This window comes from Pristis pectinata, chromosome 9 (genome assembly GCF_009764475.1).
Source record: "Pristis pectinata isolate sPriPec2 chromosome 9, sPriPec2.1.pri, whole genome shotgun sequence".
In the NCBI taxonomy this organism is placed as follows: Eukaryota; Metazoa; Chordata; class Chondrichthyes; order Rhinopristiformes; family Pristidae; genus Pristis; species Pristis pectinata.
This window is the reverse complement of record NC_067413.1, coordinates 50310661-50382749: the sequence shown is the minus strand read 5'-3', so window position 1 is coordinate 50382749 and position 72089 is coordinate 50310661. Positions and strand designations below refer to the sequence as shown.

Genomic DNA, 72089 nt, shown 5'->3' with positions numbered 1-72089 from the left:
TTGGGCTCAAATCTATGTTTCTCTGTGAGATATCACAATTGAGTTAAAAATAATAATCTTACAGAATTTGTAACCTTGTTTGGATAATGTAAACCTACCTCATCTGTTCTAAATATACGCCTTTTCTGTGTTGTAGCTCCTGGGACATGTGTCAACTGTTGCTTTCCACTGTGTGTGTTTGTTCCAACAGTAGATGTCCTTTTGTTGGTGCTCACTTTTTCCTGTACATTAGAAGACACGGTTACGTGGGTATGAGTTTGAGTGCTTCCTTCCGAAGTTTCTGTTGAAAAGAGGATTATTTGAGACTGTTGCACTATCATTCAGTGAATAAAAATGAAGAATACTGTAGAAAATCAACCAATATCACCTGAAGAGTTACTTCAGTGGGGTATCCCCAGCGTAAAGTTACCCCAGGAGTTTAATTCATTATGCATTTCACTGGTATATTAACATTGGCTTTCAGTTGGATCTTAATTATTCAGAAACCAAATTAATGTGATTTAATCCTGCTATGTCAGTACAGGGCAGTGGTGAGACCACACATGTAGTGTGCACTGCGTTGGTTTCCTTTTTTGAGGAGGGATGGCCCTGCACTGGAGGCAGTTCAGAGAAGGTCCATTAGGTTAACACCTAGGATGAAGAGATTGTTTTATGAAGAACGATTGAGTACGTTAGTCATAAGAGATGATCATAGCGAAACATATAAAATTCAATTGAGGATGCTGAGTGATTAAGTATAATCAAGGTTGAGATAGATTTTTGGATTACAAGATAACCAAGGGCTATGGGGAACAGGCACAAAAGTGTTGGAACCAGGATAAGATCAAACATGATCTTATTGAATGGGAGAATTTCAAGGGGCTGTATGACCTACTCTTGCATCTACTATTCATGTTCTTATATTCCAACTACAAACCTGAGGCTGAATCCCAATCCATTTGAGATAGACGATATTCTTTGCAGATAGCTTTAACTGTTTCTTAAACTAGCAATGGTACTGTAGATATCAACTGTGCTTTTTAAAAGTAAATCTGTTTGTTGGTGCAATTAAGGTCCTGGAATGAGGCAACTCAAGAGTTGGCTCCTGCAACTACACTGCTAATCCCAGCTCTGTTATCCTGGTGTCAAGACTTGCACATCCATTTTGAACTTGGTCTGGAAGGCTGCCACAAAGTTAAGGAAATTGGATTCACTTGGGTAAACACTGAGTGCCAACTTCACTGGCCTTCATCCTGGAAATGGAATTAAAACAGTTCCTGTATGAAAGATGTTGAAATGAAGCATGGCCCATATCAACCAGCATTGTGTCTCTCTTGAAATGAAAGCAGCACAAAATAGCACTTTTAAATCAATTTGGACATGGCTGCAGTGTGCTTTGGCGTGCATAATGGAGGGAAGGAACAATGGTTTCCGAGTCTGCCAAGGTGTTGAGTGGACACCAAATGTTTCAACATTTGGAAGGGAAGGAAAGTGGTGATACAAGTTTTTGCAGATCTCCAGCAGCTACTTATAGAATAACAAACCTCTAGCTCTTCAAGTTCAAACCAACAATTCTGGGACTAGTTATGATGATGCAAAAATATGCAAAGATATTCATTATTTTTCTGCCCTACAAATTACTGGGTGGCTGCTGGCACTCTGTGCATTGTTTTGCTCTGCTCCAAATGCCTGTGAGAAATTTGCAATTTTTTTTATTGTTGTTTGGATATTGGAAGTAGTTATGTGCTGTGTGTGGTGTGCAAGGGGACCTCTGTGGTGTGTACTTGTTGCATCTTTCCCACAGAGCTGGTGTGTGGACAAGCATCAGGAAGGCAGTTTATATATAAGAAAAAAATTATCCAATGCCACCAAACTATTAACATTTCAAACTTTATCATTCATAGAAGAAATTCACCACTTAAACATAATCAGTTTATGACAATATGGGTTCAGAATCCCTGGAGGCATTTGCAAGGAGTAATTGAAGTGGCAAATGCTCACTTTTTATATTGCACCAAATTTGTCTCTCACACCATCTGCATGCTATTAAGTATATCTTGAAATGAATTCTGAAATGCTGTACACTGCACCCAATCTTTCAGAATTGTTGACTTTCATTCTTGAATACCCCCCTTCAGAGCAATGAAATGAACAATCATACTTCATAAAAACTGTAAGACTTAGAGGATCTAATGAGCTTGCTAAGCAGATATTCCAGTGAGACATTGATTAGCGGAATTAACTGTCAGTGCAGTACCACTTGCTCATTCAAAATGTTAAATATTCCAGTAAGTGCTTGTTATTGCAGTTAATGTGTCAAGAAGCAGACAGCAGAACAAATGAAGGATACAGAAAGTGAAAAGCTGCAGTTCTTTTCATGGACTGTGTAATCCTTAATGTTGTTGCAAGCATAGGTGATTAGATTGAGATAGAACCATAAGCAAAACAACATTCACTGAAGGCAATAATTCTCAACAAAACAGCAGTGTTTGATCCAAAATGTATGATGATCATGTCGTGTGGCGCACTCAGTTCTTAAAGGTGCTCTTACACTTAAATACACTGCATTTCTTCCCCTTTAAAAATGAAATAAACCCATACAAACCACCAAATATTTATACATACCATATTATGTATTAGAATAAATATTTACATATATATGTACAGTTATGAATTAAAACAATTAGAAATTCAGTTGTGCTATAGTTCTTTTCAACTGTAAAGGTGCATCTGTGAATCCTGAAGTGGCCACTCCAGCAGCCCTCATTTCTGGCAGATAACCTCCTCCTGAAAGCTGTGTGTCATTTGTTTGGTTCCAGCTCACCTCTGCTTCCTGACCCACATTGTGCCAGCAATGGCTGCATTAGAGAACGCATCTAGTAACTCAAATCCATGCTCCTCCGCAACCTTGTGTTCTCAATCACGATTTTCTTGAATTTCATGTGCATGTATTAATTAGTAGAATTTCTGTTGCCCTTTTTCACCATGTAGTTCCTGACTCCCAGTACTTCTATAATTTTCCCACAGCTCCATTTTAATGATCGTCCATTGACTGGTGACTGGAAAATCCTCACATTACTACCGACCATGTAATTTGAACTACCCCTTCTGAGCCCTTTTCCTCTCTCTCCCCTTCTGAATTAAGTAACAACAAATTCATCCTTGTCTGAATAATCTGTGGTGGATTGAATGGTGGTCATGGACGTGGGAAAAAACAATATCTTGTCTAGCAACAGTCACCTGACAGCTTCCTTATCTGGGCAGGCCAATTTTGTTCATCTGCTCCACTGGACATTGGATGGTATGGGAACGTTAAACTATACCTGAATCCATTGGAGTGGAGGAATTGGACAAATTGTGCTGACTTGAATTGCCAAACACTGTAAAAAACTAGTTTTCAGGAAGCAATTGGGTTCACAAAATCTAACTTCAGCATCTACGATCAGCTCTATAGAGATGCATGATCCAAACCACAACACTTCCACAAGCTTAAATTGGCAATCAATTTGTGGGACAAAAACTGTTGCTTCCAACTTTAAAAAAAATCCATGTGCTGTCTCTGGCCCAGACAATCAGGACCAGAGCTGTGGGCAAATGCAGCCTGAAATCCTGACACACCAAACAAGATTTCACCAAATACTCAATATCTTGATCACACCAAAACATACAGCATTTGAACACTGCAATCACACCAACAATTCCCAAACATTTAGTATAGCCATCTTTCGGTATTAGCTTCGGGACACCATGATGTGACGCCACTTCAGGAAACCTGGATTCACTAACAGTTCACATTGCCTTCTCCAGAAGGTTCTGATCTCCTCACTCTTTCTCATTTCCAATTCACTCCACCCTGACCAGGTATATTTGAATGACTGCTTTACACAGGAAGTGATGGGTGTGTGGAACGCACTGCCAGCAGAGGTTGTATGGGCAGATACATTAGGGACATTTAAGAGACTCTTAGATAGACACATGAATGATAGAGAAATGGAAGGATATGTGGGAGGGAAGGGTTAGATAGATCTTAGAACAGGACAAAATGTCAGCGCAACATTGTGGACTGAAGGGCCTGTACTGTGCTGTAATGTTCTATATTCTAAAGTAACACCTTCATGAGTGGACCTAGCAAGCTTATCTTCTAGTTACAATACAGGAGGTGATTTAGTCCATTATGCCTGGGCTAGCTCCAAGGAGAATTCTCCCACTTGTCCCATTGCCCTCTCCTTATGTCCTTCCCTGTATTCCTACAACTAGTTCTAATGCCCATCAACTCACCTTTGACTTAGTTTGCCATTGACTTACAGTAGCTATCCAATCTACTTAGCGAGTCTTTGGGTTGTGGGAGGAATCTGATGCACACAGAGGAAATCACTGCAGTCACAGAGAGAACTTGCAAAGTTCCACATAGGCAATACTTGAGGTCAGGATTAAACCCTGTGAGGCTGCAGTACTGACTGATATGTCACGGCACCACTGTCTAAGTAGCACAGGGAAATCATCATCAACAACTTGCAGTGGTGGAATTCTCTGTTCCAGATTAGTCATTGCCTCTTCATAAAACAGACAGGACAGTGCACCTGCTATAGCATTCTGCTTTGATGTACAGTACTCAGTGGAGTATCACAGGAATGACTAACTTTGGTCCAAGAGTTACCACAATGCTTTATGATCCATGACCAGAGTGAAACTTCTGAAGTCAAATAAACCCCCAAAATAATAGATAGAATTTTTATTTGATCTCTGCACTGTATTTCCACTGGAAATGAGGGTGTGGAAAACAGACGCAATTGGTAGCTTATGGATTGACTCCATTATGTGGGTAATGGACACATCCACCATTGCTGGAGGCATCAGATGATAGTCAGAATGGTTTCTTCAAGTCATAATGGATAAAATAAAGATTCATGACAACAATTTACTGCACATAACATACGTGACCTCTGTTATTCTTCACTCGAGAGCCTGGATTCAATAATTTGTAAGGAGGACGCGATGTGATGCACAAGCTCAGAAGAAACTTGTAGTAGTGTTGAATCACCTCTATATACAAGTCAGCTCTCTTGTATTCAACTCTCCTCCACCTGTAGTTTAAGGGCATGCAAAACAGGTTTTGGCTAATGATTAATGGGTTTGGCTCCTCAAAGAATGTGAATATGAGCTTTATATCCAAGAATATCATTGAAGTGATTTTTGTATGTGCCTCAGCAGTCCTTTCCCATCAGTATTGGTCATTTGTGCAACTGAACATGATCACTGGCCACTTTTAATCCATGCCTTTGTCCTGGACTGTGCATAACATTTTCCCCAAGAACCTGTAAGACCTCCCCAGAGTACACCTGCGGAATGGTACTGCAGCCTACCAATGAAGTTGTGCTGAATAACCCCTCATATCTTTCATGACCCAATAAAGGGCGATTCACAGAGGTGGCAATTGCTATCTTCAGTGGGGAACCATTTAATGTAACCTAGACCTTGTAACCACTAAAGTGTTGGCCCACATTGAGAACAGCAAACACATAATCCTTGGGTTTATGTGCAGACTGCACATCTGTGACTGTTTTCCATCAGAACTGTACATCCCTTTCCTGCATTTTGGGGCCTTCAGACCCAAAGGTTACCTGCCAAGGTCACTTCCTGGAATGACATAACTCAATGCTGTGGGCAAAGTGGATGCCACAATTATCATCCTTTTTAGTGAGCCTGAAATGTGCTCCAGAATCGCGTCAAAGTTAAACTGTCTTAATGATAATTTCCGGTCATTCTTAATGGTCATCCTCTGTGCTCCCTTCAACTTTAGGTGTGCTATATTAAATAGTTTTGGCTAATTTCCCTCATCCTGCAGTGAGCCTAGTTGCCATTGGCATGAGGCAAACTTACAGCTCTTGAAATTTTTCGAAGGCACTGGATCAAAATGGCCCTTCAACATTTTACTATGTCCTCATGTGGATCCTGGTCAATAGTTCATGATATCAGTAGATTCACACTCAACCCCAACACTGGCAAATACTTTCTTTTCTTGTCTATTGCTACATTTCTCTGTTCTGTGTCCTTTCTGGAGCTAGGATGATATTGTTTACCCCCAGGGATAAGACCCCACCCACCCGGGACATTCTCTTTTCTCTCCTCTTCCATTGGGTAGAAGATACAAGAGCCTGAGGGCACGTACCACCAGACTTAAGGACAGCTTCTACCCCACTGTGATAAGACTATTGAATGGTTCCCTTATACAATGAGATGGATTATGTCCTCACGATCTATCTTGTTGTGACCTTGCACCTAATTGCACTGCACTTTCTCTGTAGCTGTGACACTTTACTCTTTACTGTTATTGTTTTTACCTGTACTACTTCAATGCACTCTGTACTAACTCAATGTAACTGCACTGTGTAATGAACTGACCTGTACGATCGGCTTGTAAGGCAAGCTTTTCACTGTACCTCGGTACAAGTGACAATAATAAACCAATACCAATACCAATATTTCTACTCATTCTATATACAGGACAATTAGCTTCACAACATATTCAACATATCCACTGCCTGCTGTCTTCACTATACACAGGGAACCCTATTCATTATTTTCTTCAGACTAGATCACACTCCTCCTGCTACTTTCTCAACTAGCAATATCCCAACCTCTACACCAATATGAGCTTCTTAATGTAGGTGCAAGCTTAAGTGATTCAACAGAATTAAAACTATAAAGAGATCCTTTATTGAAGGCATTAATTCTCAACTAAGCAACAGTGTCTGTTAAATCAATGCATCAGAATTATACCCTATGGTACATTCATTTCTTAGAAATACCCAATCACCTTATACACTGCAATTCTGAAATTAAAGTGCTAACCTGAGATTAATAAAGCACATGAAAGAACCTGTAGCTTTAATCTTATTTGGACCAAAAAGCCTCTTATTATTTTCCTAGACTTTTATAACATTTCTGAACAAAAAGGTCCTCTCTATTGGGAAGAGGAAATTGTGCCACATTTTTCATTCTGCACAAGTAAGAATTATGTTGTATTATGTTTCCATTAATGAGTCATAAACCTGGGTATCACTCAATGGCATCAAGAGATTAAAACTTTAGACTATGACTGTCTTATGCCTGCTATTTTGGCAGAGGCTAATTCATTCAAAATAAACAGGTTAAACCGACTTCATATTGAACAGAATTGTTATGGGATAAGAAATTGGCCTTCAATGCCATCCTCAAATGTTATATTGAAAAGCTTCTTTATGACACTCAGGAAATAAATATTATTTCACACTATTGTTTTAACTAAATAAAGGCATTGTTATGCATGTAAAATACTTGATCAAACAAGGACCTTATAATAATTGCTCAATCACATATTTTCCTTCAGTTTTATACTCAAAGCCATCTTGGATGGTTGGATTTCTCAGACTAGTTAAAAATATTAACAGTAGAGCCCAGGAATGACACCCAGAAAGTACAGTGGATGAATATATGATGGTGTTATATATGTTTCTGTTCAAGAATTTGACTTAAATTCTTACAAGTCATTTAACTAAAGCCAGTGGAATATGTGGGATTTTGACCTGAAACATCAACAATTCCTTTCCTTCCTCAGATGCTGGTCAACCCGTTGAGTTCCTCCAGCAGATTGTTTGATGCATCTGTCTTATATACATTTAGATATATTTTATAATTACTAAAAGATTTGGATGTTGCTCATTTTCAAGTTAAAATGGTTAAATGACAAAACAAACTTAGCCAATAGTAGTGATACTCTGAGAATGAATTAAATGCCGAAACATATTTTTCATTGTTCTAAGTGAGCTTTAGTATTTACTTACAATCTATTAATTTGAATAACCTCATGCTTCATTCATCACCAGGCTTGTAATTCTTTTGACTGGTAATTGAAATCATTGTATTGATGTCAATGCTGGAATTATTGATTAAGATGTGGATGAAACACATCTATAATCATGCTATGAAGGATTGCCTGGCTTATCCCAGATTTCTTCTTACTTTTTTTTCCTGAATGAGTCAGGATAACAATACAAAAAAGAAACAGCTTTCACAATTTCAGATGACAGCAGTTGTGACCTGACTGCCTCTGTTATAAATAAGAGTACGTTTGACAGAAAGTCACATTAAATCCATAGAAGTTTGGAGCACAGAATCTGATCAATTAGCCCACTGAATCTTTGGGTGAACAGTCCACCGTGTCATTCTTTGCCAACGGCTCTGCTGGAAACGTTTATACAATTCTCTTTTTAAAGTAGTGAATTTTAACCTTGATGGCAATACAGAATGGGTGATAGCGAATCAGCTGCCTGCTTTAAATGCACCCAGTTCTTTCCACTGATGTTAATCCAATAGAAACGTACAAGCCCACTTCTGATTCATTATCACCTATTTTGTACTGCCACAAACACATAATGGTTTCTGCTTCAATTTATAGAATATTCCAATAACTCTGCAAATAAAATAATTTTCCTAAACATCTTCTCTTCTCCTAAATGGCAATTATAATTTCTCTAACTAGAATAAATTATCTTTTCTAACTTCGTTGAATGGAAAAGGTGAAATGGCATGAATTTGCTGCTGTAGATGCCTAGGATATCTCACCTTTATCCTGGTACTATAGGAAGATAATCATGGCTCAAGGCTTCCAGTAGTTATATCCTCAGAGATAGCAGTGGTTTTGTTGATAAGGAATTGGTGGTGGTGAGCTAGGGAGTTTTACTCATACAAGAGGAGATGAATTTCTAGTTAGCAAATAACACCGACTAAGGCATCAGGAGTTCAGAGTAAGGTACGAAAGCATCATATGAGTAAAGAAGTGGCACAAAGGGAAAACCAAATGGGCAATTAAGATGTTTCCATGGCTTTTTGTCAAGGATCAAGGTTTGGAATATTGAATTATAGTCTTACATTCATTGACTATAGTGAAGAAGAAATTGTTTTTTTTCATATTCATTTTTTGACTGCATGTGGACATTGATGGTAAGACCAGCATTTAATACCAATCCCCAATAAGCGCATGATAAGCAAACTCAACTGCTGCAGAAGATCCTCACTCAGTGGTACTGTTTGAGAGTTCCAAGATTTACAGCCAATTCTAACAAAGGAATGGTAATAAACTTCCATGTTAGGTAATGTGGGAATTGGATGGGAACTTGCACATGGTGATGTTCCCATTTGCCTGCATTTTGGTCATTCCAGGAAGCTGAGGACATAGATTTTGAAGTTACTCTGGAAGAAACCTTGACAATAATCAGCAACAGAAGGAAACTAAAATGGGAATATTAGTGAAATGGGGATTTTTTTTCCTTTTTATCTTTACTCATTCAAAGAATGTGGACTTCATTGGGAAAGAGACTCTTTAATGCTCATCTCTAATTTCCCTTGATGAGATATTGGGAAATTTTCTTTCTAAACGTATGCAGTTGTTTTGGTGAAGAGTTTCTCATATTGCTGTTAGTTAGGAATTCAGATCTCACCACACTCTCTGGAATCAAAACCAATTCAATGTAGATGATGAAAAATTTTGAAGCCCTTTACATAGTGACTCATCTATCTGAAACAATGTACATACTATTTCATTTATCATCTTTTATATAAAGGAACGGTTTTTAAAATAAGCTGTATACTTTTTTTATTATTCATACATATATTTTCTTTGTGCATATGCAGTATCAGCACCAAGAAGCTATAGCCAGGTGTTGTTTGAACTTTTATTTATTTTTCTATGTCCAATGGAAAATTAGAGAATATGATAAACAAAACTGGTTACCAATTCACTTTCGCCCAAAACCGCTTTCATTTCAGCATGTTCCAAAGGATGATTGCTTTGTTGAGCATCAAGAGAGATCCTGAGGCTTTGGTTGTTTACCATTTTAATTCTCCATCTCACATCCACACTGACTTTGTTGACGTTGGCCTTCGACACTATCCCTGCAAAGTTCAAAGCCAGCTTGGGGAACCATTCCTTTTAATTAGGCAGTTTAAGACCTTACAGAATTTTAAATCATGTCCCTTGGACAGGAGGTGCTCCACTTTTGCCATTGCACCTTTACGAGCTCCATCTTTTGTTTCTCTGCTTGTCCCATTTCTTCTTGTTTGATTTGCACCATTTATTCACTCCTCTATTCCAATCTATTGTGTACCTTGCCTCTGAGTACTTCTAGTTTTTTTCCCCTCTTTCTATTCGTAGTTTGACCCAACTTTGTCTAATCTGGTGAAAATACATGTCTTAATGTTAACCACAGAACATCCTTATATTTGTGTATGTAAGGTCACTTTTCGTGAAAAGTTTCCTTTGATACATGGAACCCTGAACAATAACACTAGACTCCTTTTGCATATAATTAGAACTTCTCATTATGTCCATTATTTTCTGTTCAAACATACTTGTTGACTATATGATATGGTGTAAAATATTAATCGAATCAAATTGGCCAGAACGGAAATTGGTTTTGATCATAGCACAATACGGGCAGGGAAACTACCAGCCATTTCATACTCTATCTCATCTACTTTACAAACGGATGAATGCAGTGTGCCGAAAGTATAAAAGGCTGGCATGTTTGAAAATACTGGGGTTAAATCTGGTATCTCGCTGTCCTGATATAAAACAATATATGCCGATCAACCACCAATTATTACATCTGCCCGATTGATATGCGCCAGTGAATCACTTTAATGAGATCTAAAATCACTAATATTAATTTGAAAAGGATAAATCTGAGATACAAGTAGTTAAAAATCTAACTAATGGTTGTGTAAAAGTACATGTCATTAGTAATATTTACAAAGAACGCCATTCTGAATATCTGATCCACCGCAAAAAAAACTTAAAAACATAAAAACAAGCGCAGCATGTTACCTGGAACTTGCGCTGTCATTCAGAGCGTATTACATTTGCATAATATTAGCCGTTAATGTCTATGTGAAAAACTAAAACACTATTTAAAGGCTAGCGAACCGATTTATCTCCATGACAAAAATGACCTGTCAGTCTCTATGTTGTTGCCCGCTATCCCTTGCTCACTTCAAAGTATGGTGTAGAAACAAAGTAGAGGAACTGAGTTACCTAGACCACGTTGGAATAGACTTGGTAGGAGCTGCACGTTAGCGGCAGCTGCTGTGACAGTGTGACTGGACCACGGTTATGTCTGGAGCATTCCAGCGGGAAAAGAACTGTTTTTGTGCATAGCTCTAATAAACAGCACCGCCCACGCAGGGCACTTCAAACTTTTTCTCTGGTCAGGTTCGGACTCTTGGGGATTATACAAGTGAAAGGCAGGTGGAAAATTAGTCTGGAAGTGTTGCTATAGAGACCAGGGACTTCAGAAAAACTGGGCTTCTTTCATCCTTGTTGCAAGATTGTCTCCCCGCGGTGACTTGGACCGTAACGCCATTCAGAATGTATGGCCAAAAGCACCGCGAACAAGAACTGTGCTGGTTTAGTATTAATCCAGCACCAACCAGCCACCTAATGGAAATACAATTCTCGAATAACGTGATAAATTGGAAACTAAAAATCGGATTTCGCGTTACATTTAGTTTTAAGAAAGGAGGCGGCCGTGAACATAAACAGGGATGCACTTCTGACCCCAAACCGAACTCGAATAACTGCGCTGACAACTCCAAAGCCAACCCTAAGCAAATACTAAATGTTGAACCCAATCCCGACCAAAGCAAACCCACCCCCAGTCGTAAAACTAAAAGTAACCGTAAAGTCAGTCCAAACCCAGCCCTGGCCCCAAAGCAAAGTACTAAACGCGACACCAAAATCTAATGCATAGCCAACCCCAAACGTTGTACTGATACCCCTCTGTTGTGATCAAGCACCTGTATTCGAGCTGTCCTCGAAATACTGGCGGCGCCAATGTTTAAAATAATTTTCACATATCTGCAACACAAATATAATGTAATCAGACCTGCTTCTCGCCAACCCCAGCCCATAACGCAGTACTGCTTACTGGAGTACACATGCATGGAACCCTTGTCCAATGCATTGGGTTCGTTCGCGTTGTTGCACACGTTGGACACGACTGGCAAAGGCGCATCCGTGTCGGTGTTGGTAAGCCACGTTGACTCAGTCTCTCTGGTCCAGCTTTCGTAGTACCTGGGCTCGATAGTATCAGCCCGACTTCCACCACAACCCATCCTTTTATTTTTTTTTCTCCCCCCCCTCTCAAATCTCGCCGGTCCGTCCAATGTGCAGATCACCAGCAAAGCAGCTGTATCTTCTTGTCCTCTGGACTGAAGTGGCTGGATTACGGGACGGCTAATTCATCCGCTGAAAATCCAAAGGAGATCATCATCCCTCTATCGGGGCCTTAATTTGAGCCCACCGGTTATTGTTTTGCAGGAGTCGCTGGGGGAAGCAGCTGGAGGCTCCAGACACGCTGCTTGTCAGTTTCAGCAGTCTGACGTCAGGGATTGCGTGCTCATCAGGCGAAGCACAAAGGGTCATACTAAATCTCTGGCTATTTGCGATCAAGCACCTGCATTCTTACAGGAATTGACAATTAAAACAAGCTGACGATTTCCGTGATTAGATTCCTTAATGGAACTAGCAACAAAATTATATTCATAAGTGCTGAGCGGACAGAGGTGTTAGTAGGAGGGGAGATGTTAGAATTTAATTTTTTTTCCCTAACTCATTTCCTGTATAATAACCGAAAAGACCAGAGTGTATACTTGCTGAGGACAATAGTTATACTTCTACATTTAAATACAAATATAATGTTTTTTTATTAAAGAAAGTTATCTTGCTATTAGAAGTTAGGAAACACAGCGTCACATTTATGTGGAAACCTATCAGTCGTCGACTCATTTTGGGTGCGTAAATAACACAAGACTTTAATTTAGAAAATAAAACGTTGTTCGTGGTGAAGTATTGTTAAAATGAGTAATGCGATCACTGAATAATGAACGTTTTTCTTTAATTTTTAATTTTTTGATATTGTGCACAGTCTAAAACTCTTGGGTTCAAAAGAATGAATTCAGTGACTGCACATGCATTCAATCCAAACTGCGTTGTCAAAACCAGATGGAATCTAACCCCATTTTATTTACAGTTGTGCCTCTAATGATAAGAAATGTCTTAGAATTAATAAGCATCAGGAGGCCAGGTGCAATTATAATAAGAATAGGTATCTCAAATTTGATATTGCTTACTGACCTGTTTTACAAAATTATGCTAAGAGTAACCATAATTTCTTTTGACTATGCACACAACTGTACTGTATTTCACACTGTCCCTGAGTCTACAACTTCTACTCACATCTATCCAGAAAAGTCACGGATCCTTCCTCTGATAAACCAACAATACTGGTTTGCTTAGTGAACAGTAATAGTTAAGTTGAATGTTTCCAGAAGAATATAAGAGGCAGAAGCAGGGTTATGCTATTCAAACCCCTGTGCTCTGGAATTCAATAAGGTCATGACTGTTCTTATTCCTCAAAACCATTTTCCTGCACAAACCCCATATCCCTTGACACTCTTAATATATGAAAATATGTCAACCACTATCTTGAATATATTCAATAACAGAGGTTCCACAGGCCTTTTTAATATGCAATTCCAAAAAAAAATCACATCTCTCTGATGAGAGAAATTTCTTCTCATCTCTGTCCTGGATGGCTGACACCTTAATCTGAAACTGTAACCCCTGGTTCTGAATGACACAGGCAGGGAAGCAATTTTGCATCTATCCTATCAAACCCCTGAAGAATTCAAGGTTCAATGAGATCATATCTCATTCTGATAAACTCAAGCCATTACGGGCCCAATCTATTTCACCTCTTTTCATGGAACAAGCTTGGCATCCCAGAAATCAATCTGGTGAATGTTAGCTGCACTCCCTGTACGTCAAGCATATTCATCCCTAGGTAGAGAAACCTGTACATAACATTCCAATTGCAGTCTCACTAGGTTGCTACATAATTAGAGCAAGATGTTTTCACTCTTGTATTCAAATCCTCTTGCAGGAAAGGTCAACATACTGCTTGCTTTCCTATTTGCTTGCACATCAGCATGTTAACTTTCAGTGATTCTTGTACAAAGACGTCCAGATTTCTTTGAAGACCAACACCTTTCAATCTCTCAACATTTAAAAAAAATTCCACATTTTACCAAAATTGACATCCTTCTATTTTTCCACTCTATATTCCATTCATCATCTCCTTGCCTACTTAGCTAGCATGTCTGTATCCCCTGAAGCCTCTCTGCATCCTTCTCACAGGCCATACTGCTATTTAGCTTTGTATCATCAGCAAACTTCACAGTCAAGCTGCAGCATGCAGGCAATGTTTGTGTTTGTGTCTGCTCAGAGGTCAAGTTCCAAGCCATTGTCGACACGTTCACTGAAGTGTACTGGAGGATGGACTGAAGAGGATGGATACACTCAACACCTTCAAGGTAAAAGTCCTCCACCAACCTGTCCCTGCTTCATCACACTGCATCCAACAATCCATGGTGAGACCCTGTACAAACATGGACCACTTCCCATATCTCAGAAGCCACCTCTTGGTGAAGGCAGACATTCATCATCAACTTCTGTACACTAGCACACCTTTTGTCAATTGAGGAAAGGAGAATTTGAAGATCAAGACATCAGACCTGGCAGAAAACTCAAGCTCTATCAGGCACTTCAAAGCTTTGGACAGATACCACTAACACTCTCTCGCAAAGTCTTCCAAATGGACCAGAAGGATAAGCAAACCAACATTAGTATCCCCTCCCAGGCCAACATTCCCAGCATTGAGCTCTAGTGATACTCATGCAGCTACATTACGCAGGCCACGTTGTTTGCAAGCCTAATAGCAGAGTCCCAAAGCAGATTCCCCATTCTGAGCTTTGTCATGGGGAGAAATTACAGGCTGGACAGAGAAATAGAAAACAAGGATGTGCTCAAAGCCCCTTTGAAAAAATGCAATGTCCCCTCCATCTCCTGGGAGTCCCTGGTCCATGACTTCTCAAAGTGGAGAAGGAGCATACGGATGGAAATGAGAACCTTGGGTCCATGCATTGAGATCACACAGTAGCCTATGTATGTGCTGGAAGGATCGCATCACCTCACAAACTACCAACCTGCCCACCCTATTAGCCACCACATGCTCCATCTGTGGAAGAGTCTGCAGTTCCCACTTTGGTCTTATTCGTTATTCAAAAAATTTAGTTCAGACAAGCGTGAGGTAATGCACTTTCAGAAGTCAAATTCTGATAAGAAATAAAGAGTAAATGGCAGGGACCTTAGGAGCAATGATGTACAGAGGGACTTTGGGGTGTGAGTCCACAGCTGACTGAAAGTGGTGACACATGTGGATAGGACTATGAAGAAGGAGTTTGGTATGCTTGCCTTCATAGGTTGGGGCATTGAGTATAAGAGTTGGGATGTTGTATTGCAGCTGTACAAAACACTGGTTAGACTGTACTTGGAGTGTTGTGTACAGTTCTGGTTGCCACACTACAGGGAAGATGAGGTAGCAATAAGAGAATGTAGAGGAGATTCACCAGGATGTTGCCTGAAATGCAGGGTAGTAGTTGTAAGGAAAGATTGGATAGGCTAGGCTTATTCTCACTGGAATGTAGCAGGCTGAGGGGTGACCTTGTAGTGGTTTATAAAATTGTGAGAGGCATAGATAGGATGGGCAGTCATAGTCTTTTTCCCAGGGCCCATTCCTGTGCTGAACGATTCTATCTTTCTGCAAAGAAACCATAAAGCCAGACTGGAAGCAAGTCATCTTCACTCTTGAGGGACTGCCTAAGAAGAAGGAGGATATATTATACTTGATCCCCTCATTTAAATTGTTGATATTAATAGTGAACAGTTGGCCCCCAGCACCAATCTCAGCAGCACCTGTTACTGGTCCCAGGTTATGAACCCAAAAATGACCCATTTACTCTTATTTTTCTCCATTAACCAATCCACATTCCACGCCAGTGTATAAACCTCAATATTGTGAGTTCTAATTTTGTTTAATAATCTGTTGTATGGCACTTATCAAAGACTTTCTGAAAGCCCAGTACACCACATTAACTGGTTTGCCCTTATCTATTCTCCAATTACAAAAAATTCCAATAGACATATCTAGCCTGATTTTTCCTTTCATAAATCAATGTTCATTTTGTCCAATTCTATTATTTTTTTAACTGCCCTGTTGCGATTTCCATAATAACGGAGTTCCCTATTACTGATGTTAGGCTAAATGGTCTATAATTCTCCATTTTCTCAATTTTCCCTTTCTTAAATAGTGGGGTTGCATTTGCTACATTCCAGCACTAGGAACACTTCCAAAATCCATAGCATTTTGGAAGATAACCAGTACATGCATTGTTTCCACAGCCATCTCCCTGAAAACCCTAAAATTCAGGAAATCAGGTCCTAGAGGTTTATTGCCTTTTGGGTCCAATTAATTATTCCAATACTAATGTTTTACAAGTGTTAATTTCTTTGTGCTCCTCATTTACTTTAGACCTATTTCCTGATGCCTTGATCCTCCTCTGCCAAATTGAATTTTTCTACTTTTGTGAAATTTCTAGCATTTTAATTTTGACAAAATTTACCAACTTTAAATTAGTAACATGACTAATAGTAAAATTGCTGATATTCTTAGTTGTCCCCATGCTTAGTTGTTCTGCTACAGCCTAGAATGCAAAGAATTTGCCATTAAGGTATCATTGGCAAACAAAATAACAAAACAACAATATGGGTTGATAACATTTTTAAAGTGCAGATTTATGACAATATGTGAGTTTTCACATTCTGCGTTCATCCATTAAATAGATAATATTGTAATGTCAGCAGCAAGTTGACTGTGAAAATGTCTTCTGCAGTAATTCTTGGAAAAGTCCTAAATAGGCTGCAAGCCTGCACAATAAGAACATCAAGACACAACCCTGCAGTGTAAAATGATCGTGGCATGGAGTGTGATACCAGTTTCATTGGTTATATCACTTGTGAAAATTAGTCATGGTTCGTGATTTATGAGGCTTCATAAAACAGTGAAACAGCATCTAGTCTCTCCCACACACTGTATGCTCTTTGTCTCCTACTTTAATGGCAAAACAGATGCAAATAATGGCATTATCACTGAACTGCACAAATCATTGTACAAATGCAATAGCAGATTGCAAACAATAAACAAACCTTCAATTTAAATTTTATAATTATTTGAAAAGTTCCAGATGTTTAGTATATTAAGGTGTCAAATAAACATAATATTTATTCAGGTGAGTAGATACTACGCAGCTGAAGGACACTTGTACTGGGAAAAAGAATATATTTAGGTAATCATTCACAAGGTACCTGACCTCCAGCAATTTAATTACAAGAAACTTCTCATCTGTTCATCTCATTTACTTATTTGCTAGCTATAATTGCATTATAACATTATAAACTTCCCTTCATTTCTATAAGGCAGCTATCTTCTATACTGTGCCTTAGTGAGAATTAGCCCTAAACTAATTTAAAGACTCAAACAAGATGTAAAAGGAAATTTTAAAAAAACACTTGCGTAAGTGCTGGAGAATCTTGCAGCATGGATACAGGCCCTTTGACCCATCGAGTCTCTGCCAACCATCAAGCACCCACTTAAACTAATGCTACACTAATCCCATTTTTAGTCACCCCTCATTCCCATCAACTCTCTGCAGATTCTAACACTCATATACACACAAAAGGCAATTTACAATGACCAATTAACCTATCATTATACATGTCAATTGGAATATGGGAGGAAACCGGAACACTTGGAGGAATCTCACACAGTCACAAGGAGAATATGCAAACTTCACACAGACAGCACCGGAGGTCAGAATTGAACCCAAGTCACTGAAGCATTAGCTTGATGAGAGCTATACCACTCTGTTGTTCTAATAAACTAGGAATGGAAAATGCTAGAAATGCGGTCATCAGCACCTGAAACATTGCGTATTCTATTCTTCCACATTTGCTGACTTTATTTCAGATCAAGTAGCAGTTCACTTGCACTTCACCTAATCTGGTGTTTTGCATTTGGTGCTCCCAATGTGGTCTCCTCTGCACTTGATAAACTAAACACAGATTGAGTGAATGATTTGCGGTGCATATCAGTCCGGTATGCAGTAATGACCTTAAGCTTTCAGTTGCCTGTCACTTCATTTCTCCATCCCATTCCCATCTGTCTGTTGCTTCCTGCACTTTTCCATCAAGATCCAATGTGAGTTCAAGGAACAGCCCTTCATCTTCTGTCCAGACATGTTGCACCTTTCGGGATTAAATATCAAGTTTAATAATCTCAGATAACCTGTTTTCTCTGTTTGCATCAGAACTGACCAGTTCTGTTGTGAGGTTATCCATCTCTAAATTACTTTTAGTTTTTCTCTCTCCACTGATAGTGAATGATCTGCTGGGCACTTCCTGCAGTTCTGACCTGTATTTCATAGACGTTACACATGTGCTTTTCTCTCTCTAACCTCCCACATCGATCTGTCAGCCTGATGACTTCATCTGCAGTTTTCCCCATAGCAACACTGACCTCATCCTATCAGAGATATCTCCTTTGTCCTGACTGTCCCAGCCCCACCTTCCTGCAACTTAAAATTAACCTTTTTTTTCTCTTTCTCCGTTCTGATGGAAGTTCTTTGACCTGAGGCACTAACTCTGTTTCTCATTCCACAGGTACTGCCTGACTTGCTGACGCTTCCAGCATTTTGTTTTTCTTTCAGATTTCCTGCATCTACAGTTTCTTGATTTTCATCCACTCTTTACTTATACTGAAACACAGCATCCCCGTAATATATTTTCTATGTTCTTTTATAAAGCAGAAACAATATTTTCACAACCTCTTTCCATTAAGATCACATTTCTGAATGTTTCACCATCCACACCATGTGGTGTGGCTCTCACTCTTACTGTTCTCTGGAGTTAATCTCTGATATAATTGGTAACAATGATCACTACTTGGAAACATTTATTTGTCTCTCACTGTCTAGCCCACTCTTTGGATCTAACACTCTGTTTTCATTCCTGTTTTTTTTTCCATCCCTGACTTTTCATTTTCTGTTCCTTTTCTTCTTTCCATACACAGACCCTTTTCAATAACTCTGCAGAATTTTATTATGCTTGAGTTACTAAACCTTGCTACAAAGGTTTCCTTCTAATATATGTTCACAGATGTTACTTCATTCAATTTATGTACATTTTTCCAATCAGACATATTGGAAGATTGATAGGCACTGTGGTTGTGTCCTGGTTGTCAATATATGGCAGGATCAGATGTACAGAGGAGTGGCAGGTTCAAAGTTTTTACTCTGCTAAAAGATGTATATGTGGTGGTAGTGGCGAAATAAAGCTTCTGCTTACTACTACAGAAATATCATTGTCAAAGTAGCTGCTGTTAAAGGGATTGTTCATTTCAAACTGTAGATGATGTTATTTTTGCATGACAGACAAAAGGCTGTCAATACAAGCTCTTTGCTCTTGCTGCAAGTCTCCTGCAAGTCCAAACTGGAACCTCTGTGGTTAAATGATTGATGTTGGTCTTCTTCAGCAAAAGTTACCATTGTAGATACATGAGCCTCACCTTCCCTCTGAGAATTGCTGAACCTGCCTGGGTGAGCTAAAACTGGTCAAGGCTCACAAAACAGTACAACTCAATTTCTCTTTGTAGTTTATCATACTTAGAAATACTAATCTGCTATTGCCTTAATTTTAACTATTACATGTCCTGTTCTCTTTAACTGTAGATTATTTTGAACACAATTTACCTTAACTTACCTGAGTGATCACTTGCAGGAATCTGTTTCTGTGAGCCCTGGGTGATCAGTCCTGTCTGCTGTTACCTTGCAAGTTCTCAAACACACCTTTGTAATACAACAATCATACTTGATTTTGTGACAATTAGATGGATATAGACCAGCTCCTAATCTTTGCTTGTACAGTCTTCATTTTAGTCTTGTCTGCTATAAATCTGTGAAATTGCCTCTCCTTATTCCTGTGCGAGTGAACTAGTTCAGTGTTCTCTCAAGCGAATGTTATCCTGTTTGATGTTTGACCATTATTATGCATAGGTGCCTTGATACAAAAAAATCTGGGTTCATCAGCATTCTGAGAGGCTGATGAATGGAATTCACTCCAATGAATTGGGCAGTAAAGTTTTCAAAGGCTTTTGGCAATGAATCCAAACTCGGTGGAACTATGCTTGCTAATTTTCTGTGGATTTGTAAGTCTCATGGAGAATAAGTTCACAGGCAGTTAGATTTAAATGAACACATGTTACTATGTGGCCTGATTGCTCTTTTTATTTCCTTTGGTTGGTGTGCAATCCATCCTGTTTGTGCCTCTGTGTAATAGTTTCTCCAACATTTCCTTCAGCCCACAGCCTGTTTTAAAAATTAATTTAAAAGCCTCTTGTTTCTTCACAACATATAGGGATATGAAGGTTAGTCAGTTTTATGTGTGAAGACCACAAAACTGCCTTTAAGCTGCAGCCACCTGACCCCTTTATGGTTGGTTTCTTTTGAATTATAAGTGTTCTTGTTGAGTCTGGCTATACTATATCATGCCTAGTAGAAATCAGAGATACAAGTGTCTCTTCTGAATTACTTCCACTGATTGAGGCATCATTGGTATTGTAATTGTATTCTTAAGTGGACATTTACTAGGGCCAAAACACATCCTAATTTAACAAATGGTTTGTTTTGAAATGCAATCTTTGGGTGGCTTCCCAAACAACTGGCAGTGGCAATGTCATAGCACAGCAATTTTTCCTTTTAATAAGGTGCTGTGGGAAAATTCTATAGAAATCTTGTCACATGCCTGTTGGAACACACAAAGCTGCCCATATCTTTGCTTAAATTAAAAAAAAACATGAACCATCAGGATGACACATAAAATGTTTAGTTTATGATATAAACCACCCCAAGTTGTTCTCCTTCATAGGCTGCTGCCTATTTCTGAATTCATATCAGAATGCACAAGTTTACTCCAAGGAACTCACATATTTAGACTAGAATTTCCAAATAATAAGTGTCAGTGCATTTTTCTGGATGCACCATGACTCCACGATAAACACTGTTTAGCAACAATGGGAGCTTACTATGTGATTAAATGTGATAGATTTTCCAGATCACTCTGGCCTATAGCTGGACGTTCTCTCCAATCTCTGTGAAAACTTAAGAGAGATAGGTTATTGTAACCAATGATCAGGAGAATTGCTACATAATTTCAAACTCTAAGTATCACAGCAATGTATCAAATCCACGTAATCAAAAATAAATCAGTACTGCATATATAACAATGTTAAATATTGCAGATCATTGCAAGGTGTTTTGTATTATATCTTCATAACTGGAATTTCAATGTTGTATTATAAAATTCACTCCACGTCCTGTGATGATCATTATTACCAAGGAAAATCAGTCCCAAAATGACCTTTTAACTATTATTTATATGTCTACTTTTGTTTTACTCTCCTTGTGGTGTGCCTCAGGCTTTTTAGGTATGTACTTCTACAGCATGGATTGGAACATGTGCGCACTCTTTGCTAAATGCCCCTAATATGAAAAATGCTTAGCTTTCTACAGATACACACACAAAAAAATCACTTGTTGTTAAACATGTAGATATAAGAAATAGTAAAAGTAAGCCACTTGGCCCGTTGGGCCAACTATGATATCAAAAAAGACTGCAGATGAAAATTGAAAATTCTTATAGTATTTATAAGAATATTATCTCCTTATACCAAACTGTTTACAGAGTGTATAATTTCCTCAACCATATCTTCAGTCTGGTCTTTAAAGATCAGACAAAAAACCGGCTGCTGCCCGACAATAACTAGAACACATTCAAAATCAACTGTTATTGTGAAATTAGGACAGAATGTGTGCTAATAGGTCCATTTATTTAATCTAACAGTATATTAAATTTTATATATCTCTCAAATGTCCAATGTAAGTAAAGCTTTGTAGCACGTCATCAGTTAAACAAGGTTTTTTATTAACAAAAACAGAAAATCCTGAAAAAAAACAACAGGTCATGCAGCTTCTACAGCAAGAGAAGCTATCAATATTTCGGGTCTGCAATCCTTCAGGAGAAACAAAATCAGAATCAGATTTATTATCACTGACTTATATGAGGTGAAATTTGTTGTTTTGTAGCAGAGTACAGTGCAAAGACATAAAATTACTATAGCTTACAAAAATGACTAAATATGCAGAAAAAAGGAATCATGAGATCGTGTACATGGGTTCATGGACTGTTCAGAAATCTGATGATGGAGGGGAAGAAGCTGTATTGAATCGCTGAGTGTGGGTCTTCAGGCTCCTGTAACTTGTCCCTGATGGTAAGAGGGCTTGTTCTGGATGATGAGGGTCTTTAGTGATGGATATGCCTTCTTGAGGTACTGCCTCTTGAAGATGTCCTCAGTGGTGGGGAGGGTTGTGCCTGTGATGGAGCTGGCTGAGTCTATGCGATCTTGGACTCATCATACCAGGCTGTGATGCAACCAGTCAGAATGCTCTCCATTAATTGTTTCTCTTTCCACAGACGCTACCTGACTTGCTGAGGTCTTTTAGCATTCATGTTTTTGTTTCAAATTTCCATCACCTGCAGTTTTTTAGATTTTCATATTTTTATTTAAATTGCCTCTAAGGCCGAAGGTTTTTCTTGGCTTGAAGTCAAGATTTTCAAGTATGAAATAGGAGCAGGATTTTCAAAGTCCAGTGAACCTTTGGAATTATCTACCCAAGAGCGCAGTAAATGCTCAGTTCTTGTGTTATTTCAAGGCCAATAGATTTTTTGTGTAACAAGGAAACAAAGGACCTAAATAAGAGATGATCTCAATGAAATACATAACATTCTGAGGAGGCTTGACAGGTAGATGTTGTGAAGATACTCCTCCTGCTTGGGAGAGTCAATAATATAGATTCAGGATAAGGGTTTGATCACCAAGGACTGAAACGAGGGTTTTTTTCTCTCTCGAGGGTGTTGTTTAATCTTTCAAATTCTTTACCTCAGAGAACTGTGTATGCAGAGTCAGTAAGTATATTCAAAGTTCAGACTGATAGATTTTGGACTACAAGGAATTTGTAGGGATGAGGCAGGAAAATGAAGTTGCAGTCAAAGAGCAGATCAGCCATGATCTTATTCAAAGGGGGAGCAGGCCTGAGAGACTGCACAGCTACATCTGCTCCTAATACTTTTATGTTGTAGGAATTCTGCAGGAAAGATGATCGTCTGTGGTAATTTTTGATATCGTAGTTGGCTCAATGGGCCAAGTGGTTTACTTTTGCTATTTCTTATAGCTACATGTTTAAGCACAAGTAATTTTTTTTGTGTGTATCTGTAGAAAGCTAAGCATTTTTCATGTTAGGGGCATTTAGCAAAGAGTGCGTACATGGTCCAATCCATGCTGTAGAAGTACATACCTAAAAAAGCCTGAGGCACACCACAAAGAGAGTAAAACAAAAACAAATGTAGAGATATAAATAACAGTGAAAAGGTCATTTTGGAACTGATTTTCCTTGGTAATAATGATAAACATTTCATATCCTGCAGCAGCAACTCTGCATGAGTAGGTAGATAAGTGGAATTTGCTCTATATCCTCACCCAAACCATCAATTGTAACAAGTAAGGATCCAGTGTCAAGTAATGCTGGAACTCACCCTTAAATCTTAAAGAAAATTTGCCAACAAACCAATTGAACAAAAATTTATAAAACTGGAATAAGCAACTAAATGAACCATGATAAGTAAATCAGTGACCTCTGAAATGGAAAAGATTAAATATCATATAATAATGACTTTTTAAAGAAGTAACTCAGTTTCAGGTGATTCAGTGAACCATTACAATAAACCATCTTTTGATACCTGCTCCCACACTTCAGCATTATGCAAATAAAATTGATTTTTTTCCAGAGTGAAATGTTATACTGACTACTTTATGTTACTGCAAATTTGACCAGCCACTTCCAGGCATGAGTCACACTTGCACTCAGAATTTCTGAGTCAAGGACCTACAGAATGATGCCTTTCCCATACAGCACTTATTTTGGAACATTGCAGCAGAACCTGGGCTACTTTGTCCCAGGAGTGCTCATAGAAATGCACTCACAGAACAATCTGGTCTTCCTAGCACAATTGTCCACTTCACAGTCTTCACTCTTCATCCCTCAGCCCTCAACAATGCACTACACAAAATCCTACCTCTACCCTCATGCTGATTACCCAGACTACAGGACCCCAGCCACAATCTCTGGTTCCCCATACCAACCATCATCCAAGACCCAGCTTCTGACACCCCTGATCTGACATCTTGCAGCTCCCCCCTCCATCCAAACATTGCAATCCCACTCTCCTTCCACCATCATCAAATATTGTTGGTCTCCTGATCCCCATTCCCCCTTCCATGCACATGGCCATAAGCAATTCTAAACTAAGCCTCTGAACAGAGGACTAAGTGACACAATTTCCATGTTAAGGTGTGCGGTGTCTAGTTAGTTACAACCAAAGCCTTGGACACCTGCATGCCAACTCATTGCACCCTTTGGGATGCATTAGAACTTCTAGGCTATACCATTCTTAGTCATGCAGTGATTAACTCAACACTACTCATCTTTAGTATTTTGTGGAAGATACCACTATGAATGGTATAGAACCCAGATTCTGACTGAAAATATTTAATTAATTGACCTGAATTGATTGACTTTTCATCTGAATAAATGATGTTTCAGAAGCAAAGTCACAATCTAAGTCATTGGTTTATTCATAGAAATAATTTTGTGATAGAAGATAGTCATTTGGGCAGTTAGGTTATGGAATAGAATTTAATTCGCTCCTGATGAGGTGAGTTAGTTGTAATAGTTTCATGATTGTGATATGTTGTGCATTCTGCTTTGTCAATTCATTCATAAATGTTATGTTCATGCAATTGTAACATGAGTTTCTCTACACAGAAGCAGCTGTGAGCAAGCTACGCCTGGTCATGATTAATTACTCCCCAGAAGGAGATAAAGATAACAATCACCAGTAATAAAAGTTTTAAAGCATATAATAATGTAAATGGCCTATTTACAGAACATAAACTATGTACATATAACATAAAGAAATTGAACTTCTTGTGCATACACAGCCATGGACATAAATGATCAGGACATCAAGTAAATACCCAATGTAAACAAAAAATCAGACATACTCGCATGTAATTTTGCTATCCCTGAATTTGTTCAATGTATTCTGCATGTCCTTTAATATGCATCACCTGTCCCATCTGTTGAGGAGTCTGTGGATCTCACATTGTTCTTATCAGTCGCCTCTGAACGTACAAAATTGGAGTGGAAGCAAGTTATCCCAAGGAACCACTTAAGGAGAAAGTGATTGCAACTCTGTTCTATCCTTCAAATCCAAACATGCAAATATTCTACAATTACACAGGTTTAACATTTTTGGCACAGCAGGAAGCATATTATTTTTATGTGATATTTTGTTGTTAATTTCTTCAAAATGGCTTTTGTTTTATTCTCGCTGAGACCTGTGCTTAATTTCAATTTTTAAAATACATTTTCATGTATGAGTCACATTGAAAACTGAAAAGCTAGCATGAATACAGACTGTTAAAACAGGAATGATAAGATTACTTGAAGTTTTCATTTTTATCCTTCAAGGAATATTTTTGTAATTTTGGTAATTTCCTTGAACTTCAGTTACTTACATCGATTTCCACTTGCTTCTGCCAAATTTTATATTCTAATTGTTGTATCTTAATGAGATTGGCAAGAAATGAAAGCATTGTAGCAATGGGCTACGCACTGAGCTAGAAATAATGACACGCAGTCGGTAGGTTGCACTCAAGACTGGTTTATTGCGAACCTTGCCGCGCTGGCTTTCAAACAGTTAAGTTCCCACCCTCTCCGGGCGGTGATAAAGTCAGAGGTGCGCCACCAGAACCTCTTCCCGCGCGCAGGCTTTCTCCCCTTGCTGGTGGAGAAGAAGGCCCAGCGCCATTTTGTGGCTGGTCTCTCTGCCGACGCACGCGCCGTTTTCGGAGCCGGTTCACCTGCGTGGAAGGTGGGTTGCCACAGCATAAAGCTTGGCAGAATGGCGACAAGATTGAGTGTGTATCAGGTGAATCTTCCCAATTGTGCCTTCCACAGGAAATTCCATTCCAAAAAGTCAACTTGGCAAATGCTCTGTAAGATGAATACTTTTTCCTTTGTGAGTTCCTGTTGATGGCAGTTCAGCCGAGTTCTCTTCCAATTCGCTGAAGCTTTGAGATTCGTTTTGAACTTCCAGAAGAATAGTATGGAAGGATTGCTATGGAGGTTTGCAATTGTGTGAAAAATTATTCTGTGGAGCCAAAAGATATTGTTTAAAATGAGATGCATTTATTATTTATTATGCAAAAATATTAATGGATCAGATCATGCTTTCTTCCAGCTGGTGGCTTCATAGAGAAACATAGTCATCTCTTTAGCTCATCCCTACTTTAAACCCCTGTGCATTGAAACATGGAGGAAGTGCGTCTTTGGAACAAACTCTCCTGCATTGAGTCTGGTAGCAGAGTGGGAGGTCAGATGCATCAGCATCTGGGTAGATGTACAGACTCTCAGAATTGGAATCAGGTTTATCATCACTGACATATGTCGTGAAATTTGTTGTTTAGTGGCAGCAGTACAGTACAAGACATAAAAATTACTAAAAGTTACAAAAATAAATAAATGGTGCAAAAGAGGAATAACGAGGTAGTCTTCATGGACCATTCAGAAATCTGACGGCAGAGGGGAAGAAGCTGTTCCTAAAACATTGAGTGTGGGTCTTCAGGCTCCTGTATCTCCTCCCCGATGGTAGTAACGTGAAGAGGGCATGTCCCGGGTGGTGAGGGTCCTTAATGATGGATGCCGCCTTCTTCAGGCACTGCCTCTTGAAGATGTCTTCAATGGCAAGGAGGCTTGTGCCCATGATGCAGCTGGCTGAGTCTACAACCCTCTGCAGCCTCTTTCGATCCTGCGCACAGGAACCTCCATACGAGGCTGCGATGCAACCAGTCAAAATGCTCACCACTGTACATCTATAGAAATTTGCAAGAGTCTTTGATGACATACCAAATCCCCTCAATCTCCTAATGAAGTAGAGCCACTGGTGTGCCTTCTTCATAATTGCATCAATGCGTTGGGCCCAAGACAAACCCTCTTGAAATGTTGATGCCCAGGAACTTGAAGCTGCTCACCCTTTCCACCGCTGACCCCTCAATCAGGACTGGTGTGTGTTCTCCCAACTTCCCCTTCCTGAAGTCCACAATCAATTCCTTGATCTTGCTGATGTTGAGTGCAAGGTGTGGTTGCGACACACTCAACCAATCTCACTCCTGTACTCCTCCTCATCGCCGTCTGAGATTCTGCCAACAACCGTAGTGTCATCAGCGAATTTATAGATGGCATTTGAGCTGTGCCTAGTCACACACTCATGAGTGTAGAGAGAGTAGAGCAGTAGGCTCAAAACGCATCCTTGAGGTGTGCCTGTGTTGATTGTCAGCAAGGAGGAGATGCTACTACTGACCCACACTGACTGTGGTCTCCTGATAAAGAAGTCGAGGATCCAGTTTCAGAGGGAGGTACAGAGGCCCAGGTTTTGAAGCTTGTTGATTAGTACTGAGGGGATGATATTGTTGAATGCCGAGCTGTCATTGATAAACAGCAGCCTGATGTACGTTTTGCTGTTGTCCAAAGCCAAGTGGAGAGTCAGTGAGATTGCATCTGCCGTAGACCTGTTGTGGCAGTAGGACAATTGCAGCAGGTCCAGGTCCTTGCTCAGGCAGGAGTTAATTCTAGCCATAACCAACCTCTCAAGGCACTTCATCACAGTAGATGTGAGTGCTACTGGGCGACAGTCGTTGAGGCAGCTCACCCTGGTCTTCTTGGGCATTGGTATGATTGCTGCCCTTTTGAAGCAGTTGGGAACCTCCAACTGTGGCAGTGAGAGGTTGAAGATGTCTTTGAACACTCCAGCCAGTTGGTCGGCACAGATTTTTAGTACCCTACCAGGTACACCGTCCAGGCCTGACGCCTTGCAAGGGTTCACCATCCTGAAGGATGTTCTGACGTCAGCCTCTGAGACAGAGATCACAGGGTCGCCAGATGCTGTGGGGATTCGCACAGGTGTAGTGTTATTGTCCCTTTCAAAGCGTGCATAAGAGGCATTGAGCTCATCAGGGAGTGAGGCATCACTGCCATTTATACTGTTAGGTTTCGCCTTACAGGAAGTAGTGCCATGCAAGCCCTGCCACAGCTGTCGTGCTGCAGTCTTGCTCCGAGGTCTTCAATTTTATTTTCCAGACTGTACATTAGCCAAGAGGATGGTGGGGGGGTGCTTAGGGCCTTGTGTTTCAGTTCAGTAGATGAACCTGATGTAATTTGCACCCAGCCTCACAGCTTTAGGCATGGTTATTTAATTTAGTTTATCTTAGAGCTTTTAATTAATTTCTTGAACTTTATGATTATTTTAATTTCATCTTTTTACCATCTTTTTTTTCCAAAATATCTTTTGTCAATTTGAACAATTTTTAAGTGGGTGAGCAGGGTGGATCCAGGGCAATGCTGCCCATTAATGAGTTTTTTTCTCTTCAGATAATCTTAATGGAATAGTATTTTTGTTATCTTCCTGAAAGAAATTCAACATGAGGAGATTTGTATGTTTCACATATCAGATTTATAACATTATAAATATATTCATGATTTCCTTATGCAAGGCACTCAGGAAATTACATACCTCTGACTTAAAGAGTTAAATGGCTTTGTAAATATGACAGTCACCTGTAGGCAGTGACTAAGAAACTCTTTACATCTGGGGCAGCACTTAAAAATATCTTGAATTTACTGCATGTTTAGCCTGAGCAACTCAGTGTGCTCAGATTCTTTCCATTATATGTTAATGATGCAATTTGGAGTAAAAGATCCATATAAATTCTGTCTTTTGCACTTATTTGTTGATTTTTTTGAAATTTTTGCTGGCATCACTCATGCTTGTTGATCACATTAGTTTAGCCTTTTTACTGATAAGTTTTTTTGTTGTTTTTCTGCAAGTCTACAGATTACACCTTTATGAATTTAACAGAAGTTCCTCAAAATGATTGTGTTGAAATTCACTGTAATGAAAATTATGCTTATTTAAGACACTGGTTGTACAATTATTAACTATCTGATCTGTGACAACATAGAAATCGCTGGAAATACTTAGCAGGTCAGGCAGCATCCATGGAGAGAGGTAGCCAAAGTTCCAGGTCAATGATCTTTCACTGGGATTTTTGATCAACATTACAGGCTGAATAAACAGACTTGTTCAGGACCTTCAATGTATCATGTGAACTGCTTCCCAATTGAAAAGGCTAACATCAACAAATGGTGCAACCAGTTTTAAGTAACTATTCTTAAAATGCTTATTATGGGTGGCACAGCACACTTGTAGCTTAAAGGAGGTCATTAATCCTTTCAAAATTGAACATAAGTTAGGGGGAACCAATACATAAAACAATAAAAGTAACAATTCAGGTCAACAAAACCATAAAACGTTAAAACTAAGGCTATGACGTTCAATTCTGAAAGAATAAGTTAAAAGCAGAGAAGTTATATTGAATAGGTAGAATCTTTGTTAAATCACACCATAATTATAGAAAAAAAAGACATTGTGCTGGACAAAGTGCAAAGAAGATTTTGGATGATAGCAGAACTAAGAACAAACCAGCAGGTGTAGCGACTCACAGTCCGGGCAAGCAAACTGGCTCGGCAGTCGGGTCACACGGCGTTGGAGCGGCGAGGCCCAAGATGGTGGCGGGCCTTCGTCTTCCCCGAGCGACGGGGAGAACCTGTGCGCGGGAAAGACTTGATGACGTAGCACATACGTCATTGCCAGTTGCATTGGGCGGGAACAGTCTCCCTTAAAAGGCCCGCTCAAGGCGGGAAAATAAACCAGTTCTGTTCTGAAACTCTACGACTAGCCTCTTGTGTTCATTCCGCGGTAGCAACCGCTACATTGGTGATCCCGACGGTCCAAACGGATTTTGGACCTGCACAATGGACGGCAATGCAGCATCCAACGCAGTGGCACTCAAGCTGCCCACCTTTTGGACGCTTCGTCCCAGTGTCTGGTTTCACCAGGCCGAAGCGCAATTCCACCTTCGGCGGATCACCTCCGACTCCACAAAGTACTACGATGTAGTCAGCTCTCTGGACCAGGAGACAGCCGCCCAGGTCAGTGATTTCATCCAGTCCCCTCCGGAGGAACATAAGTACCCGGCTTTCAAAGATCTTCTGATTCGGACCTTTGGCCTCTCCCGTCGTGAGCGCACTGCCCACCTGCTTCATCTCGATGGCCTGGGGGACAGATCCCCATCCGCGCTAATGAATGAGATGCTGGCATTGGCTGAGGGGCATAAGCCCTTCCTCATGTTCGAACAGGCCTTCCTTGAATGACTACCCGATGACATTCACCTGCTGTTGGCCGACGCTGATTTCAGCAACCCTCGTGGGGTGGCTGCCCGGGCAGACGTCCTGTGGGAGGTCAAATGCGAGAGCGGTTTGTCTGTCAGCCAAATCACCAGGCTGCGAGCCCAACACCTGCCTGAACCAGTCCCAGCAACCGGGCGACCACACCCCAGAAACACAGACGACAACACTGCCAACCAACTGTGTTTCTACCATCAGAGGTGGGGCGCGGAGGCCCGTCGATGCTGCCCACCCTGCAAGTCAGGGAAACGCCAGCGCCAGCTGCCGCTAACAGCTTCGGCGGCTGGCCACCAACAAAGCCTCCTATTCGTTCAGGACAAGCAGTCCGGGTGGCGTTTCCTCGTCGATACTGGAGCAGAGGTCAGTATTTTGCCCCCGACCGGCCGTGACACTCGTAACAGGCAACAAGGTCCGGTACTCAAACAGCACAACGATACGTACTTTCGGTACCCGTACACTTCAGTTACAATTCGGCGGCAGCCGTTTCACCTGTACTTTCACCCTTGCCACCGTCACCCGACCACTCCTAGGAGCCGATTTCCTTAGGGCCCACAACCTGTTAGTCAACCTGCGAGGGAAACGGCTAGTCCACTCCACAAGCTTCCAGACCTCCCCCTGGGAGAAACCAGCCTACCAGCCCTGCGCTTGGACTCCATTTTCCTGTCTGGCAACGAGTTCACCAAGCTCCTAGCCGAATTCCCATCAGTTTTGGCACCTCAGTTTACGAATTCTATGCCCAAACATGGGGTCCAACACCACATCATTACCATAGGGCCACCACTTCATGCCCGAGCTCGACGACTACCTCCAGACAAGCTCCGCCTGGCAAAGGAAGAGTTCTGTCGCATGGAGGAGCTGGGGATTGTTCGCAGGTCAGACAGTCCCTGGGCCTCCCCCCTGCACATGGTCCCCAAAGCCACTGGCAGGTGGAGGCCCTGCGGTGACTACCGCAGGCTGAATGACGCCACCACCCCAGACCGCCGCTATCCCATCTGCCACATCCAGGACTTCGCAGTGAACCTACATGGGGCCCACATCTTTTCCAAAGTGGACCTCGTTCGAGGATACCACCAAATCCCGGTCCATCCGGATGACGTCCCCAAAACTGCAATTATCACCCCATTCGGCCTTTTCGAATTCTTTCGAATGCCATTCAGCCTTAAGAATGCCACGCAGACCTTCCAGCGGCTGATGGACGCGGTAGGCCGAGACCTGGACTTCATGTTCATTTACTTAGATGACATACTAATCGCCAGCCGTGACCGCGAAGAACACCTTTCCCACCTCCGCCAGCTGTATTCCCGCCTCCGTGATTTCGGCCTCACAATCAACCCGGCCAAGTGCCAATTTAGGCTTGACTCTATCGATCTCCTCGGCCACAGAATCACCAGCGACGGAGCAACACCCCTACCTGCCAAGGTGGACGCTATCCTCCATTTTGCCCACCCCAGCACGGTCAAAGGCCTACAGGAATTCCTGGGGATGGTCAACTTTTACCATCGGTTCGTCCCTGCAGCAGCCCGTATCCTGCGCCCTTTGTTCGCGCTGATGGCTGGTAAGGGCAAGGACATCGCCTGGAATGACGAGGCTGCGGCTGCCTTTGTTAAGGCCAAGGACACCCTAGCAAACGCCACAATGCTTGTACACCCTAGGACAGACGTCCCAACCGCCCTCACGGTGGACGCATCCAACACCGCGGTTGGTGGGGTACTGGAACAACTAATCGAAGGCAGTTGGCAACCCTTGGCATTTTTCAGCAGGCACCTTAGACCACCCGAACTGAAATACAGCGCATTTGATCGGGAACTTCTGGCGCTGTACCTCGCGGTCCAGCATTTCCGGTACTTTTTGGAAGGCAGGCCTTTCACCGCCTTCACTGACCATAAGCCTTTGTCCTTCGCCTTCTGCAAAGCCTCTGATCCCTGGTCAGCTTGTCAGCAGAGACATTTGTCCTATATTTCCGAATTCACAACAGATGTCCAACATGTCTCTGGGAAGGATAATGTCGTTGCTGACGCACTTTCCAGACCAACCATCCACAGCTTGTCCCTGGGTATCGACTACAAGGCCCTTGCTGCCGCACAGCAAGCCGACGACGAACTGCCCAGCTACAAAACTGCAATCTCGGGCCTGCAGCTCCAAGATTTCTTGGTTGGTCCTGGTCAGCAGACCCTCCTTTGCGACATCGCAACAGGTCAACCCCGCCCTATAGTTCCTGCAGCCTGGCAGAAACATGTTTTCGATTTGATACATGGGTTGGTGCACCCGTCCATCAGATCCACTGTCCGGCTGGCCGCCAGCAAGTTCATCTGGCATGGCCTGCGCAAACAGGTCAGAGAGTGGGCCAGGAACTGTCAGCACTGCCAGACATCGAAAATCCAATGACCCACCAAGGTTCCGCCACAGCAATTCGAGCCTACCAGTAGAAGGTTCGACCACATCCACGTCGAACTTGTAGGCCCTCTGCCGGTTTCAAGAGGGGCTTGGTACCTCCTTACCATCGTGGACCGGTTCACAAGGTGGCCAGAGGCAACCCCTCTATCTGACATCACGACTGATTCCTGCACCCGGGCGCTGCTCACAACTTGGATCTCGCGTTTTGGTGTTCCAGCTCACATCACTTCAGACAGAGGCACACAATTTACCTCCAGCCTCTGGTCTGCATTAGCAAACATGCTGGGGACACAGCTGCACACCACCACAGCCTACTACCCTCAATCAAACGGGTTAATGGAATGTTTTCACTGCTATCTGAAATCAGCCTTGATGGCCCACCTGAAGGGTCCTAACTGGGTTGGCGAACTGCTTTGGGCCCTGCTCGGCATACGCACTGCCCCCAAAGAAGACCTCCGCGCTTTGTCAGCTGAGCTTGTGTACAGGGCACCTCTAGTTGTCCCAGGGGATTTCATACCTGCCTTTCAAGACCAAGGGGAACAACCCCCAGCAGTCCTACAAAGACTGTGCGACAAGCTCGCAACTTGGCCCCGATCCCCACCTCGCGGCACGGTCAAGCCCCATCCTGTCAGCCCAAAGAACTACGAGACTGTAAGTTTGTTTTCGTTTGCAGGGGCACACCTCGGGCGCCGTTGCAACGACCATATGAGGGACCGTTCCGAGTCATCAGGAATAACGGATCCACCTTTATTTTGGACGTTGGGGGCAGGGAACGGCTTTTCACGACGGACCGCCTCAAACCAGCCCATTTAGATCTGCAACAACCGGTCGAGGTTTTAACGTCGCGACGCAGAGGCCGACCCCCTAAGCGGTGGCTGGCACAGCCCGCGGACCTTGGGGACTGTATAGCCGGTTCTGGGGACGGGGGTTGTGTAGCGACTCACCAGGCAAGCGAACCGGCTTGGCAGTCAGGTTACACGGCGTCGGAGCGGCGAGGCCCAAGATGGCGGCGGGCCTTCATCTTCCCCGAGCAATGGGGAGAACCCACACGCGGGAAAGACTCGATGACGTAGCATATACGTCATTGCCAGTTGCATTGGGCGGGAACAATCTCCCTTAAAAGGCCCGCACGAGGCGGGAAAATAAACCAGTTTTGTTCTGAAACTCTACGACTAGCGTCGTGTGTTCATTCCGTGGTAGCAACTGCCACACAGGGACTCTTTTTCACAAGAGTGGTGTAAGGTGGCTTTTAAATTATTAAGGAATTTGGTAGTCTGGATAAAAAACGGCCTCAATCTCAAACTCTTTGAAGAAATAACATGAGTAAAGGGGAAATCAGTGAATGCACTGCACATGAATTTTTGAAAGTCATTGAGAAGGTGTTGCATCAAAGGTTATTGCAAAAAATAAAAGCTCATGGTGGAAGAGGTAACATATTAGTGTAGGGAGAAGATTGACTGGCTAGCAGGAAACAGAGATGAAATGAAGATTGGTGTTGGGGCCTCCGCCTTTTACAATTTCTATCAATGACTTGGGTGAAGGCACCAACTATATGGTCGCTAAATTTACTGATGACAAAAATAGGCAGAAAATGAAGTTGTGAAGAGGACATAAGAGGCTACAAAAAGATATACATAGATTAAAGTGAGTGTATGAAGTACAATAATGTGAAATTGTCCATTTTGGCAGGAAAGAATCATTATAAAGAAGCATTTATCTAAATGGTGTGAGATTGCAGAGGAATCTGGATGTCCAAGTGCAAGATCCCAACAATGTCAGTATGCAGGTATTGCAAATATTAAGGAAAGCTAACAGAATATTACTGTTTACTGCTAGGGGAATTGAATATAGAAAGCAGGGAGGGAGGTTATGCTACTGTTGTATAGGGCATTGCTTAAACCACATCTGGTGTACTGTGTACTGTACTGATCTCCTTGTATTAGGAAAGATGTTAATAGATTGGAAGCAAATCAGAAGATGTACACTAGGCTGTTACTTGGAATCAATTGGTTGCCTTAAGAGAATGGTTGCACAGTATTGGCTTTTGTATGCTGGAGTTTCATTGAGTGAGAGGGGAGTTGAATGAAACATGTAAGATCTTGAGGGGTCTTGACAGGTTGTATGTAGAGAGAATGTTTGCTCTCTGAAAATTACTGCTTACTGCTACCTCACTTGACTTACAGTCAGAAATTACTATTCCTTTACACTCCTCAACACAAGTAAGTAGTAAAGATGAAAATTTATGACCCAAGTGCTAAAAGAGCAGAAAAGCTAGTAAAACTTGGCAATCTTTGCATTCTATGTAACACAATGTCAGTAAAGTAAAAAAAAAATCAATTTTCTCTTTTTTCACTTCATTAAGAAAACGTAGGCTAGGTTTTAAAGATTACCAACAGCCCTACAATATGCAGTCTGTATGGGCATTCCTCAGGTGCAGGCTATTTGGCTGAAACATACATTCTTATTCTTGAGATAAGGCCATACTTGTAGTTACCCAGACAGCAATTTCAGTTTAAATAAAACCTGTGGTCCCGACGCAGATTGGGTGACCGCTTCGTCGAGCAACTTTGCTCTGTCTGCCGCAAAAGCAAGGATCTCCCGGTGGCTAGCCACTTCAATTCCACATCCTGCTCCCATACCGACATGTCTATCCATGGCCTCCTCTACTGCCACGTTGAGGCCAGATGCAGGTTGGAGGAACAACACCTCATATCCCACCTCATAACCTGACGGCCTCAATATTGATTTCTCTAACTTCCAGTAACCCCTCTGCTCTCCCCCCCCACCCCTTTTGTCTTCCTTCATTACTGTGGCCCCCTCACTCCTTCCCCACCCTCCTTCCCTTTATTCCATGGTCCACTGCCCTCTCCTACTGGACTCCTTCTTCAGCCCTTTGCCTCTTCCACCTGTCACCTCTCAGCTTCTCACATCACTCCCTTTCATCCCCCCTCCCCCACCCACCTACCTTCTCTCCCCCCCCCTCACCTGGACTCACCTATCACCTGCCAGCCTGTGCTCCTCCCCCTCCCCCAATCTTCTTATTCTGGCTTCTGCCCTCTTCCTTTCCAGTCCTGATGAAGGGTCTCGACCCAAACGTCAACTATTTATTTCCCTCCACAGATACTGCCAGACCTGCTGAGTTCCTCCAGCATTTTGTGCGTTGCTCCAGATTCCAGCATCTGCAGAATCTCGTGTCTCTTTTTTTCGGGCTGTTTTCATAGGAAATAAAAGATCAGCACTGTCATGAAATCACTTCCATGTGGGCCTGGATTCAAGTGGTAAATTCCCTTTGCCAAGGGCCACCTTATTCATTTTACCTCTGATGAGAGGCTGAAAAATTTACTAATTTTAATTAACACAAGTTTAATCCACCACATTTATTTTTCATGTATTTTCAATTCACGTCCATTTTTATTGAATCACAGAATAAAAGGGTTAGGAGGAGGCTACCCAATTTGTCGAAGTCTACCCCTACAGTCCTTCAAATTTTTTACATTTCAAGTACTTATCCAATTCCTTTGCAGAATATATTGCAGAATCTGCTTTCACCAACTCTCCAGGCAGTAGAGGTCAACTTTAACAGGAATGCTTCAACAGAATTGGTTGTACAGTATACATATTCAAAATTTACATTACAATCAAGAAACAAAGCTGATATCTTTAATATTTATATTTTAATTACACGATCTACCTTCTTCAGCAACAAATCATTGTTTCTAATTATGTCTCCGTACAGTATATGATTAAGTGAATCTTTTTGGATGTAGAGTTTTGCAAAGCACTTCAACAATTCATCAATCCAGAACTGTTGTCACTTCAAACAAGAAATTTCATGGAAGTAAGCACCCAGCACCTTGATACCCTGAATATAGTTGGCTCTGTTGGAATAACAACAACAATAATAATTTAAAAAGCCACAAGTGTCCTTCATGCTTCACTTCTCCCATTCCCCACCCTCTGGCTCGTATACCACTCCCCGAACTCTCTAATTATATCACTTATGCTTTCCCTTTTACATTTAACCCAAACCTGGACTTCAGTCGCTCAGGCCGCAAACATTAATTCTCATATTAAATTCTTCTACCTGTCCTCCTCCATTGCGTCCTTAAGATGCACCCCCTTACTGAACACTCAAATTGAGAAGCATCCTTTTTTTTGATTACTCCTCAGCCAACTGCTTGGAGGATTGTTTTACATTGAAGATGATGCAACATAGATGCAATATTGTTCTTTTAAATTGTAGTGAAAAATGTTAATGGAAGTTCTGGATCAGGTTAAAATATCTGAATTCAAATAGATTTAATACTCCTATTATGGACTGCACTTTTAAAAAAAATATTCCTATGTGATAGTTTGAGGGGGTTTTGCATCCTTATTGTTCCTCTTGAAAGCACCGAGGTCCTGGACCAGGATTTTACTGCCCTCTGTTGGAAGGAGGGAGCAGAGAAAAGCCTGATCTTGCTCATTTCAAATCATCATTTCCCATTCTCCATCCACCCATGTCCCACTCCCAGGCCCAAATACAGACAGCAATTGTACATTTTCAATAATGATCCCATTTGTTTTCAATTCCTTATAAATGTACCCATATGACATTCACTTAATGTTCTCAATTCTTCTTGCCATCTTTGATGTCAATCACCCTGCATAAAACATTGCTTGCGAAGGGACTATATACAACTCCCCCCTTTTGGAGGGAAAAATGCTCATTTTATTGAGCATATTTTTAAACTAGCACAGTACAGGCCCTTTGGCCCACAATGTTGTGCTGACGTTTTATCCTGCTCTAAGATCTATCTAACCCTTCCCTCTCACATAGTCCCCTATTTTTCCTATCATTCATGTATCTATCTAAGAGCCTCCTAAATGTCCCTAATGTATCTGACCCCACAACCTCTGCCGGCAGTGCGTTCCATGCACCCACCGCTCTGTGTGTAAAAAAAAACTTACCCCTGATATCACCCTTATACCTTCCTCCAATCACCTTAAAATTATGTCCCTTCATGTCAGCCATTGTCACCTTGGGAAAAAGTCTCTGACTGTCCACTCGATCTATGCCTCTTATCATCTTGTACACTTCCATGAAGTCACCTCTCATCCTCCTTCTCTCCAAAGAGTACCTCGCTCAACCTATCATCCAATTCATCCCCACAAATTAATCTGTCCCTTTAAAAATCAATTTACGCAACCAAATTAAAAACATATGAGTCTGTTTAATTTTATTTGTTACAAGAACGATCTTAACCAGAGTACGTTCTCTTACCGGTTGATCTTCTCATTCTGGGAGTGAGCGCCATCATCTGCTGCTCCAATTGGCAGTAACATAACACTTTTTCCCGTAGCTTCCTGTAATGTCAAGGTAATTGGGATGCTTCCACCTTCTCTGATCATATCTGGTTCAACTCCAAACACTACAAAAAAACATTTTGCATATTGTACATTTAAAACACTGCAAATTAAACCAATTTCAAATCCATAATGTAATACTCTAATTTTTCACTTTGATATGAGAACACATTTCAATAATGAGATGACATTTTATAAGAACCACCTCATCAACTTTACAGCTGAAGGTCAGTTTCAACCAGTCTGTTTTTGACTCTCTTCAGTCCCATATTTTGGTATGAAAAAAGTGTGGGATTCTTGATTAGCTGTTAGTTACTCAGTTTCCACAATCCACCTAGGAGTTCCTCAGCTTCATTTGATCAAAAGCTGTGGAAAATTTTTTCATTCTTGGCACAGAACATCACTTTGCTGGAGATTCACCCAAGATCTGGACTTGAAATGTAGGAAGCACAGCTAAATATTTTTGTAAAAACCTGAACATAGCCACTTATATAACTAACCCAAGGGGTAGTCACAACTTTATAAATATCTATCAACATGCCAGATTAGTCCTGGGAATCAATGTAGGCAATATCTGGTGCCACAAGGAGTCACTGTTCATTGCAAATACACTCTTTTCACAACTTTCCCACGAACCAATAACCTGCGACTTCCCCTTCATTCGCTTATGGTACGGAAACAGATAAGGTCTCAGGGTAAAACAAAAATGTTGATACTCTTGGTACAGGAAATGCAGTAAAAAAGGTAGAAAGTGAAGAGCACAGTTGAAGTATAGAAAAGGCATAGCAAAATAAAGGCAAATACATTTAGGGCCATGAATCAATGTAGCACTTGTACCACAACTTTAAGAGTAGAAAGAATGGTAGACAAAAAAAATGAAAAAGAACACCAAGAAATAGACAGAAAGAAAACAAGATATATAATGTAAATTGGATGATCAAATCCCATTATTGGTTCCTATCCAAGTTTTAGGAAGCATGGCAAACTTTGCAGAGGAAGTTGGGGGGTGGCAGGGGGGGGGTCAAATTTCCACTGTAAATCAGGCACACTGTAGGCATGGAAAGCAGTTCAACAGCTCTATCATAACTCACATTGCTTACATTTACACCACAGTATCTGGGGAGAGAGACAAAGTCCACAACGAAAAGTATGTGACAGTATCAAAGAAAGTTAATGAACGTGAAGAATGGGTCTGTAATTGGTGAATAAATTTCATAGTATGAGATACTGCATCTTGGTAAGAAAAATGAGATGCATATTCCTTGCAAAATAAGAGTTTAAACATAGCAGATGAGCAAAGGATCTAGAGGCAGATTCACACTGTAAATAAAAGCAAATGTACAGGATGATAATGCCATTAACAAAACCAAGTACTGGGGTTCACTTCCAGAAGAATAGAATTGAAAAGCCAGGGAAGTCTTCTTAAAAGCATTGAATATTGGTTGGATGATAGTTGGGAAGAACTATGCCTAGTTGTGGATACAATATTAGAAAATTTTTCACATAACCGAAAGATTTGACCGGTTTGAGAAGAAAAGTTGCTAAATGAGGGGGAACCCATATTAAAGACAATAAATAGAAGATATTCAATAACGAATCCAATGTTTAAGGGAAAACCTCTACCTAGAGAGGAAGAACGTGGAATGCCCTATAGTAGAGATAGTTTTGAGATGAAGCTAGTTTAGTGCACAAGGAAAAAAAGTTAGATGAAGAGTCACAACATTTGGAGCATTAACACAGACATCCATATGCTGTAAAATTACAGAATCTTCATTCTGATACAACACACATTGTTGTGTTTTTGCGAAGAATGTGAACACAGATTCTTCGCACAAACACAACAAGGTGTGATTACTTATTTTTGGCAAGATGAAAATCAATTTTCAATTAATTAGCTTGGGCCATTAAGTTACTTTATAAATATGTAATCTCACATTTTGAAGATTGTCAAGATGAATCAAACTCACTTCAGAAGTTTGGTATAGTTTCATAGACTACAGCAGCTGCCATTCCCCGCAGCCCCCCCCCCCCCCCCACCCACCCAGAGGAACTCTTCCTCAAAGGGCAGCAGAAACTGCCAAGTCTCTGAATATTTTTAAGACAGAGATAACAGAGGTAGATAGATTCCTGATAAGCAAGGGGATGAAAAAAATCATGGGGAAGGGGGGAGGAGATGGGGATTCCAGGTTACAATCAGATCAGCCACAATCTTAGTGGTGAATGGGCTAACAGCTGTGAAGGACTGAGTGACCAATTCCACCTTCTTCGTTTGTCCATTTGCACAAACTAACAATCCACACAGAACAGTTTATTGATTTTTCAGGCAACACTTGGTCATGAATTTCATGCCTTTGTGCACTGTAGTTGTACTAAGGTTTATTCATGAAAATATTCATTAAAATGCATTAATATTGCAACTGCAATGACATCATTCAGATAGCAGATGTTCTAGCAGTTAAATCCCCAACTCCTTCCTCAGGGAAAAAACAACAGGAACATTTGTACAACCTTAATTACAGGATGTGAGCCTTTGCAAATACCAGCTTTTTATGACTGCTCTAACAATAGAGTAAGTTGCCAAATGAGGTTCCTTTCACCAACCTGTTTTTATTGCATCCCTGCCAGCTCTATAGTGGGGGTGGTTATAGTCTGACAGCCAAGCCTTAGCACCATGATTCATGAACACCTTCATTTTGTTTGGGCTTCCATACTCAGAAAATATCTTTTGGATGTAATCCACAACCTAAAAAGAACAAAAATCAAATGAAAAAAGTGTGGATAGGAGATAGAAAAGTGGGATCTCACACATACAAAAGATATATAATCCCTTTGTGATTTGCTGTCCAAGATAATCTGCATTAATCCGTTCCCACTTTGTTACTCTGTGTGAGATTTAACAAGAGAAAAAGAAGAAAACATACTCACCAAATAACACCATTGTTTCACTCAAAACGGCTGTGCCCGTTATTCATCATTAAGCAATACAAGCAATTCACTCTGCTGCTGTTTGTGTGACCTAACTGTGCATAAAGCAACTCCATTTCCAGTGTAATCCATCAGCCGGAATGCATTGTGGGGTATCCTGAAGACATGCCAGGTACTTTATAATTACAAGCTCATTCCTTCCATTACATACAGCATTGAAGAGAATTACCCAGTTTTTAAAATTTCACATCTTTCTGAATTTGAGCTATATAAAAAAGCTACGAGTAAATTGGCAACCAAATTTGATACAGGTAACTTTTTATAATCAGAGAACACTGTCTAGATACACAAGAAAGGAAGTGCATTTTGACTCGTTTTTAAATTATTGTTGGCATTGTTAGTTACATTAGTATTATCACAAGAACAATTGTAACAGAGTGTTATTTATACATACTTATTTTGCTGCTGTACATTTAGAATGAAAAGGATTACATTTCTAACAATCCAATTTTGGGTTTAAGCTATTGTCCCATTTTTCTTGCTCTTTACAGCTTCCCAAATTGTTTGACAGAAGTTGTACTGTTTAACTCAAAGCTTTCGTGGTCTGCAGTTCCACTTTATTCTTCACTGTATTCAGTGCTGTAATAGATGCATATTTTCCATCCCTTCAAACATCAAAAGATTGCAAACTCCAGCAACTCTTGCATTCCAATATCCCTCTGGATCTTTCACCCCCTTCTCTTTCCTTGGACCCCATCTCTCCTCCCAGTTCTACTCCCTGCCATGTTTTCACCATCCCTTCTGATCTTCTCCCCTCTGATCCAGAATGATCAGTCCTCAGCAGAGGCCTCAGCTTTGTCCCCATCTCAATTAATTCTGAACTCAACGTGATATTGAATTCTTCTTCTGCTGCCTCTGCCCTCATGACCAATTCTTTGGCCAGGAACTGTCATCCTAAACTGTGGATCCTTTCACCCATCTTCAGTACTCTCGACCCACCTGGAAACCTCCCTCTGGCCAGTTACTCTCTCGATCTATTCATTGCTAACTGCTGATGTGACACTGACCGATTTGACTTTTCCAACCCTCTCTCACACTGTAACCAACCCCCTTCTGAACTTGTAGCGCTCCAGTCATTCTTTTGTCTCCTTCCCAGTCTGATAAAAGGTCTCAGTCATCAAAGCTGCTGACAAAGATGGCGCTGTTGTGGTCTGGTGAACTGACCTCTATCTCAGAGGCTAGACAGCAGCTCTAACTTGTACCTCTCCTTCGATCACGACCACACCATCAAACATCAGGCCATGGTAACCCACACAATCATGGACCTCAGTTCCTCAGGAGATCCTCCCTCCACAGCTTTGTTGTATTTGTTCCCATAATGAGACTTTCTGTACAAGTACCTCTGAAATGTCTTCCTTCTTACTGAACTGTGGCTTCCCCTCTGCCATTGTTAATGAACCCCTTGACTGCCGATCATCAATTTCCCACACCTGTTCTGATCCCCTCTCCTCCAGGACAGAACAAGGATAAAGTTCTCCTGGTCCTCGACTTCAACCCCACCAGTTTCCACGTTCAACAGTTCATTCTCCACAATTTCCACCACCTTCAAAGAGATCCCATCACCAGACACATGTTGCCTTCCCCTCCACTTTCTGCATTTCGCAGAGAACGCTCCCTAGTCCAATCTTCCATTTCCACCAAACAACCCCCTTCTTATGGCACTTTCACTTGCAACCACAGGCAATGCAAAACTTATCGTTTCACCTCTTCCCTTCCCACCACCCAGACAGCCTTTCCAGGTGTTCACAACGTGGTCTCCGCTACATTGGAGAAACCAAACACACATTGGTGAATTGCTTTGTAGATCAGCTGCATTCAGTCCACAGAGACGACAGTGAGCTTCCTACCACTTTAATTCCCCATCACACTCCCACTTTGATCTTTTAGTCTGTGGCCTCCTCTACTGTTACAATAAGGCCTAACACAAGCTTTGGAAACAGCACCACATCTTCCGTCTGGGTATGTTGCAGCCTTCTACTGAATTCTACAATTTTGGGTAACTTGATTTCTGTCTGCTGTGATAATTGCTCAGTTGATCTGTTGCTTTTCATGCACACACCCCCCCCCCCCACCTTTATTTTTTCCTCTGGGAGTGGAGGACATGCCCATCCTGACCTGCCGGACAAGTCTTCCTGCTCTGCATTTCACAGTTCCTACATTTTTTGTCAACATCCTTTTGTCTATGTTCCCCTTCACTGACTAGATAACCCTGTTTACAGTTTATCCCAATGGTCACCCCAGTTTTATCCTATTAAAGACATTCCACCTCCCCCCACATCATAACAAGTTTCTTTTGTCTGCCTCCCAGTTCTGATGAAAGGTCTTCAACCTGAAATATTAACTGATTCTCACAGATGTGGCCTGCCCTGCTGAATATTTCCAGCATTTTGTGTTTTTGTTTTAGTAATATTTAACTTATTCCCGTCATATTCTATTGTCTGCACTGGTTACGCAAGGGCCATCAGTGCTGTACGACATAACTTTGCTTCTTCTCTTGCATCAAGTGGAGCAGAGCCATATTCCGAGCAAAATTCCATCCAATCACAGATTAAACCAGTCTCTTCCTTATTCTTGAATGAGATTGGCAACTTGTGTGACTTTTACTATGTTTCATCTGGAATTTGGAGTAGGTTGTTGAATCTTGTTTTATGTAGGAAGGGTTGTGATCCCTTCTCAACTGGATTTGAACCTGTGCCTGATGTTTACATTGCTAAATACACTGCAGGCCACCCATGGACTCAGTAATACAATGTTAACATTAAGCATAGGTTGTTAATTTTGAAATTGTGATCAGACTGATGAAAAGGATAAAATTACAGAATTTTACATTCATCACCACATAACATAATGGAAAGTCACCCATATTCATGCCAGCTTCTCACAAGCTACAAGTACCAGATATTTGCTTAATATTTATTGTGATAGTTTATAGGGTCCATGTATAGTGTACAAGACGATTGGGTGAAGGATATGAGATCAAAGGTAATTGCATGATGGTGTACAGGATGCAAGGAGGGTACACAAATATGCAAAAGTCCAAGGTGACTGGACAAGTGTAAAACAGACATCTGTTGGCTTTATAGGAAGAGCTCAATACCTGCTTCTCAACCACTTTTGGATCCATGTTGGGCACTAGTCGAATAGAAAATTTTCCACTAACATTCTTGGGAATGACTGTTTTAGTTCCTGTACCAGCAAAGGCCCCCTCAATTCCATGTAATGACAAGGATGGATATCGCCATTGGTGCATCAGAATTTGTTCCTGGAAGCAAAAGTAAAAAAAAAAATCACTGTTTTCACACAGCTTAACTGAAGGGAACACCAATGTATTAGAGAATGTGCAAGTGATCACCAATATTGAAGTTTATATACATTAGACACATTTGATTCTGTCTTTCACCATAACTTGACTGAGCATCAAGCTGACATATCAAAAGATTCACAGCCTGGAGACACAAGAGACTGCAGATGCTCGACTCCAGATGAAGAGATTCAACCTGAAACGTCAACTGTTCATTTCCCACCATAGATACTGCCTGACCTGCTGAGTTCCTCCAGCATTCAAAATACAAATCAGGAAGATGACCGATTTGTATCTTGTTCGGTAGAAACAGATCCTTCAGCTCAACTCATCCACGAATGCAGAGATGGTTATCTATACTATTCCCATTTTCTGATTTAGCCCATATCCCTCTACGTTTTTCCTGTCCATGTACCTGTCCAAATGCTTTTTAAATGCTGTGATCGTACCTGCCTCTACCACTTCCTCTGGCAGCTTGGTCCATATACCCACCACCCTCTGTGTGAAAATCCAGCTCCTCAGATCTCCTTTCAATATTTCCTATCTCACTTTAAAACTATGTCCTCCAGTTTTAGACTCCCCTACCCTTGGAAAAAGATTGTGACTATCTACCCCATCTATGCCCCTCAACTTTATAAACCTTTATAAGTTCACCCCTCAGTCTCCTGCACTCCAGTGAGAACAATCCCAGCCTATCCAATCTCTTTGTAACAAAAGGACTCCATTCCAAGCAACATCCTAGTGCATCTCTTCTGCACCCTTTCTCGTGCTCCCACATCTCCTCTGTAGTAAACTGCACATAATATTCCAAGTATGACTTAAACAATATCTTGTACAGCTGCATCAGGATGTCCCAACTCTTATACTCAATATGAAGGCAAACAAACCAAAAGCCTTCTTCACTATCCTATCCACCTGTGCTGCAATCTTCAGGGAGCTCCATTAGAAGTTCCACTATACCACCAGCTAGAGAGAGGTTCAGCATTCAAGCAGAAAAGGTGTGAAGTTGCAGTGCTTACTTACAAAGTAGAAAAAGCATTTCACCATTCAAATGCAAATGACTTTTTTTAAAAAAGGACATTGTATGTCCAAGTACTGCCACCAAACCCTAGGTTTGAAAATTAACTTTTTCATTCCATCAGATTTTAATTATTAGTCAAAATCCAAATTAGTTTTAATTATTAATCAGGATTTTAAGTTAAAAAGAATTTTTTTTTACATTTTCATTTGCACTAATCTCCTAGGCTCTTAAACCACTTCTTCCCTTTATTTGGCTTTATCAACATGATCAGAATTGGAATTAAATATTCTAAATTCAGATAAAGAATCTGAACCAGTCAGTTTCTCAGTGAAGATCTTTTAATCTGATTGGTTAGGGGAAAACATCATGACTTTCACTGTCATGAAAAGGCCCCGATATCTCAGAGAGAGTGCTGCACAGAAGTGGATCACTAATAATTAATTACAAATATCAATGAAAGTCTCCCCCAACAAAACTGAAAAGTGCAAGAGTAATGAATGGTGTGTTGCTCACCGCTAAATGCAAAATCCAAACCAATATGAACAGGTTTAAATAGTACAATTATGGGTACGTACAACTGTATAATAATTGGAATTTTAGTTACTGTCAAATTCTTAATCTACTGATTCACATAAAGAGAACAAAGATGCAATTCCAAAAGATTGTCAGGAAAAGGGCTGTTACGCTTGCATTATCATGACCATCCACAGAATCAAACGTTTGGTTATATTTAAACATACCTCTGTGCTGTGCAACAGCTGACAGGTGCCCACATCCTTGCAGTACTCTTCAATATCAAAGTCTATTTTGTCATACAAATTCTTTTCCTCCTCTGTAAGTGGTGCCACTGATTCATAAATACCAGGAACAAGGATCTTTCCCTTTCTGTCCACCAATTTGCCTAATTAGAAAAGAGATTTAGGTAAGACTGCTGACTACAAAGGAACAATGTCTATACAAACAGCAGGAAATCACATAAACACCTCCTTCATTGATGCAATCATGAAGTAGATTGGCGTGCCTTCCTCATTAGGAGTTTGAGGAGACTTGGTATGTCACCAAAGACTCTTGCAAATTTCTATAGATGTACGGTGGAGAGCATTCTGACTGGTTGTATCACAGCCTGATATGGAGGCTCCAATGTTGTAGACTAAGCCAGCTCTATCACAGGCACAACCCTCCCCACCGTCGAGGATATCTTTGAGGCAGTACCTCAAGGCAGCAGCATCCATCACTAATGACCCTCACCATCCCAGACAGGCATTCTTCTTATTACTACCATCGGGGAGGAGGTATAGGAGCCTGAAGACCCGCACTCAACGATTCAGAAACAGTTTCTTCCTCTCTGCCATCAGATTTCTGAACAGTCCATGAACACTGCCTCATTGTTCCTTTTTTTTTTGCACCATTTATTTTGTAATGTATAGTTTTTAATGTCTTTGCACTGTACTGCTGCTGCTAAACAACAAATTTCATATCATGTAAGACAGTGATAATAAACTGATTCTGATTCTCGCCTGCATTCTCCTTAACAGGTGGTTAAGCTAGACTGACGATGCACAACTTGAAAGATTCCAGTTTTGGTTCCACCGAAGGTGGCAGGGTCTCTTACAAATGTGCTACTTCAGTCGAAGTCAGGAGCTTTATTAACTTATAAAAGACCAAGTCCAAACTACTTGCTTCTTGGTCAATATTTATCTCCCAATCAGTACCACATTCTTTCTAAGAGCTTTTTGTGCACACTCTAGCTGCTTCATTGCAATAGCAAACTTTATCATTATTGGTTGTAAAATACTCTAACTCCTTGTCTCCCAAATCCTCCATACTTCTACTGCTTTACAACCAATGTTGTTAATGATTATACGGAACAAAGCCTCTCCATGCAATTAATTTTAAATCTGACGCATTGTATACATCAGCAGTGAATGGCAGGAAATAAAGAATGCAGTCCCAGATGAGGTATTGCATGTTAATCGATCACAGCAATTTTCTTAAAGCACAGTATGCTTGACGTTTCCTTCCTCACCAATGAAATAATGGCAACATCCTCTTTGTATATGGAAATATAATGGAAAGATTGTTTTAAGTATACATTTTTGAAGTGCATTTCAGGAAAATAGGTTCTTTAACTCATAGCTGGCATAACTTACTTTGAGCCCTTTACTTTTCATTTAAAAGATATGCTCCATTAATTACAGAATTGAATTAACTACTATCAGTCCAACCACTACAATCTAGGAGTGAATGTTGAGCTCTTACCCAGTAAATAAATCAGGTCAGTCATTGCTTCGTGCACTGTACCACCAAAGATACCAGAGTGCAGATCCCTATTGGCACATTCAACCTAGATGTTGGAACCATGACATGTTAACTTTTGACACGTTACTTTTGTATAACAATTTCACAGAAACGTGGAGCAGAAGGTGGCCATTCGGTTAATCCTTCAAGTCTGCTCTGTCATTCAATGAGACCATGATCAATACAATTATAGCTTCAATGGGACATTCTTGTCTACCCAACAGTAACCTTTCACTTAAAGTGTATCGATGGCTGCCTCAAAAATATTCAAAGAACGATGCTTCTACCTTTCAAGGTAAAGAGTTCCAGAGACTCATGATCCCCAGAGAGAAAAAAAAGTTCATCTCTGCCTTTAATGGACAAACTTTTATTTTTAGACAGCAATACCTAGTTCTAGATTCTCTCGCAAGAAGAAATATCCTCTCCAAATTAACTTTATCAAGATTCCTTAATATCTTCTACTTGAATCAACTCGCCTCTCAAAACTCCAGGGAGATAAAAGCCTAGCAGGTCCAACTTTTTCCTCAGGATTCAACCTGCCCATTACAGGTATTAAGTCTTGTAAACCACCTCCAAACTGCTTCCAATGCAGTAACATCTTTCTGTAAATAAGGAAACTAATACTGTACTCAGTTCTCCAGGTGTGAATTTACCAATGTCCTATACAAATGAAACAAGACCTCCTTAGTTTTGCATTTAAAATTCCTCAGCAATAAGTAATAACGTTGTTAGCCTATCCAATCAATTGCAGTATCAGAATAGCAGCTTTTTTTTTAAATCATGCACTAGAACACCCAGATCTCTCTACATCTCAGAACTCTGCAATCCCTCATCATTTGGTGAATGTACTTTATTTTTCCCATCAAAATGAACAATTTCATATTTTCCCCACATTTTAATTGGAAGACTTTTGCCCACTCACTTAACCTATCTATATCGCTTTCTAGCCTCCTTAGGTCTTCATAATTTTTTTCCTGCCTAGTTTGTGTCATCAGCAAACTTAGCAACTATACCTTTGGTAACTTTATCCAAATCATTTATATAAACTGTAAAAAGCCGAGGCCCCAGCACTAATCCCTGTGGCACACCAATCATTACATCTCGACAAATCAGGGAAGTACCAACTTATGCTTATTCTCCATTTCCTGTTAACCACCCGATATTCTCCCTACTGCAGTACGAGCTTTTATTTTGTAAAATATCTTTGATGCACCTTATCATCAAATGTCTCCTGGAAATCTTAGTACATCCACTGGTTCTCCTAATCCACAGCACATTACTTCTTGAATTTTTCTACATGCCCTGTTACAACATCTTTAAATGGCTTCTAATATTTTCCCTGATGATAAGGGATTGCAGAGCCCTGAGGTGCAGAGGGATCTAGTCAATGATTCAAATAAAAAAAGCTACTGTTGAGATACTGCAATTAGTTGGAAAAGCTAACAACATTATCATTTATTACTGAGGAATTTTAACTGTAAAACCAAGTAGGTTTTGTTTCATTTGTATAGGACATTGGTAAATTCACACCCAAAATTAAGCTTACTGACCTGCAGCTTCCTGCTTTCTGTCACCCTCCCTTTTTGAATAAAGGAGTCACATTTGCTATTTTGAAACCTAATGGAACCTTCCGCAATCTAGGGAACACATTCATTTATTAGATTATTGCAAAAATATCCAGTTGAACAGGAGGGTAATTGGTAAAAAACTGTACTTTGATGTACAAGGTACAGATAACATGGTTACAATCAGTAAAGATCATCACTATTGCAGAATCAAAAATACAAGCCAAAATGCTCCAGATATTAAACATCTTCAAAAAGCAAAAACAGACTTGCTCTGGACCAACTTTTGTTTCTTTAGTTGTTCATTTGTTTTGCTCTATTAACATCTCTGCCCCATCTCAGACCATTTCTTTGCTTTTTTCCCTTGCCCCTTTTTTTCCTGTGTACTTGCTCAGAAACTCAAATTTCCAGTTTCTAAATCTGATGAAGACATCAATCTGAAACGTTACTTTCCTCTGTCTCTTCACAGATGCTGCCTGACCCGAGGATTTCCAACATTTTCTGGTTTAGAAATTTAAAATGTTCAAACCAGATACTGCACATGGAATTTAAATATTGCAGCAATCTTTTTGAAGCAACTCTGAATAAGCCGGTAGTTAATGACTAAACAGCTGAAGGACAATATAAAACTGCTGGCACATTCATAACATATGTGAAGCAAAAAGAAAATGGAGAAATTGAAAAATGTACCTCCACTAAGAAGAAGGCGATGCCTCGGAGACCATACGTTATACAGGGTTTCTTCCTGCCCAGCCAGTTGTTATCAGAAATGCAGACGAAATCCACACCCTTGAAGAATGTGTCCTTGCGGCCAAACACCAGGTCATCAAGACCTTCTGACCCAGTCTCCTCCATTCCTTCCAAGCAGAACTTGATATTAACTGGAATTTCCTACAAACAGGTCAAAGTCATATTTTGCCACCAGTAGAATTTACTGCTTTAGTAATGGCAAGGAAAGGCTATTGTAAGCACAAATCTTTTAACTGGTCTTTGCCTTCCAGAGATAAGGAATTACAGCACACCAAGAGCCAAGCACTAAAGATAAACCTTATTACCTGATTTAGTTTTTGAAGAGCTTCAATACAATTCAGCCATGCCAACACTGGTCCTTTGTCGTCAGTGGAACCTCTTCCATATAATTTTCCTACAAAAAGTTCCAAACTTTATAATTCTTTATCAGAGTGGCAATGCAAAAAATAATAACAGAGAACACTAGCATCATCATTACACACATTTTGAAATATTTAAATACCTTAGGAAAATTACAATCTACACCTATTTCACTTAAACAAGGGTTTTTCATTATTACAATAGAAAATTAGAAGCGAACTGATGGGAGTTAAATTACTATATGTGGAGGCCTAAGTAACACATCAACCCGTTATAATGAAATAGCTATAAATGTTATCAATTGGTCTGATAAAACTTCAATAGTTGCACAACCTTCACAATATAACTGTAGATGCAAGCTGGCAACAATGTGTTGAGGTTAAGTATATGCTTAGAATGAAGAGGGGCAAAGTAACGAAGTGAAACAGGACATATAAATGTCTGAATGCACCCAGACACATAACTGTCCATAAGCACAAGATACCTGGGAAGTTTTCAGGCTTTTCTTCTCAAGCCATTAACAAGTTATTTAAATGATGGGTCTAGAAATTAGATTCGATGACATTGTTTGTTTCATTACAGCATGACTGAATATGTATGAACCAAGAGAAGTGGGTTCATGAACACTTTTAGTTTGTTTCATGTTGCTTTGGAAATTCAGCCAGGTTCTTCCTAGTGCAAGTTGCAATTTCCACATCAGACTCCAAACAACTTTCATCACTGGCTATGCAACATTCTGTTTGGATCATTACAGGAGAACATTAGACCATATTCTCCAAGAAAGCATCCACAGACACTCCTGTGATGACAAGATCCTTGAAGTCCAATGTCTGACCAGAATCCACTGTCTAAACTTTTATCCTTCATGTCTCATCCCATACCCCAACCTCTCCTGGTCTCCCAATTGGCCAAAGGCCACAGACCTTCAGGCCTCTAATCCCAACACCAGCAATCTCCAACCTCGCCAATAACAGAATGTCAACCCCCCAATCCCAGAACGTCAACCCCCCAATCCCAAACCAGGATCATGCCATCAAGTGCTGTTCCTCCTTAGACCCACTACAGATCCCGGTGCCACATTTTCCATGAGCACTTATGACGTTTACATTAGTGCACACAACCAAAACTGGCATTGGCTCACCACACAATGGCAATATAGTGCATCCATTTCTTGATGTATAGGAACAGCACTTTAATGATAATTCCAAGTGTCAAAAGCATTTCAAGTAAAATTGTTCCCACAATATGCTCCAATCTGGGGCATTTGATCATTCTCCCACCACATCACAATCAACCAATGATTAACTGGTGGAGGATTAAATATGCTAAACCAATAATATATGGTTACTTGTCAATAGATATGTCTATAACAGGCAAATCTTATTCAAATGAATTCCATAATATCAAAAGAGGGCATAAACGAATGTTTGGGATATTTGGCATAAAAAAAATCATAGAGCACAGAAATGGGCCATTCTGGCCCAGCTCAGCTATGCTAACCCCATCTGCCCACATTAAGTCTGTACCCCTCTACACTTTCCTATGCAAGTGTTCAAATACCTAAACGTTGTAATCGCATCTCCACCTCCTCCGGAAGCCTGTTCCAGATATTCACCACCCTCTGTGTGGAAAAACTTACCCCTCAAGATCTCCTTTAAATTTCTCCCCCTCACCTTAAAACTGTGCCCTCTAGTTCTAGACTCACCTGCCCTAAGAAAAAGATTCTGATTATCTATGCCCCTCAATTTTATAAACCTCTAGAAGGTCATCCCTCAGCCTTCTACATTTCAGTGAGAACAAACCCAGTCTATCCAATCTCTCCTTATCAGATCAGGAGGCAGATTTTGGAGGGGTGCAAAAATAACAGGGTTGTTGTCATGGTTGATTTCAACTTTCTAAATATCGATTCACACCTCCTTAGTGTAAAGGGGATAGATGGGCAGAGTTTGTTAGGTGTGTCCAGGAAGGATTCCTGACACAGTATGTGGATAGGCCAACTAGAGGAGGCGCCATACTGGACCTGGTACTCAGCAATGAGCCTGATCAGGTTTCAGATCTCTCGGTGGGAGAGCATTTTGGAGCTAGTGACCATAACTACTTGACCTTTACCATAGCCTTAGAGAAGGATAGGAACAGACGATATGGGAAAGTATTTAACTGGGGGAAGGGGAATTATGATGCCATTAGGCAGAAACTTAGGAGCGTAAATTGGGAACAGATGTTTTTGGGGAAATGCACAGCAGAAACGTGGATGTTGTTTAGGGAGTACTTGCAATGGGGTTCTGGATAGGTTTGTCTCATTGAGGCAGGGTAAGGATGGTAGAGTGAAGGAACTGTGGTTGACACTAGATGTAGAATATCTTGCCAAGAGGAAGAAAGAAGCTTACCTAAGGTTTAGAAACCATGGATCAGACAGGGCTCTGGAGAGTTACAAGGTAGCCAGGAGGGAGCTTAAGAATGGACTTAGGAGAGTTAGAAGGGGGCATGAGAAGTTCTTGGTGAGTAGGATCAAGGAAAACCCCAGGGCATTCTACATGTATGTGAAGAATAGGAGGATGACTAGAGTGAGGATAGGGATAAAAGAGGAACCATGTGCCTGGAGTCGGAAGAGGTAGGGGAGGTCTTTAATGAATACTTTGCTTCAGTATTCACCAGAAAGAGAGAAACCTCAATGTTTGAGGATGGTGTACGACAGGCTGATACGCTAGGGCATGTCGAAGCGAGGAGAAAGGATGTGCTGGAAATTTTGAAAAACATTAGGGTAGATAAGTCACTGGGGCTGGATGAGATATATCCAAGGTTATTATGGGAAGCGAGGGAAGAGATTGCTATGCCTTTGGCGATGATCTTCGTGTCCTCACTGGCCACAGGAGTAGTGCCAGATGATTGGAGGGTCACAAATGTATTTCCTTTGTTTAAGGGAGTAGGGATAACCCTGGGAATTACAGACCAGCGAGTCTTACTTCAGTGGTGGGCAAATTACTGGAGAAGATTCTTAGAGGTAGGATTTATGGGCATTTGGAAAAGCATAGGCTGATTAGGGACAGTCAGCATGGCTTTGTGAGGGGCAGGTTGTGTCTCACGAGCCTGACTGAATTCTTTGAGGATGTGACAAAGCACATTGATGAAGGTACAGGAGTGAATGTGGTGCACATGGATTTTAGTAAGGTGTTTGATAAGGTTCCTCATGGAAGGCTCATTCAGAAAGTCAGGAGACATGGGATCCAGGGAAACTTGTCTGTGTGGATTCAGAATTGGCTCGCTCATAGAAGATAGAGTGTGGTGGTAGATGGAGCGTATTCTGCCTGGAGGTTGGTGACCAGTGGTCTTCCACAGGGATCTGTTCTGGGACCCCTGCTCTTTGTTATTTTTATAAATGATTTGGATGAGAATGTGGACGGGTGGGTTAGTAAGTTTGCTGATGATACAAAGGTTGGTGGTGTTGTGGATAGTGTAGAAGGTTGCTGTAGATTACAACAGGACATTGATAGGATGCAGACCTGGGCAGAGAAATGGCAGATGGAGTTCAACCCAGAAAAGTGTGAAGTGATACACTTCAGGAGATCGAATTTGAAGGCAGAATACAAGGTTAACGGCAAGACTCTTAGCAGTGTGGAGGAACAGAGGGATCTTGGGGGTCCACGTCCATAGATCCCTCAAGGTTGCTGCGCAGGTCAATAGGGCTGTTAAGAAGGTGTATGGTGTGTTGGCCTTCATTAGTCGGGGTAATGAGTTCAAGAGCCACGAGGTAATGTTGCAGCTCTGTAAAGCTCTGGTTAGACCACACTTGGAGTATTGTGTTCAGTTCTGGTCACCTCATTACAGGAAGGATGTGGAAGCTTTAGAGAGGGTGCAGAGTAGATTTACCAGGATGCTGCCTGGATTGGAGAGCATGTCTTATGAGGATAAGTTGAGTAAGTTAGGGCTTTTCTCTTTGGAGAGGAGGAGGATAACAGGTGACTTGATAGAGGTGTACAAGATAAGAGGCATAGATTGCATGGACAGTCAGAGACTTCTTCCCAGGACAACAATGGCCAACACGAGGGGACATAATTTTAAGGTGATTGGAGGAAGATACAAGGGGGATGTCAGGGGAAAGTTTTTTTTAAACACAGAGAGTGGTGGGTGCGTGGAATGCACTGCTGGTAGAGGTTGTGGAGGCAGATTCATTAGGGACATTTAAGAGACTCTTAGGTACACACATGAATGATAGAGAAATGGAGGGCTATGTGGGAGGGAAGGGTTCGATAGATCTTACAGCGGGATAAAATGTCAGCACAACATTGTAGGCCAAAGGGCCTGTACTGTGCTGTAATGTTCTATAACTACAGCCCTCCATTCTAGGCAACATCCTGGTGAAGCTCTTCTTCACTCTCTATTGCTCCTACATCTTTCCTGCAGTGCAGCATCCAGAACTGTACACAATACCACAAGTGTGATCTAATCAATATTTTGTAGTTGCCACTCCTCCAAATTTTCAGCTGATCTATATCCTGCAGTGTCCTTACATAACCTTCTTCGTGAGCTAGGATTCTACCAACTTTGATGTCATCTGCAAACTTGCTAATCATACCAGCAACATTCTGGTCCAAATCATTTCTATATATTACAAACAAGATGCAATGCAAACTCAGCAGTTAGCAAATAGCAGCCAAGTACAAAACTGAACTTGTGTAGGCCCCACTGGCTGAAGATAATGACAATGTACAAGAGATAACCTATACTCAGAGAGCTTGCTTTGAGTACAGTACATTCTGGGCACTGATTGCAACACCTGCTGCATTTACTCACACAAAAAATTACTTCCTTCAAGAAATTCTGGTGTTAATACATCGAGACAGCAATAGGCATGTGACATTGGAGTAGGAAGGTGTTAAGAGTGCAGAATACTAGATTGCAGTCACGTCCCCATAAAAATGGCCTCTAATGTTATACCATGGAAATAGTTGAAAATTCCCTTTCAGCGTAGGAACAAGTTAACCTTTGAGATCTGATGCACCGGCTTAAAGCTGGTGTCAGAGGAACACTGGCCGAGACTAGGGAAAGATGTATAATGGGGCAGGCAAGAAAGTATAACCACTTCTATGCGGAGGTGGCCATTCCCCCACCCCTGTTAAATAATACAGAAAGGAAAGGTCAGGTTGTCCCACTGGCCCTATTAATTTTGGTGCCATAACAAATCACTAAGAACTGTATCATGATTGTTGCCAGCAGGGCAATTTATTTCTAGCTGTGTTGTTAATTAATCCCACAAAACAGGGATAGAAACAAACACAAAAGCAGCAAAAAGTAAATCATTAATTCTTGCAACATGTCGTGCAATGGTATTATCACACCATTGATATCAAGCCAAAATAATTAATTTAATTCTGCTTATTGCTGAGGCAGAGACTCACAACCTTTGTTTCCCTTTTAAGTAGGGAATTGTGTACTCTCAATGTCATGCTCAGCAACTCTTCTCCCCAAAGGCCACTCGTGGAAAGACAAAATATGCTGGTAGTGAGGCAATTGTTTGATTTATTAAGATGAAGTAACAAAATCTTAATTATTTCATTTTGACTGCTAGTCCAAACAAAGCCCTACTCCCTGGAAAGAAGGGACCATAGAACTATACAGCACAATACAGGCCCTTCGGCCCACCATGTTGTGCCGACCTTTAAACCACGCCTAAGACTATCTGACCCCTTCCTCCCACATATCCCCCCATTTTAAATTCCTCCATATGCTTACCTAATAATTTGTTGAACTTGACCAATGTATCAGCCTCCACCACTACCCCAGGCAGCGCATTCCATGCACAAACCACTCTCTGGGTGAAAAAACCTCCCTCTGATATCTCCCTTGAACTTCCCACCCATTACTTTAAAGCCATGCCCTCTTGTATTGAGCACCGGTGCCCTGGGAAAGAGACATTGGCTGTCTACTCTATCTATTCCTCTTACTATTTTGTATACCTCTATCATGTCTCCCCTCATCCTCCTTCTCTCCAAAGAGTAAAACCCTAGCTCCCTTACTCTCTCCTCATAATCCATACTCTCCAATCCAGGCAGCATCCTGGTAAATCTCCTCTACACCCTTTCCAATGCTTCCACATCCTTCCTATAATGAGGCAACCAGAACTGGACACAGTACTCCAAGTGTGGTCCAACCAGAGTTTTGTAGAGCTGCATCATTACCTTGCGGCTCTTAAACTCGATCCCACAACTTATGAAAGCTAACATCCCATAAGCTTTCTTAGCTAACCTATCCACCTGTGAGGCAACTTTCAGGGATCTGTGGATATGAACCCCCAGATCCCTCTGTTCCTCCACACTACCTAGAATCTTGCCATTAACCTTGTACTCCGCCTTGGAGTTTGTCCTTCCAAAGTGTACCACCTCACACTTCTCCAGATTGAACTCCATCTGCCACCTCTCAGCCCAGCTCTGCATCCTATCAATATCCCTCTGCAAGCTTCAACAGTCCTCCACACTATCCACAACACCACTGACCTTTGTGTCATCTACAAACTTGCTAACTCACCCTTCTACCCCCTCATCCAAGTCATTAATAAATATCACAAAAAGTAGAGGTCCCAGAACCGATCCGTGTGGGACACTGCTAGTCACAGCCCTCCAATCCGAATGCACTCCCTCCACCACAACCCTCTGCTTTCTACAGGCAAGCCAATTCTGAATCCACACAGCCAAGCCTCCCCGAATCCCATGCCCTCTGACCTTCTGAAGAAGCCTACCATCTGGAACCTTGTCAAACACCTTACCAAAATCCATGTAGACCACGTCCACTGCACTACCCTCATCAATCTTCCTGGTCACCTCCTCAAAAACCCTATCAGGCTAGGGAGGCAAGATCTTCCCTTCACAAATCCATGCTGGCTGTCCCTAATCAGTCCTTCATTCTCTAAATGCTCATAGATCCTATCCCTTAGAATCCTTTCCAACAGCTTGCCCACCACAGACATAAGGCTTACTGGTCTGTAATTCCCTGGACTATCCCTACTTCCTTTTTTGAATAAAGGGACAACATATGCCACCCTCCAATCCTCCGGTACCATTCCCGTGGACAACAAGGACTCCAAGATCCCAGCCAACGGTTCAGCAATCTCCTCCCTCACCTTGCGGAGCAGCCTGGGGAATATTCTGTCATACCCTGGGGACTTATCTGTCCTAATATTTTCTAACAGCTCCAACACATCCTTTCTCTTGATATCTACATGCTCTAGAACATTAACCTTACCAACACTGTCCGCAGTGTCATCAAGGCCCCTCTCTTTGGTGAATACTGAAGAGAAGTATTCATTGAGAACCTCACCCACTTCCACAGCTTCCAGGCACATCTTCCCACCTTTGTCTCTAATCAGTCCTACCTTTACTCTCGTCATCTTTCTGCTCTTCACGTAAGTGAAAATAGCCTTGGGATTCTCCTTAACCCTACTTGCCAAAGCATTTTCATGTCCCCTTCTTGCTCTCTTCAGCCCCTTCTTAAGTTCCTTCCTTGCTACCCTATATTCCTCATGAGCCCTATCTGATCCTTGCTGCTTGCACCTTATGTATGCTGCCTTCTTCTTCCTAACTAGCTGTTCCACCTCTCTTGTCACCCATGGTTCCTTCACCCTGCCATTCTTTCTCTGCCTCACCGGGACAAATTTATCCCTAACATCCTGCAAGATATCCCTGAACAACGACCATATCTCCATAGTACATTTCTATAGTAGGAGAGCACATGGCTGTCACGTGACAGTAACAACACTGACCCCTCTGGTCGGAGGACTGCATTGCTCCTTGGATCGGAAGTGACACCACTGTCAATCAAGGTGTGGCTCCACCCCACCCATCCGGTGTGGGCATAGGGATTGGACCTGGAGAGCACCTTTGTTCCTGAACCTGCGTGACCATTGGCCTGTCTAAATCACCTGGCCAGGCTCCACCCAGCACTATAAAAGAGTGTTGACTGCCCCAGGAGTAGTGAAACCTCATTGCAGAGACCACTGGTTGAGTCTGCACCACCATGTGGTTTGGGAGCATCTTAGTCAGATTCCACGGACTGTTAGGGCCAACGCTTGTCTAGGTCAAGCTATTCAGGCATTGAAGTAGTTATCCCTTGATAAGCTGTACCTTGTTTATTGTGTGTGTGAGTGTATCTCAACCTCGTTGTGATTTTCCCCCTCATGTTTGCAGTCTCCTGCGTGTGTGTGTGTGCATCTGTTCCCATTCATTCGGTCCCTGTGTTTGTCTTTGTTAATAAACTATTTCTAAATTACAAAGACTGTGTCCAGAGTTCCTCTACCTTTAAGATTCCAACAGAACCTTTTCACGCAACAGACGGTAACAGTGGTAGTGGAGGGTTGTTTTTCCAGAATGGAGGCCTGTGACCAGTGGTGTGCCATAGTGATTGGTGCTAGGTTTCCCTTCAAAATTTTCCTTCAAAAATATCATCCCAATTTACACTCTCAAGTTCTAGCCTTATAGCCTCATAATTTGCCCTTCCCCAATTAAGTAGCTTCCCATCCTCTTTGCTCCTATCCTCGTCCATGACAATGCTAAAGGTTATGGAGGGGTGGTCACTGTCCCTCAAATGCTCACCCAACTGAGGGATCTGCCACCTGACCTGGTTCATTACCTAATACTAGATCTAACATGGCATTCCCTCTAGACGGCCTGTCAACATACTGTGACAGGAATCTGTCCTGGACACACTTAAACTCCACCCTGTCCAAACCTTTGGAACTAAGCAGCTGCCAATCAATATTTGGGAAGTTGAAGTCTCCCATGATAACAACCCTGTTATTTTTGCATCCTTCCAAAATCTGCCTCCCAATCTGCTCCTCAGTATCCCTGCTGCTGCCAGGGGGCCTATAGGATATTCCCAGTAGAGTAACTGCTCCTTTCTTGTTCCTAACTTCCACCCACACTGACTCTAGAGGATCCTTCTACATTATCCACCCTTCCTGCAGCTGTAATAGTATCCCTGACAAGTATCGCCACCCCTCCTCCTCTCCCCCCCCTCCCTATCACTTTAAAGCACTGACATCCAGGAATATTCAATATCCATTCCTGCCCTGGTGACAGCCAAGTCTCTGCAAGAGCCACAATTTCATAGTCCCATGTACTTATCCAAGCCCTCAGTTCATCACCCTTATTCCTGATGATACTTGCATTTAAGTAAATGCACTTTAGCCCATCCGCCTTTCTACTTTTATACCCTGTACTCTGCTTCTCCTTCCTCAAAGCCTCCCTACCCGTTAGATCTGACTTTTCCACATCCACTTCTTCCTCTGACCTACCCCTCTGGTTCCCATCCCCCTCACAAACTAGTTTAAACCCTCCCGAACCACCCTAGCAAACCTGCCTGCAAGGATATTGGCCCCCCTCAGGTTCAGGTGTAACCTGTCCTCTCTGTACAGGTCCCACCTTCCCCAGAAGAGATCCCAATGATCTAAAAATCTAATACCTTCCCTCCTGCACCAACTCCTCAGCCACGTATTCATCTGCCATCTCCTCCTATTCCTACCTTCACTATCACGTGGCACTGGCAGCAATCCGGAGATTGCTACCCTTGAGGTCCTGTTCTTCAGCCTTCTGCCTAGCTCCCTAAACTCACTTTTCAGGACCTCATCCCTCTTTCTACCTATGTCATTGGTACCAATATGTACCATGACCTTTGGCTGTTCTCCCTCCCACTCAAGAATACTGTGGACCTGATCAGTGACATCCCAGACCCTGGCACCTGGGAGGCGACATACCAACTAGGATTCATGCTCACTTCCACAGAACCTCCTATCTGTTTCCCTGACTATCGAGTCCCCTATCACTACTGCCCTCCTCTTCTCCTCCCTTCCCTTCTGAGCAGCCTGACTGGTCCCAGTGCCAGAGACCTGGCTACTGCTGCTTGATCCCGGCAGGTCATCCCCCTCAACAGCTTTCAAAGCAGAAAACCTGTTGTTGAGGAGAACGGCCTCTGGGGTCCTCTGCACTAGCTGCCTGTTCCCTTTCATTTTCCTTTTCTCTCCCCTGACAGTCACCCCTCTATCTACTTCATGGAACCTAGAAGTACCTGCTCTAAGGGGTGGGGGGTGGGGGTGACTGTCTCCTGATGTACAGTATCTACATATCTCTCTCCCTCCCTGATGCTCAGCAGTGTTTGAAGCTGTGATTCCAGCTCATCAATTCTGAGCCGAAGTTGCTCCAGCCTCAAGCACTTACTGCAGATGTGGTCACTGTGCACCACAGCAGGGTCCACTAACTCCCACATCAAGCAGCTGCAGCACACCACCATCTCCTCCATCTGAACTAATTCTTTCCCTACCTAGTTTTATTCTACTTAAAGTTTATAACAGCAACTCATTTGGAATTCTGAGTAAACCTCTAATTAGACATTTCCTTTAGCCTCAATAACTAGTAACAAATATTGCAAGGAAAATTCCTAATTGCACTGCTCTAGTCCCCCTGTCTCGATCAATGTAATTAAGAATGTGTCTCCAACTTCAGGAGAAAGGAGAGATGACAAATCTTCTGGGATTATCCTGAATGGCCTGTTAAGCACATCTATGTTTAAATTTAATTCTGTATGTTGTTGGTTTCCAAGGCACTATTTTATTTAAAAGACTGTCTAAACACAAATAGCAGGTATTTTAGAATGGAAGACAGTTAAACAGCATGCAGTACATTGGTGAATGCTTGTGCTAGTGGGTCTCATATTGGTAGAATGCAGAAATGTGAAACAAAACAGAAATTGCTGGAAACACTCAGCAGTCAGGCAGCTTTTTTTCGGAAAAAGCAAAATTTTAAGTATGAACCTATCTTCAAGACAGAAAATTGTGTAGTAACATAATCAGGGGCGAGTATGTATGAGAATGGGAGTAAGGCTAATGAAATCTCAGAAGATGAAATGGAATGGGGAGAAACCTAACGACCAAGTCTTACTGAACTGGCTGTCTCACCCTTGGCTGAATTTTTTTTTAAAAAAAGTAACCACAATCCAGTGGTGACAAATTCTCTCAGGACTTTTAATGCCTTCTGTTGCAAATGACTGCATTTTCCTTGGTGTTTTAATTGCTGACGGTTTAAAATAAAAACAGGATATGGCTACCATGAATTATGTCACAAAATGATGAAGGAAGTGAGTTTCCAGCATTAAGCACTTTTTCCTCAGGAAAAAATGCAATACCGAAACTACTGTACAAGGCAACTGGTGGCATTAATACAATCCAACAACAGCTTTGGGTTCAGACTTAAATCTCCACTAAAAGGTATATGTAGATTAGATTAAAGATCAATCACTGTATATGTTCTCTTCTAATTATTCTTTGATGACTATGGGGAGAAGGGTACAGAAGACATATGGTTATGGTAATGACTGAACAACCTAGAAACGGAGAGGACAAATCCAAATACAGCAATTGTAAGTTTAATAATATCTAGCCTCATTCAATTTTGTTTTCACAAAACTCTTACTAATGATTCAGAGAAATACCTACCATGCAATTGCATACTGGGCCAGATAGTTGACTTTCAGCACACGAGCAATAAATAGTACATTGTCAATGGCATTCGCAATCTCAGAATAAATAATAAATATTTTACATTCATAGCATATTCCACAGTTCTTTACAACCAATGAACTACATTTTAAGTGTCGTTGCTGCTTTGAGGGAAAATACACACAATCATGGCACATAGCATGGTTCCACAAAAAGTAATGAGATGGATGCTAATGACCTTGCAGAAAGGATAACTTAAATGTTAGCCAGGACACTGGGGAGAACATTTCCTCTAACTTGAGAATAGTGCCATGGGATCTGCAGTATCAGATGAGGCTGCAGCCTCATTTATACAGAAGGATGCTGCATTAAAGTGTTGACTGAGTTGCGCTTAACTGGGATTCATAGCCAAAACCTCCCCACTCAGCAGAAGATTTCACAATGAATGTGCATCTCATTTAATTCTTTTCCCAGCCAGTTCAATCTGGAGACCAATTTAAGAGACAAGTTTTCCTCTCATTGCTCCATAAAATTGTCTTGACACATTTGCCAACAATCGAAAATGATTCATTCTTAAACTGGAACTGTAATTATGACTGAAAACAGTGGCCAATTTTTCACCCACATTTCTGGGATGTTACATCCCAGATGAGACTCCACCTCATATCAGTAAGGGTTCACCACAAAGATTCCTGCTGGATCAGTGCAATCTTATGACTCACTGCTCTCCTGTAACCATTGAAGTACTATTTATCATTCACCTTTGATAGAGTCATTCAAAGACAATCATGAATGAGCTTTACTAATTCATCCAAAGCATCCTAGGAAACAAAATGGGGCCACCATATCCCCCATTAACTATCCTGCATTTATATTTGTCATTCAGCTATCAGAATATTCAAGGTTTTTCCAACCACTCCTTCAAGGTTCTGGTCTAGAGATGAAATGGAGAAGCAGACATCAAACATGGAATGCTTTTGGCGAAATGAATATTCCAGCTCAGGCCAGATATGGAACTATAATAACTGTATTATTAACCAAAAAAACCTCACCATCTTTTTCCACCAGCTTGAAGGGCTCAGAATCCCAACCATCCTCGATCTGAGCAGGCTGAACATCCAGATGTCCATAGATGCACAAGGTCTTCTTTGCTGGGTCGTTGCCTAGTGTGGCCAATAGGACTGGAGGAAGAGGAATATTTCTTCCATCAGGCAGCTAATTTAAGATAATCAAAGTATATCAAGATCAGTGACAGACAGTGAGATTTATTGTGGGGAGAATAGTATCATTTCATGTACAAATATAAACTACTAACTACATGAAATAAACTGTTGATTCATCAAAAAGGGCAAGTGGGCTGTCAACATCTGGGAAATTGTAACACAACATTCAACACTTTTGAGAAAAAAATTTGAAATGATACATGACTGAACGAAGTTTCCAAAACAGATATTCTATTGGTTCTCACCGTTTGTTGTCCAATATTAGCCAGCTCTACTGACCCACCCAGTTTTTCTATCTCTTTGCCGACGAACTCCACCATTTTTATAGTTTCGCTTCTCATCTCTGGAAATCCGGACACACTCTGTATTGCCACCCATTCTGCAAGGCGCTAGGGAAATAAATAAAATTAATATATAAAGTTAGCTTCACGCTTTCATAGATTAAATCAGCTTGGTTCATATAGAAATGCAAGGGTTTTTTTTTCCTAAAAACAATATTAAACCAGTTGCATCATGGCTTGGTATGGAAACTCCAATGCACAGGAACGCAAGAGGCTACAGAGAGTAGTGGATAGGTACAGCTGTCCCCACCATTGACGACATCTACAAGAGGCGATGTCTACTGGTGCAACTCAATGTAGGAGCTCTGGAGGTAGGGGGTGTAGGCATTGCATTGCCAGTATCTGAACACCATCATGCAAGATGGGCAATTAGTGCATATCATTTGTATGATTATTTCAAATTCATGTTATGTTAACCATGTAAAGATAAAGGAAGTGGAAGACAACAAACACTTTGATATTCTACCAAAGCATTCTATTCAGTAATTACTGCAATATAGGATTTTAAACCACAAAATATTTACCCAATGCCTCTCATTAAGAATAAACAAGGCAAAGTTTCAATGTATTTGCTTAGAAGTGTATAACTGCTAGCTAAATCAGCAAAATTCTCCAACTCTGTCTTGTGGTCATTTTCTAATTGGAATTTCCCCTCCCAGATCTAAATATGAAGAGAAACATAGAAAATTCACAATTAAGCAGCAGAATATAGAATTAACTGGAAAGTTCTCAATTGTTTTGCCATTTTCTACAGAAATATAGGTAGGAACAAATGTGATCTCAAGAGGCCACCGTTTTAAAAACAAGGGCTCAATGCGATATCAGCAAGAAGTCAGCAGCAGCTTCAGACGATGTTTCAGAACCACTTCCTTGAACTGTCTTGTCGTGCTGTGGTGTTTTCATGTAGAACCGTCACTAAAATGCAATGTTATGTTTTTTGAAGTCTCAAGCCAGATTCGATCGGAGAGCTGATTCAAATAATAGTTTGTGCCAAATCACAGACTTCTGGATCTTCTTCCACCTTAAATAATCTTTTCTTACATGATAACTTCTACATGTTTCAATCACAATGGACAGCTAGGGAATAAACAAATATAGGCTCCAGTTACATCAATTATGTAGTAACATGTTTCCATAGATTAAATTTTAAAGAGTTTGACTCATTACATCTGAAACATGGGCCCAGGTGCAGAATTACTTTGATACACCTGCCAATCAGAGTCATCAATAGAGCCAAGCAATAAAGTCAATCTTTTAACTACCCACCTTCTTAACCAGTATTATACACACATTATCTCTGCAATATCATCACTACACTGCTTGCCATGGATGAGCTCCCTTTTTAAAATAACACTTGGGTGCATGAATTATAAACAGCATGGTTGCCAATGCATTTAAAAATAGATTACTGTTGTGGAACTGCCCTCTATTTATGATAATCTGCTTCTCAAAATAAAGGGGTCTCCATCAGACTACATAAACATTTAACCATACAGGCAAGTTCAAGTGATTAGCACCATTAAAAGCTTTTGCATATGATCTTGCTCCATTATTAACTGTGGGGGAAAAAACTGCTTACAACAGTTAAAAAAAAGCAAAGTTACCTCCCAGTGGGGAGCAGATTAACAGCTACAGAATGCAGTAACAGCAAACACTTACTTTTACATACAATTCTTGATTGTCATCTATGTACTTGAAAAGTTTTGGGAGATATGCCATTGTCCTGGTGAGCAGACTGCAGCAGTGGTTCTGAAAGCCAAAAAAGTTATGCTGAATAATGCTTTTAACTCTGCAACTGACTGATATTAAAGGCTTGGAAATCCTGAAGCTCCGCCCGTCATATGCTACAACCACTGCAAGCTCTCCTATTGAAGTCAGATACAATTAAGTGTGATCAACCAATTAACCCTTTGTAACCATTGTTTTTAAACAAGTAAAAAGTTTATTCCACATCCTATACTCTGAAAAACAGACAAGCTCAAAGAACAGAGGCAGCCTTTGTACTGTGTTGGAACAAGCTTCTGTAGACCATCTTTCTGAACCAGAAGAGACTGGAGAATGGTGCAAGAGTGGGCTCCAAGATTTTCTAGTGTTGGAGGAGTGGCGTGGTCTAACCAAAGGGAGCAAGAGCCCCTAAGATGTAACCAAGAAAGCAGTGGAAGCAGATAACTGTAGCTGTAAATCCCAGAAATCTCCGAGACCCAGATACAAGAAGTTCAATGACTTGACGCATGGTTAACTTCAGTGGCTGCAGCCAATAAGCAACGAGATTAAGTTCAGACACCACACCACATATCCTCACTCCACAGTTTCTGTTAGCAGTCAGATGCCCAAGTGGCTCAAATGCTACCATCAACAGTGTCCGGCATCAGGACTTGGATCTAACATCAGTTTAACCCTAGCAGTGTTGCAGGCCTCACAACTGCTGCTCATAGCTTGTACACACTGCCAGCTATTCAAATATAACTGCAGCATCATCCAAACACACTGAACATACTTATGACCAGCCTTCCAGTACACAATGCAGCAGTAAGTAGAAGCAGCTGGGGCAAAATAAAAGGAACAACCTTAGCTGAAGAGCGAATCTGTATGTAAGTGATGATGCTCACCAAATTTGGAGCAGCAGTTTGAGTCCTTAGCAAACAGCAGGCTGAATCAGTTGAGAAAACGACAACATCCTCAGACCTGATGCTTCTGCATTCCTCATCCCAGGATTGCACAGAATGAGCCAGATGCTCTACAGCCAATGTTGGGGTTAGGTCAGGGATTGAGGGTGTGGGCAAGTCACTAAAATACATATTGAACCTACTGCAATCATGATGTGTCAGTGGTGGTAAGAGCAAATGCTGGGGTGGTAGATGGGTTGCCAATTAAGTGGGCAGCTTTGCCCTGGATGGTGTTTTAATTCTTGAGTGCTGCTGGAACTATATTAATTCACACAACTGAAAAATATTTCATAAAACTCCTAACCTGTGTTAATAGATGATGGAAAGGTTTTAGGGTGTCAGAAGATGAGACATTCACCTCTGACCAGCTCTTGCAGCTGCAGTATTTATGTGGGTGGTCCAGTTCAGTTCCTGGTCCGTGATGACACTCCCGCCCTTGCAGAACATTGGTGGTGGGACACAATGGTGATAATCCCATTGAGTGGCAAGGCTCCATGGTTACACATTTTTTTGATGGAGATAATCACTGCCAGGCACTTGTGTGGCACAGGTATTACTTGCCCCTTCTTAGCCCATACATTGAGGCACAGACTGATTCATTTTAAGGAGTTTGTCAATGGAATTGAGCATTGCTCAATCATTAGCAAACATCATCCACATCACCTGAAGATGGATGGCATTTGGAGTAACTTCCACAAATGATGGACTTCTAACAACAGCTAACATCTTTTATGCAAGGTATCACTTCAACCAAAAGGAACGTTTTCTCCTTGTTTGCTAATTTCTTCAATCTAAACTAGGCTCCTTGATACCACATTTTATCAAATGTTGTCTGCACTTGTGGGGGCATCCATTCACACCTCACCTCAGGTCCTGGTGAAACCCAAATTTAGTGTCAGTGACCAGGTTATTGGCAGGTAAGTATCATTTGATAGTACTGTTGACAATACCTTCTCTTACTTGTCGGACAATTAAGAGTAAACTTATTTGATGGTAATTAGCTGAAGTGGAATTGCCGTGCTTTTTCTGGACAGGACAAATCTGGGGAATTTGCTACAAAATCAGGTAGATACTTGGGTTGCAAGTGGAACAGCTTTGTTAGAGTGCAGATTTTCAGTTCTCCAGGCTCAATGTTGTCTGGTCACGTAGCTTTTGCTGCACCCAGAGTTCTCTACAGAATTGGCTGAAGACTGGATTATGTGGAGGTGGGTCCTCCAGAGGAAGCCGAAATGTATTTATGAACACTTTTGGCTGAACGTGTTTGCAAATGTTTCACTTTACTCTTTGGCAAACTCATGCTAGGTCCTTCCATTGGGGAAGGTGAATCAGAATTGGGCCACTTGGAATTGGAAATGAGGAATGGGACTGAGAGTAGGATTGCCCTAAGACGTGACAGCATTAACGAAAATGCTGCCACTCTCTAAAAATACTGATTCATTAACATTTTCAATGTACTTCTTGAGGAATTCGGTCATTGTTTCTGGAGAGCCAAACAATAAGAGTTCTTCAATCATTTACCAGCAATTTTCTACCATTTTCTCCCAGGGCACTTAGTGACAGAGTTTTGCCATGCTGGTAAAACTTAGGTCAAAGAAACTACTAGTAAAATGAATACATTGCTGACATTTATAGATTGCAAAGTCTATAATGTTCTTATCTTTATTGTTGTAACACTGAACAGAGCTAGACACTGACACTGTGCTTTATCTAAAATAACAGAATATCTCAGATAAGGTATAACTGTAAAAGGTAGCAAGATGGTGAAAGTCTATCAATCAGCAAGAATCAAAGTGAACTTTACTCTTTTGAACAACAGCTTGAGTGCTGAAATTTCAGATATAAAAAACAGAAAATGCTGGAAACACTCAGCAGGTCAGGCAGCATTTGTGGAAAGAGAAATAAAACTTAATGTTTCAGGTCAGAGACCTCTTGTCAGAACTGGGGTAGGGAAATTAAAAATGTTTTAAGTGCAGAGAAGGGGGCAGCAGGGATGAATAAAAGAAAGGAAGTATCTCTAATAGGGTGAGGACATGTTAAATGGGTTAACGGGGACAGTTAGAGGGCGATTGTGCTTCTTTATTTCTGCTATGTATTCGAAATAGCAGGGTTGTGCAACCTGCTCAGCAGGTCAGACTGTATTAACGAAGAGAGAAAAACGTCACTATCACAGACTGATGATTTACATTAGAACCGGCTATTTCTGCCACAGAGAGAGAAAACAAGTTAATTAAAGTTGTAAGATTTGATATTGAATCCAGCAACGTGCCCATTGGGAGGATGAGATGTTGTTCCTAAAACTTGTGTTGGGCTTTGTTCTAATAGTGCAAGAGGTCACAGATGGTGAATTAAAGAGGCAGGCAGCAAGAAGCTGAAGGTTGTGTCTACAGACTACATTTGGTTTCTCCAATGTAGAGGAGGCCACATTGTGAACACCGAATGCAGTACACTGGATTAGAAAAAGTGCAATTCAATCGCTACTTCGCCTGGAAAGACTGTTTGGGTCCCTTGATGGCGGGAAGGGAAAAGACGAAAGGACAGGTTTTACATCTACTGCAGTTACAATGGGAAAGTACTGGATGAAGGGGAGTGGTTGGTAATGGTGCAAGAGCAAACCAGGGAGTAGGAAAGGGAACAGTCCCTTTGAAATGCCCTGTTGGAGTGGATGGAAGCTGCAAAATATGATCGGTTGAATCTTCCGTTCCAGAGGATAGGGGCCGAGAGTGAAAGGGCAGAAAAGATATAAAGATCTTGAGATGCAGTCAAGAGCTCTGTTCACTACTGTAGGTGAGCAGTCACAGTTCAGGAAGAAGGAGGATGTTTCAGAGGCAAATGTACATCAGAACAGATATAATAAAGGAGGAACTGGAAGAATGAAATGGAGAGATAACAGATTGCAGATGCTGTAACCTAAAATAACAGAATATCTCAGAACAACCCTGGACCATAACTCCACCGGGAAACACCTGGCCATTGCCTCCTGTACTGTCACAGATCTCATCATATCAGGAGATCTCTCCTCAATGCCTCCAACCTGACAGTATCCCAAGTCTGCACTTCCTGCTGCTAACTCTTACCCAAGATCCACAAAGTGGACTGTCCTGGCGGACCCATTATTTCTGCCTGCTCCCCAATGAACTTATCTCCTCATGTCCTGACTCTATCTTATTTCCCTTTGTCCAGTCCCCTCCCACCTACATCTGGGACATCTCGCATACCTGCCACCATTTTGACATGCTTCGATTCTCTGGCCTCCACCTCCTCATTATCATTATAGATGTCTAGTCTTGATACACCTTCATCCCTCATTAGGGAGATCTTAAAGCACTCTGCATCCTTTTGTAAACAAAGATCCAACCACTTCCCCTCCATCAACACTATCATCCACTTGGCAAAACTTATGATGAACACACCTCTTTTGATTCCTCTACTTCCTAAAAATCAAATGTGTAGCCATGGGCACTCACATGGGCCCCAGCTAAACTCGTCTTTTTGTTGGATATGTGGAACAGTTCTTGGTCCAAAACAGCTCTGGTACTGCTCCCCAACTCTTTCTCTGCTACATTGATGACTGTATTGGTGCTGCTTCCTGTACCCATCTGGAACTCGTCAATTTTATCACCTTCACTACCAACTTCCACCCCGTCCTCAAATTCACTTGAACTATTTCCAACACTTCTCTCCCTTTTCTGGATCTCTGTCTCAATCACAGGAGACAAACTATCCCCTGACATTTACTATAAACCCTTTGACTCTCACAGCTACCTTGGACTATACCTCTTCCCATCCTGTCTCTTGTAAGATGCCTTCCTTTTCTCCCAGTTTCTCCATCTCCGCTGCATTTGCTCTCAAGATGAGGCCTTCCACCTGATATATTCTCCTTTCTCAGGAAACATGGCTTCCCTTCTGTGGTGGTTGACGGAGCCCTCCATTTACCAGACTTCTGCTCTCATCCCTGCCTCCCTCCAAACAAGAGTTCCCTTAGACCTTGGAGTTCACCCTACTAGTCTCCGCATCCAGCACATCATCCTTTGTCATTTTCACCAGCTGCAGTGGGATCCCCCACTAGCCCCCACCACCACTTTTGGCCTTTTGAAGGGACCACATTCTCCGTTAATCTGTGGTCTGCTCATCCCTCCCCATCCACCCATCCTTTGACCCTTGGCACATTCCCCTGCAACAATAGGAGAAGCAACATTTGTTCCTACACCTCCATCCTCACTACCAAACAGGGACCTAAATAGCCTTTCCAAGTAAGGTAAAGATTCACATGCACCTCCTCCAACCCCTTCTGTTGCATTCAGTGATCCTGATGCGGCCTCCTCTACATCGACGAGACCAAGCGCAGACCAGCTATCCTAAGTTCCCAGAGGCAGGCCATTTCAACTCCCCACCCCATTCCCACACCGACCAGTCCATCCTCGGTCTTCTCCACTGCCAGGGTGAAGCCAACACAGACTAGAAAAACATATTCCACCTGGGTAGTCTACAACCTAATGGCAAGAACATTGAATTCTCCAATTTCAGGTAACCCTTAACCCATTTCCCCCCCTCTCTCTCTCCTTCCAATCCCCCCCTGGCCCTCCCATTTTTGTTCCCTTTCCCATACCTCCCCTCCAGCAATCCCCAGCACCCAATTCCGTCTCCCTTCCAGTTATGCTTCCATCCACCTACTCCCACACTTCACCCATTGGATCCTCTCCCCCTATCCGGTTCCTTCCGTCCATCTCTCCCTTGAGTGGTTCTCATTATCATCTTCCTTACTTAGCAGATTCCAGCACTTGTAGCCTTTGTGTCCCTGCTCATCACCCTCCACCCTCTGTCTCCACCTTCACCTCCCCCACCTGGGTCAGGAAACATGGCTTCCCTTCTGTGGTGATTGATGGAGCCCTCCAGTTCCCAGACATCTGCTCTCATCCTTGTTTCCCTCCAAACAAAAGAGTTCCCATCATCCATCCTTGGTCCACCTAACCCTTCTCACCCCTCCCATTCTCCTCTTTATACAGGTTACCTTCCCTCTCCACTCTTAGTTTTGATGCAGTATCTCAACTCAAAACATGGACAATTCCTCTCCCTGAGGATGCTGCACAGCCTGCTGAGATCCTCTAGCAGTTTTTTTTCTCGGAAGAATGAAATGAATTCCTTACAAGAGGTAAGGTGGGGGGGTCTAGTTAAGATCATTGTAGGTGTTTGTAGTTTTGCAACAGGTGTTTCCAGCTAGCTTATCCCCTGAGATGGAAGCAGAGATCCTGTATAGGAAGGTCCAAGACAAGGTGAGAGCAGGGTGGAAATATTTATCAGAGATAATTAAAAACTGCTAAGCAGCCTCATGGAAGCTGCCCAAGTCTTACTCCAAGTACAGAGGCTGTTCTGCCACACCAGACAGCTGTCATTGGTCCTCCTTCCAGAAACAATGCAGGTGGCATGTCTGGGCAACAGGGAAGATCTAAGCCGATCCACCTCAACACCGGTCTCTGACTCTGTATCAAACATTTGTTCTGGTAATACTCATGTTAAGTGCCTTAGGACATTACATCACCGAAAGATGCGCCATAATGTTGCTGTTGTGAATTCAAGGCTGACTCCTGAAACCACAGCAATGACAGAATTGTCTACCATCTTTCAGAGGTGATGTTAAACCAAAGTTAGCCTTTGGTCTGTCAGAGAGTCATAGAGAACTACAGCACAGAAACAGGCCCTTCGGCCCATCTCATCCATGCTGACCTGATCTTCTGCCTAGACCCACCTACCTGCACCCGGACCATATCCCTCCAAACCCCTTCCATCCATGTACCTATCCAAACCTCTCTTAAATGTTACAATTGAATCCGCATCCACCACTTCCGCTGGCAGCTTGTTCCACGCTTGCACCACCCTGAGTGAAGAAGTTCCTCCTCAGATTCCCCTTAAATATTT

General features: G+C 41.6%; 2 protein-coding genes across 3 annotated transcripts; both read right to left on the bottom strand.

The window, feature by feature from the left end:
• Positions 1-11982: 11982 nt before the first annotated feature.
• On the bottom strand, positions 11983-12129 carry LOC127574513 (brain and acute leukemia cytoplasmic protein-like; the record flags this gene model as incomplete). Its single annotated transcript, XM_052023547.1, has 1 exon — positions 11983-12129. A coding segment is annotated over exon 1 (147 nt), but the record flags the coding sequence as incomplete, so codon positions are not given.
• A 24078-nt stretch (positions 12130-36207) lies between these two features.
• On the bottom strand, positions 36208-65349 carry LOC127574230 (cytosolic non-specific dipeptidase-like). 2 transcript variants are annotated; one of them, XM_052023050.1, is made up of 11 exons: positions 65170-65349; positions 63415-63558; positions 62999-63161; positions 50413-50501; positions 50048-50248; positions 47754-47838; positions 46235-46395; positions 44270-44434; positions 40789-40930; positions 38105-38252; positions 36208-36719 (listed from the first exon to the last, which is right to left on the bottom strand). In XM_052023050.1, the coding sequence occupies exons 1-11, from the start codon at positions 65227-65229 to the stop codon at positions 36653-36655; spliced, it is 1425 nt and encodes a 474-aa protein (XP_051879010.1). In that variant the 5' UTR covers positions 65230-65349; the 3' UTR covers positions 36208-36652. The 2 variants fall into 2 exon arrangements, with proteins under 2 accessions (XP_051879010.1, XP_051879011.1); XM_052023051.1 differs by lacking the exon at positions 65170-65349 and adding an exon at positions 64303-64512 and having other exon boundaries at positions 36240-36719.
• Positions 65350-72089: the final 6740 nt, after the last annotated feature.

Coding starts and splice junctions, on each gene's coding strand:
- LOC127574230 (XM_052023050.1), bottom strand. CDS start 65,229: ATGGCATATCTCCCAAAACTTTTCAAGTACATAGATGACAATCAAGAA. Junction 50,502..62,998: donor CAAGCTGGTGGAAAAAGATG/GTGAGGTTTTTT, acceptor AACTTTTTGTAG/GAAAATTATATGGAAGAGGT. Junction 36,720..38,104: donor CAGAATGAGAAGATCAACCG/GTAAGAGAACGT, acceptor TTATTCCAACAG/AGCCAACTATATTCAGGGTA.